Source organism: Balaenoptera acutorostrata, chromosome 16 (assembly GCF_949987535.1).
Source record: "Balaenoptera acutorostrata chromosome 16, mBalAcu1.1, whole genome shotgun sequence".
NCBI classification, from domain to species: Eukaryota; Metazoa; Chordata; class Mammalia; order Artiodactyla; family Balaenopteridae; genus Balaenoptera; species Balaenoptera acutorostrata.
In genome coordinates, this window is record NC_080079.1 from 52,238,758 (window position 1) to 52,310,846 (window position 72,089).

Genomic DNA, 72,089 nt, shown 5'->3' on the forward strand with positions numbered 1-72,089 from the left:
TGAGATAATAAAATTAGCGTGAGCCTCTGGTCCTGACTTCCTAGGCTTCCCTCATAAGAAACTGACAACTTGTGGCCAAAAGGGGAAATATTTTGTTGGGTTAACTTTCAAAGGAGAAAAGAAAGGTGCCAACGTTTAGCAAACACCTATTTCCTACCAATTACTGTGATGGAGTTCCACACACGTTGTCTTATTTGATGCTCATACCTGCCCTAGGTGGTAGATAGGATTGTCTCTATTTTATATTTGAACCTCCAGGGTGTTACAGCTGATAAGAGGCAAAACCTGACACCAACATCAGTACATTCTCTGTTTTTGTTTTGTTTTGTTTTCCACTCTACATCTGCCTAATCCAGGTCATGATGTTATTGTTTAAACAATTTGTTTATCCCCCAAACACATAGATGCCTACTACACCTCACTACCAAGGGGGAGCTTTGAAACTGGCAGAAGACAAAATGGCACATAGTGTAACAGGCTAGTCCGGTGGGGTAGAAATTTTGCAGGAAAAGCGAAAAGATCCTAAACAGAACCTGACTGCAGAAAATCCTCCTTTGCTTTGGGGAGTGGGGGTCTTGTCTTCTGCATCCAGTAACTAAGATGGGACCCATGAGTACCTTCTGCACTTTCCTTGGTATATCCAAGGGTAGCCAGTAGGGAGCTTTAGAGAAAGGATGTCCATGCAGCGAGCCTCTGAAGCACGCCTTCAAGTGTCGGTCTTGGACTGAGACAACAGCTACCCTGCTTAGTCCACATAAGGGCCAATCAGGTCATGAGAGTAGGAGCCGTGTGGGCATTTGGAGCTAGAGCTCCTGCTGGTAAACAAGACTGTGTCTCCGGCATTCCCCTATGCATACATCCTTCCCCCATGTGGAGGGAAGTGTCAGGACAGGGATCCAGTATTCAGACATCTAGATTCTGGCATTATCTCTCATCACGTATTTATAATCCTGCTTTACACAGGAGGAAATTGAGGGCTCTGAGAGATAAGTAACATGAAACCAGTAAGTGATTGCACCAGGACTGCACAAAGTCTGTCTGAATCTGAAGTCTATTACCCTTCTCGCCACCCCCTCAGCTTCAGTCTAGGAAGTTGTCTGAGAAGGGCCTGGCAGTAGGTTATGGTTACAACCCCAAGACATGTACTGAATTATTATGTTCAGGGCCGACACTGTGATTTGCATAGCAGGATACAAAATTACGTATTGCCCCTGCCCTCCAGAAGCTCCTGATCTAGTGGAAAAGACTCAGGAGAGTCAAAAACAAACCATAAAAAGGGGGATAATAAAGGTTTATTGCAGAGATTTATAAGAATAAGACACATTAAGTTTATATTCTCCTGGGAGGCGTGAAAGAGAGTTTTATTGTAAAACCTTGTCTCTGAAGGAATGGCAGTTTCAAGAAATGGCGATACCTAGGACTTTTTAAGCAGTGAGAACAATATGAACAATGACAAGGGGCTCGAAGCCTGAAGGACATATTGAGGGATAAGCAAGTATTTGGGGGGTCACTGCATCAGATGAAACAGAAGGAGACTGGAGAAGAGCTGAGGCTAGAAAAATAGTTTTGAATTTGAAAACAATATTAGCTGATAATAGAGAGGCTTTCATTCCCAGTAGTCTGGAGTGTATTCTTTGCTTAGGACCATATTCTTTGCATAATAGGGAATCCCAAAAGTTCCCTGGAAAAGGACTTTAGGAAACTTCTATGGTGTCTGTGTAGAGGATCAACAGAGCAGGTGGAGAACTAGAGCCTGGGAGTTCAGGCAGGAGTGTTCATTTATTTAAGAGTAAGAATGATGGGTCTGTTGCTCATCGTCTCACTCTGATCTTTGTGTCTTTCTGCCACTATGTGAGGCACAGACCCAAAGCCCTAGTATGAGCCTTTTACAAGCAATGGTTCTCAGCTGGGAAGTGATGATTTTGCTAAGCATCCAGAGTAAAGATTTAGGGTGGGATTATTGGGAAACCTGTCAGAGTTTAAAATATCTAGTTGCACAAAGAAATCTCTGTCTTCAGGGTCACAGCGAGGAACCAACAGAGGGCCCCAAAGGCAGTGTCTCTGGCAAAGCAGAGGTGGCTGATTCTCTTTTCCCTCAGGGTATTAAAGAGAGAATATTGACCACAGGATAACATTTTGCAGAAAGGGAATCCAGTTGTCGGGGCAGTAGCCAACCAGGGGTATAACCTGTAAGGAGACACTGGGTTCTGTTTCACAAAGGTTTGGGTACTGCAACTTACAGTCTATCTACCACAACCTGTGTCTATGCTGGGATGAGAAGTTCAAGTTGAGTGTCAGATCTAACTGTTTCTAATAAAATTCTAGGCAGGCTTGGTTGTCTGTCTTCTTACCAGGCAGGTGAGCCTGGGATGGGTCTTCAGTGGACCCCAACAGACAGAAGGACAGCCTTCCAACCAGATACCCCGGGTGTGTCCAAGCCTGGTTGTACTCAGGTATTGGTTGAGTCTGGACTCCTGCCATGAATATTTGTCTAACCCCCTCGTCCTATTGGCTTTCACTGTCCTCCCCACCCCTCTAACCCATATGAAGGGCAGATCTTGTTCCATTTGCCCCTGATAGAAGTAGATTTAGTGGAGCCATGTCACTACACCTTCCTGCCTATTAGCGCCATACTCCAGGGATCCTGGTATTTTTCCCATACTTATTAGGACAAACCCTTTGCTCACTAACTCCAACCCATGCTAGCCCAATGGTTCCTAAGCTTTTTTAAACAATGTATTTTGGGCTATGTTTTTTCTCAGTGGATCTTGGTCTACCTTAGGGTTTTGTTCTATTCTTGGCCCCACTAGACCTTGCATAATCCTACCCTCCAACCACTTAAAGTCATTTTTAAGTAGTGTAACCTTAGGTAAGTTAAGAAACTGCTCCCCATCTCAGTTTCTGTGTGTGTAAGTGAAGATAAAGGATAACTCCTTCAGAGCACTGTCAGGAGGATTAAATAACATCAAGTCTACAAAACTCCTGAACACAATGGCTGACGTAATTCTGGCCATCCTCAGATCATGAGGGACAAAATGGAGAATGGCACTTCTCGGGGAGGGGATCAGAATGTGTGGATGAGAGTGGAAAATGTGGAGCCTTTTTTTTTCTCTTTTCAAGACTGATCTCCCTGCAAAATATTTAACTTCAAGACACTAGTCTGTGACCCATTTTAGACACTGTTGTCCGAGGTGGTCTGTGTCAGCTCAGCAGTTCACCCAACTCTGGCTGGAGGGTGATGATCTCTTTTCCAACAATCTTTCACCCTTCCAGGTGCTCCCTATTTCTAAAGTGAAAAATTCCTAAAGGTAAGGATAGGAGTTGTGCTCCCAAAGCATAGGCATCTTAATAATTTAGGCTGTGTCAGGTGCCCCTTCTATCTCCTACCACAACACTTTGCACTTGTCTCATCATAGGACTTGTTTTGCAACTGTAGGTTCTTATGATCCGCATCCCTGCAAGACTGTGACCTCTGAGGGCAGGAGGTATATAGTTTTCCCTGTTGTACCACCCGGGAGAAAGCCTGGCAAACAGTAGGGGCTCAAAGAACTTTTGTAGAAATAAATGCATGACTGAGTTAATGCAAAAGGTACAAGGGACTCCATAATCCGGAGACTCAAAAACAAATGGAGAACTAACCTAAGTATTCATCAATGGAGGAATGGATCAAGAAGATGTGGTATATATAAACAATGGAGTATCAAACAACCATAAAAAAGAAAGAAATCTTGCCTTTTGTGACAACATGCATGGACCTTCAGGGCATTAGGCTGAGTGAAATGAGTCAGAGAAGACAAATAGTGTACGATCTTACTTATATGTTGAATCTAAAAAAACAAACTCATAGAAACAGACAAAAGATGGGTAGCTGCCAGAGACAAAGCAAGGGGGTTGGGAAAAGTGAGCAAAGTGGGTCAAAAGGAACAAACTTCCAGTTATAAATAAGCCCTGGGCATGTAATATACAGCATGGTGACTGTAGTTTGCAATACTATATTGTATATGTGAAAGTTGCTAAAACAGTACATCTTAAAACTTCTGAAGACTGGTTCCAGATGGAGGAGTAGAAGGATGTGCTCTCACTCCCTCTTGCGAGAACACCAGAAACACAACTAACTGCTGAACAATCATCGACAGGAAGACACTGGAACTCACCAAAAAAGATACCCCACATCCAAAGACAAAGGAGAAGCCACAATGAGATGGTACAAGGGGTGCAATCACAATAAAATGAAATCCCATAACTGCTGGGTGGGTGACCCACAAACTGGAGAACACTTATACCACAGAAGTCCACCCACTGGAGTGAAGGTTCTGAGCCGCACGTCAGGCTTCCAAACCTGGGGGTCTGGCTACGAGAGGAGGAATTCCTAGAGAATCAGACTTTGCAGGCTACCGGGATTTGATTGCAGGACTTTGACAGGACTGGGGGAAACAGAGACTCCACTCTTGGAGGGCGCACACAAAGTACTGTGAGCATCAGGACCCAGGGGAAAGAGCAGTGACTCCATAGGAGACTGAACCAGACCTACCTGCTAGTGTTGGAGGGTCTCCTGCAGAGGCAGGGGGTGGCTCTGTCTCACTGTGAGGACAAGGACACTGGCAACAGAAGTTCTGGGAAGTACATCTTGGCGTGAGCCCTCCCAGAGTCCACCATTAGCCCCACCAAAGAGCACAGGTAGGCTCTAGTGTTGGGTCACCTCAGGCCAAACAACCAACAGGAAGGGAACCCAGCCCCACCCATCAGCAGGCAAGCAGATTAAAGTTTTACTGAGCTCTGCCCACAAGAGCAACAGCCAGCTCTACCCACCACCAGTCCCTCCCATCAGGAAACTTCCACAAGCCTCTTAGAAAGCCTCATCCACCAGAGGGCAGACAGCAGAAGCAAGAAGAAATACAATCCTGCAGCCTGTGGAACAAAAACCACATTCACAGAAAGATAGACAAGATGAAAAGGCAGAAGGCTATGTACCAGCTGAAGGAACAAGATAAAAGCTCAGAAAAACAACTAAATGAAGTGGAGATAGGCAACGTTTCAGAAAAAGAACTCAGAATAATGACAGTGAAGATGATCCAGGACCTCGGAAAAAGAATGGAGGCAAAGATAGAGAAGATGCAACAAATGTTTAACAAAGACCTAGAAAAATTAAAGAACAAACAAACAGAGATGAACAATACAATAATTGAAATGAAAAATACACTAGAGGGAATCCATTCCCACTAGAGGGCATAACTGAGGCAGAAGAACAGATAAGTGACCTGGAAGACAGAATGGTGGAATTCACTGCTGCAGAAGAGAATAAAGAAAAAAGAATGAAAAGGAATGAAGACAGCCTAAGAGACCTCTGGGACAACATTAAACGCAACAACATTTGCATTATACAGGTCCCTGAAGGAGAAGAGAGAGAAAGGACCTGTGAAAATATTTGAAGAGATTATAATGGAAAACTCCCCTAACATGGGAAAGGAAATAGCCACCCAGTCCAGGAAGCACAGAGCATCCCATACAGGATAAACCCAAGGAGAAACACGCCGAGACGCATAATAATCAAATTGGCAAAAATTAAAGGCAAAGAAAAATTATTGAAAGCAGCAAGGGAAAAATGACAAATAAATGACAGAGAAACAAAGAAAAGAAAAGCAAAGATTTAAAAGCTGGTTCTTTGAGAAGATAAACAAAATTGATAAACCATTAGCCAGACTCATCAAGAAAAAGAGGGAGAGGACGCAAATCAATAAAATTAGAAATGAAAAAGGAGAAGTTACAAGAGACACCGCAGAAATACAAAGCATCCTAAGAGACTACTACAAGCAACTCTATGCCAATAAAGTGGACAACCTGGAAGAAATGGACAAATTCTTAGAAAGGTATAACCTTTCAAGACTGAACCAGGAAGAAATAGAAAATATGAACAGACCAATCACAAGTAATGAAACTGAAACTGTGATTAAAAATCTTCCAACAAACAAAAGTCCAGGACCAGACGGCTTCACATGTGAATTCTATCAAACATTTAGAGAAGCGCTAACACCCATCCTTCTCCAACTCTTCCAAAAACTTGTAGGGGAGGGAACACTCCCAAACTCATTCTATGAAGCCACCATCACCCTGACACCAAAACCAGACAAAGATACAAAAAACAAAAAGAAAATTACAGGCCAATATCACTGAAGAATATAGGTGCTAAAATCCGCAACAAAATACTAGCAAACAGAATCCAACAACACATTAAAAGGATCATACACCATGATCAAGTGGGATTTATCCCAGAGATGCAAGGATTCTTCAATATATACAAATCAATCAATGTGATACATCATATTAACAAATTGAAGAATAAAAACCATATAATCATCTCAATAGATGCAGAAAAAGCTTTTGACAAAATTCAACACCCATTTACGATAAAAACTCTCCAGAAAGTGGGCATAGAGGGAACCTACCTCAACATAATAAAGGCCATATATGACAAACCCACAGCAAACATCATTCTCAATGGTGAAAATATGAAAGCATTTCCTCTAAGATCAGGAACAAAACAAGGATGTCCACTCTCACCACTATTATTCAACATAGTTTTGGAAGTCCTAGCCACAACAATCAGAGAAGAAAAAGAAATAAAAGGAATACAAATTGGAAAAGAAGAAGTAAAATTGTCACTCTTTGAGGATGACATGATAATACACATAGAGAATCCTAAAGATGTCACCAGAAAACTACTAGAGCTAATCAATGAATTTGGTAAAGTTGCAGGATACTAAATTAATGCACAGAAATCTCTTGCATTCCTATATACTAATGATGAAAAATCTGAAAGAGAAATTAAGGAAACACTCCCATTTACCATTGCAACAAAAAGAATAAAATACCTAGGAATAAACCTACCTAGGGAGACAAAGGACCTGTATGCAGAAAACCATAAGACACTGATGAAGGAAATTAAATATGATACCAACAGATGGAGAGATATACCATGTCCTTGGATTGGAAGAATCAATATTGTGAAAATGACTATACTACCCAAAGCAATCTACAGATTCAATGCAATCCCTATCAAATTACCAATGGCATTTTTTACGGAACTAGAACAAAAAATCTTAAAATTTGTATGGAGACACAAAAGACCCTGAAGAGCCAAAGCAGTCTTGAGGGAAAAAAAACGGAGCTACAGGAATCAGACTCCCTGACCTCAGATTATACTACAAAGCTACAGTAATCACGACAATATGGTACTGGCACAAACACAGAAACATAGATCAATGGAACAAGATAGAAAGCCCAGAGATAAACCCACGCACCTATGGTCAACTTATCTATGACAAAGGAGGCAAGGATATACAATGGAGAAAAGACAGTCTCTTCAATAAGTGGTGCTGGGAAAACTGGACAGCTACATGTAAAAGAATGAAATTAGGACACTCCGTAACACCATACACAAAAATAAACTCAAAATGGATTCAAGACATAAATGTAAGACCGGACACTATAAAACTCTTAGAGGAAAACATAGGAAGAACAACCTTTGACATAAATCACAGCAAGATCTTTTTTGATCCACCTCCTAGAGTAATGGAAATAAAAACAAAAATAAACAATTGGGACCTAATGAAACTTAAAAGCTTTTGCACAGCAAAGGAAACCATGAACAAGATGAAAAGACAACCCTCAGAATGGGAGAAAATATTTGCAAATGAATCAACAGACAAAGGATTAATCTCCAAAATATATAAACAGCTCATGCAGCTCAATATTAAAGAAACAAACACCCCAATCCAAAAATGGGCAGAAGACCTAAACAGACATTTCTTCAAAGAAGACATACAGATGGCCAAGAAGCACACGAAAAGCTGCTCAACATCACTAATTATTAGAGAAATGCAAATCAAAACTACAATGAGGTATCACCTCACACCAGTTAGAATGGGCATCATCAGAAAATCTACAAGCAACAAATGCTGCAGAGGGTGTGGAGAAAAGGGAACCCTCTTGCACTGTTGGTGGGAATGTAAATTGATACAGCCACTATGGAGAACAGTATGGAGGTTCCTTAAAAAACTAAAAATAGAATTTCCATATGACCCAGCAATCCCACTACTGGGCATATACCCAGAGAAAACCATAATTCAAAAAACACATGAACCCCAATGTTCATTGCAGCACTATTTACAATAGCCAGGTCATAGAAGCAACCTAAATGCCCATCGACAGACAAATGGATAAAGAAGATGTGGTACATATATACAATGGAATATTACTCAGGCATAAAAAGGAACGACATTGGATCATTTGTAGAGATGTGGATGGATCTAGAGATTGTCATACAGAGTGAAGTAAGTCAGAAAAAGAAAAACAAATATCATATATTAACGCATATATGCAGAACCTAGCAAAATGGTATAGATGAACCGGTTTGCAGTAGAGAAATTGAGACACAGATGTAGAGAACAAACGTATGGACACTAAGGGGGGAAAGCGGCGGGGGGTGGTGCTAGTGGTGTGATGAATTGGGCGATTGGGATTGACACGTATACACTGATGTGTATAAAATGGATGACTAATAAGAACCTGCTGTATAAAAAAATAAATAAAATTAAATTCAAAAAAAAAAATTCGCCTTCCAGTGCCGGGGATGCGGGTTCGATCCCTGGTCAGGGAACTAAGATCCCACATGCTGCAGGACAACTTAGCCCATGCACCACAACTACTGAGCATGGAAGCTACAGCTAGAGAGCCCGCACGCCACAACTAGAGACAGAAGCCCACGTGCTGCAATGAAAGATCCCATGTGCCACAACTACGACCCAATGCAGCCAAAAATAAATAAATAAATACCTAAAATAAAAAATAAACTCAGTGTTGAAAAAAAAAATTCTCATCACACACACACACACTCACAATGTAACTATGTGAGGTGGTGATTATGCTAACTAAACTTATTGTGGTGATTATTTCACAATATGTACATATGTCAAATTATTGTGTTGGCACTAAACTTATATAGTGGTTAAAAAAATGGAGGGCAGAGTAACTAGAAAGGCAAGATACAGTTTCTTGTCTCTTTCTCCAAGTTTCCAGGTAACTGATTAGGGTTTAGAGCAAACGGGTTTTCTCAGTTTATTGTCCACAGGAAACTCTAAGGCATTATTCTTGCCCTTTCATGGTATCTGGGGAGCAGCACTGGTCTTGCCCAAATAACCTCCGTTATTTCATTCCTCTACTCTGTGCGAACATGAGCAAGACATTTTAACCTCAGCCTCATCCTGTGAGATTCAGAGTGGTTCTGTGCCTTGCCTCATGGTCCTCATGGGGTGAGACCTGGTGGGCAGATGAACATAGGAACAGGTAACAAGTGGGCCTAAGACAAGAACACACATTGCGCTCTTCTCCATCTGCCTGAGTTAATTTTTAATAAGGCAAACAATGAATGTTTGAGCTTCCTTCCTAAAATATTTTGACTAGCAATTTAGTGAGTGGGAAGGTTTTAGCCAGGCTGTCTCCAAAAGTGTGAGTAAAAAAACCAAAATGAAACATGCTAATTTTAAAGAAAATTAAACTACTGATAGCAAGCAATTTGGTAAAATACTCATCAAAGTGTGGGAAAGGGAGGGAAAATAGTTGCCCAAATTTGTCCTATTGGGATCCTACTGTACCACCAAGGATTTGGCCCCATTTGAAAATCTGGGGTGCTAGACTTTATGCTGTAGAATAAACAGTGTTTCAGCAACATCTTCACAAAGTAAGACCAAGTAATGCCAATATACCAAAAAGCTCTGGATATTCTGGGGCTCAACCCTACTTCCTCCCTCACTGAGCTGACCTGCACTGAATTTCTTCATTCCAAAATGTCCTCAAGGAGGACCTTCAAGATGGTGGAGGAGTAAGCCATGGAGATCACCTTCCTCCCCACAAATACATCCAAAATACATCTACACGTGGAACAACTCCTACAGAACACCTACTGAATGCTGGCAGAAGACCTCAGACTTCCCCAAAAGCAAGAAAATACCCATGTACGTGGGTAGAGCAAAAGAAAAAAGAAAAAACAAAGACAAAAGAATAGGGATGGGACCTGCACCTCTGGGAGGGAGCTGTGAAGGAGGAAAAGTTTCCACACGCTAGGAAGCCCCTTCACTGGTGGAGACGGGGGGTTGGCAGGGAGGAAGCTTTGGACCCACTGAGGAGAGCGCAGCAATAGGGGTGGAGAGGGCAAAGCGGAGAGATTCCCGCACAGAGGATCGGTGCCGATCAGCACTCACCAGCGCGAGAGGCTTGTCTGCTCACCCGCTGGGATGGGTGGGGGCTGGGAGCTGAGGCTCGGGCTTCAGAGGTCGGATCCCAGGGAGAGGACTGGGGTTGGCTGTGTAAACACAGCCTGAAGGGGGCTAGTGCACCACAGCTAGCCGGGAGGGAGTCCGGGAAAAAATCTGGATCTGCCTAAGACTCAAGAGACCATTGTTTCAGGGTGCGCGAGGAGAGGGGATTCAGAGCACCGCCTAAACGAGCTCCAGAGATGGGCACGAGCCATAGGTATCGGCGTGGACACCAGAGACGGGCATGAAACACTAAGGCTGCTACTGCAGCCACCAAGAATCCTGTGTGCGAGCACAGGTCACTATCCACACCTCCCATCCCGGGAGCCTGTGCAGCCCGCCACTGCCAGGGTCCCGTGATGCAGGGATAACTTCCCTGGGAGAACACAGAGCACGCCTCAGGCTGTTACAACATAACGCCCACCTCTGCCGCTGCAAGCTTGCACTGCATTCCACACCCCTCCCTCCCCCCAGCCTGAGTGAGCCAGAGCCCCCTAATCAGACACTCCTTTAACCCCCTCCCGTCTGGGTGAAGAACAGATGCCAGAGGGCAACTGACATGCAGAGGCGGGGCCAAATCCAAAGCTGAACCCCAGAATGTGCGCCAACAAGCAACAGAAAAGGAAATTTCTCTGCACAGCCTCAGGAGCAGCAGATTAAATCTTCACAATCAACCTGAGGTACCCTGCATCTGTGGAATACCTGAATAGACAACGAATCATCCCAAAATTGAGGTGGTGGATGTTGGGAGAAACTGCAGACTTGGGGTTTGCTGTCTGCAACAGACTAGTTTCTGATTTATATGTTTATCTTAGCTTAGTTTACAGCACTTGTTATCATTGGTGGCTTTGTTTATTGGTTTGATTGCTCTATTCCTTTTTTTTTTTACTTTCAATTTTAATAATATCTTTCTAACTTTTTATTTTAATGACTTTATTTTCTTTCTTTCCTTTTTTTTCTCCCTTTTATTCTGAGCTGTGTGGCTGACACGGTCTTGGTGCTCTGGACAGGTATCAGGGCTGAGGCTTGGAGGAGGGAGAGCTAAGGTCAAGACATTAGACCACCAGAGACCTCCAAGCAACACATAATATCAGTCGGCGAGAGCTCTCCCAGAGATCTCCATCTCAACACTAAGACCCAGCTCCACTCAACGACTGGCAAGCTCCAGTGCTGGACAACCCATGCCAAACAACTAGCAAGGCAGGAACACAACCCCACCCATTAGCTGAGAGTCTGTCTGAAATCATAATAAGTTCACAGACACCCCAAAACACACCACTGGATGTGGTCGTGCCCACCAGAAAGACAAGATCCAGCCCCACCCACCAGAACACAGGCACCAGTCCCCTCTACCAGGAAGCCTGCACAACCCAATGAACCAACCATAGCCACTGGGGGCAGACACCAAAAACAACGGGAACTAAGAACCTGCAGCCTGCGAAAAGAAGACCCCAAACACAGTAAGTTAAGCAAAAGGAGAAGACAGAGAAACACACAGCAGATGAAGGAGTGAGGCAAAAACCCACCAGACCTAACAAATGAAGAGGAAATAGGCAGTCTACCTAAAAAAGAATTCAGAATAATGATAGTAAAGATGATCCAAAATATTGGAAATAGAATGGAGAAAATACAAAAAACGTTTAACAAGGACCTAGAAATACTAAAGAGCAAAAAAAGTGATGAAAAACACAATAAATGAAATTAAAAATTCTCTAGAAGGGATCAATAGCAGAATAACTGAGGCAGAAGAACGGATAAGTGACCTGGAAGATAAAATAGTGGAAAAAACTACTGCAGAGCACAATAAAGAAAAAAGAATGAAAAGAATTGAGGACAGGCTCAGAGACCTCTGAGACAACATTAAACGGACCAACATTCAAATTATAGGGGTCCCAGAAGAAGAAGAGAAAAAGAAAGGGGCTGAGAAAATATTTGAAGAGATTATAGTTGCAAACTTCCCTTGTATGGGAAGGGAAATAGTTAATCAAGTCCAGGAAGCACAGACAGTCCCATACAGGATAAATCCAAGGAGAATCATGCCAAGACACATATTAATCAAACTGTCAAAAATTAAATACAAAGAAAAAACATTAAAAGCAGCAAGGGAAAAACAACAAGTAACACACAAGGGAATGCCCACAAGGTTAACAGCTGATCTTTCAGCAGAAACTCTGCAAGCCAGAAGGGAGTGGCAGGACATATTTAAAGTGATGAAGGAGAAAAGCCTAAAACCAAGATTACTCTACAGAGCAAGGATCTCATTCAGATTTGCCGGAGAAATTAAAACCTTTACAGACAAGCAAAAGCTAAGAGAACTCAGCACCACCAAACCAGCTGTACAACAAATGCCAAAGGAACTTCTCTAGGCAGGATACACAAGAGAAGGAAAAGACCTACAATAACAAACCCAAAACAATTAAGAAAATGGTCATAGGAATATACATATCGAGAATTAGATTAAATGTAAATGGATTAAATGTTCCAACCCAAAGGCATAGACTGCCTGAATGGATACAAAAGCAAGACCCATATATATGCTGTCTACAAGAGACCCACTTCAGACCTAGGGACACATACAGACTGAAAGTGAGGGGATGGAAAAAAATATTCCATGGAAATGGAAATCAAAAGAAAGCTGGAGCAGCAATCCTCATATCAGACAAAATAGACTTTAAAACAAAGACTATTACAAGAGACAAAGAAGGATACTACATAATGATCAAGGGATCAATCCAAGAAGAAGATATAAAAATTGTAAATACTTATGCACGCAACATAGGAGCACCTCAATACATAAGGCAAATACTGACAGCCATAAAAGGGGAAATCGAAAGTAACACAATCATAGTAGGGGACTTTAACACCCCACTTTCACCAATGGACAGATCATCCAAAATGAAAATAAGTAAGGAAACACAAGCTTTAAATGATACATTAAACAAGATGGACTTAATTGATATTTATAGGACATTCCATCCAAAAATAACACAATACACATTCTTCTCAAGTGCTCATGGAACTTTCTCCAGGATGGATCATATGTTGGGTCACAAATCAAGCCTTGATAAATTTAAGAAAATTGAAATCGTATCAAGTATCTTTTCCAACCACAACACTATGAGACTAGATATCGATTACAGGAAAAATCTGTAAAAAATACAAACACATGGAGGCTAAACAATACACTACTTAATAACCAAGAGATCACTGAAGAAATCAAAGAGGAAATCAAAAAATACCTAGAAACAAATGACAATGAAAACATGATGACCCAAAATCTATGGGATGCAGCAAAAGCAGTTCTAAGAGGGAAGTTTCTAGCAATACAATCCTACCTTAAGAAACAAGAAACATCTCAAATAAACAACCTAACCTTACACCTAAAGCAATTAGAAAAAGAAGAAGAAAAAAACCCCAAAGATAGCTGAAGGAAAGAAATCATAAAGATCAGATCAGAAATAAAAGAAAAAGAAATGAAGGAAACAATGGCAAAGATCAATAAAAGTAAAAGCTGGTTCTTTGGGAAGATAAACAAAATTGATAAACCATTGGCTAGACTCATCAAGAAAAAAAGGGAGAAGACTCAAATCAGTAGAATCAGAAATGAAAAGGAGAAGTAACAACTGACACTGCAGAAATACAAAGGATCATGAGAGATTACTACAAGCAACTATATGCCAATAAAATGGACAACCTGGAAGAAATGGACAAATTCTCAGAACTGCACAACCTTATGACACTGAACCAGGAAGAAATAGAAAATATGAAGAGACCATACACAAGCACTGAAATTGAAACTGTGATTAAAAATCTTCCAACAAACAAAAGCCCAGGACCAGATGGCTTCACAGGCGAATCCTATCAAACATTTAGAGAAGAGCTAACACCTATCCTTCTCCAATTCTTCCAAAATATAGCAGAGGGAGGAACACTCCCAAACTCATTCTACAAGGCCACCATCACCCTGATACCAAAACCAGACAAAGATGTCACAAAGAAAGAAAACCACAGGCCAGTATCACTGATGAACACAGATGCAAAAATCCTCAACAAAATACTAGCAAACAGAATCCAATAGCAGTTTAAAAGGATACACCATGATCAAGTGGGGTTTATCCCAGGAATGCAAGAATTCTTCAATATACGCAAATCAATCAATGTGATACACCATATTAACAAATTGAAGGAGAAAAACCATATGATCATCTCAATAGATGCAGTAAAAGCTTTCAACAAAATTCAACATCCATTTATGATAAAAACTCTCCAGACACTAGGCACAGAGGGAACTTACCTCAACATAATAAAGGCCATATATGACAAACCCACAGCCAACATTGTTTTCAATGGTGAAAAACTGAAACCATTTCCACTAAGATCAGGAACAAGACAAGGCTGCCCACTCTCACTGCTATTATTCAACATAGTTTTGGAAGTCCTAGCCATAGCAATCAGGGAAGAAAAAGAAATAAAAGGAATCCAAATCGGAAAGAAGTAAAGCCGTCACTGTTTGCAGATGACATGATACTATACATAGAGAATCATAAAGATGCTACCAGAAAACTAATGGAGCTAATCAATGAATCTGGGAAAGTAGCAGGATACAAAATTAATGCACAGAAATCTCTTGCATTCCTATACACTAAAGATGTAAAATCTGAAATAGAAATTAAGGAAATACTCCCATTTACCACTGCAAGAAAAAGAATAAAATACCTCCGAATAAACCTACATAAGGAGAGACAAAGGACCTGTATGCAGAAAACTATATGACACTGATGAAAGAAATTAAATATGATACCAACAGATGGAGAGATATACCATGTTCTTGGATTGGAGGAAACAACATTGTGAGAATGACTATACTACCAAAAGCAATCTACAGATTGAATGCAATCCCTATCAAACTACCAATGGCATTTTTCACAGAATTAGAACAAAAAATTTCACAATTTGTATGGAAACACAAAAGACCCCGAATAGCCAAAGCAATCTTGAGAACAAAAAATGGAGCTGGGGGAATCAGGCTCCCTGATTTCAGACTATACTACAAAGCTACAGTAATCAAGACAGTATAGTACTTACACAAAAACAGAAATATAGATCAATGGAACGGATCGAAAGCCTAGAGATAAACCCACACACATGCAGTCACCTTATCTTTGATAAAGGAGGCAAGAATATATAATGGTGAAAAGACTCCCTCTTCAATAAGTGGTGCTGGGACTACAGGACAACTACATGTAAAAGAATGAAATGAGAACACTCCCTAACACCATACACAAAAATAAACTCAAAATGGATTAAACACCTAAATTTAAGGCCAGACACTATAAAACTCTTAGAGGAAAACATAGGCAGATCACTCTATGACATAAGTCACAGCAAGATCCTTTTTGACCCACCTCTGAGAGAAAAGGAAATTAAAACAAAAGTAAAGAAATGGGACGTAATGAAACTTAAAAGCTTTTGCACAGCAAAGGAAACAATAAACAAGACGAAAACACAACTCTCAGAATGGGAGAAAATATTTGCAAACGAAGCAACTGACAAAGGCTTAATCTCTAAAATATACAAGCAGCTCAATATTAAAAAAACAAACAACCCAATCCAAAAATAGGCAGAAGACCTAAATAGACATTTCTCCAAAGAAGATATACAGATTGCCAACAAACACATGAAAGGATGCTTAACATCACTAATCATTAGAGAAATGCAAATCAAAACTACAATGAGGTATAATCTCACACTGATCAGAACAGCCATCGTCAAAAGGTCTACGAACAATAAATGCTGGAGAGGGTGTGGAAAAGGGAACCCTCTTGCACTGTTGGTGGGAATGTAAATTGATGCAGCCACTATGGAGAACAGTATGGAGGTTCCTTAAAAAACTAAAAATAGAACTACCATACGACACAGCAATCCCACTACTGGGCATATACCCTGAGAAAACCATAATTCAAAAGGAGTCATGTACCACAATGTTCATTGCAGGTCTATTTACAATAGCCAGGATATGGAAGCAACCTAAGTGTCCATCAACAGATGAATGGATAAAGAAGATGTGGCACATATATACAATGGAATATTACTCAGCCATAAAAAGAAACGAAATTGAGTTATTTGTAGTGAGGTGGATGGACCTAGAGTCTGTCATACAGAGTGAAGTAAGTCAGAAAGAGAAAAACAAATACCGTATGCTAACACATATATATGGAATCTAAAAAAAAAAGAAATGCTTCTGAAGAACCCAGGGTCAGGACAAGAATAAAGATGCAGATGTAGAGAACAGACTTGAGGACATGGGGAGAGGGAAGGATAAGCTGGGGCGAAGTGAGAGAGTGGCACTGACATATATACACTACCAAATGTAAAAGAGATAGCTAGTGGGAAGCAGCTGCATAGCACCGGAAGATCAGCTGGGTGCTTTGTGACCACCTAGAGGGGTGGGATAGGGAGGGTGGGAGGGAGACGCAAGAGGGAGGGGATATGGGGATATACGTATACGTATAGCTCATTCACTTTGTTATACAACAGAAACTAACACAACAATGTAAAGCAATTATACTCCAATAAAGCTGTTAAAAAAAAAATGTCCTCAAGTCCATCAGAAGTCCTCTGTTCAAGTTCTCTTCTCCTATGTTCATTCCCGTCCCTTAGTTTTGTCTCATTTTACAAAGGACAAGACAGAACCTTATCTTCACCCCAAGCCTGGAGCTCAGAGAATCTGGAGACCCTTCTGGTCTGTGACCGCTGAAGGAAGCTAGCTGACTGCTTTGCATGCTCATGGTTTCCTTCCTTGAGCTTGAAAGTGGCTAAATGCATTCCAAGCTTTTCCTATGCAAAGCAGGATATTTTTCTTTAAAGTTCTTTTGTTGTATAATTGAAGGTTGCAGCTAGCATACCTGTAAAAATGCAAAGGCTCATCTTACAATTAATCTTTTGTCTCCAACTTTTCTATGAGAATTGAAATATTAAAATGCAAACTCGTAGGGCAATACATGTGCTAACACTGCCCAACTGAAAGCTTCCCACCCCCAACAAACTGTAAGTGTTTCCAAGCAGTTTCTGGGAACCCTGGCACCCCCAAGTGGACAATCCCATGCTGGAAAACAATAGATACGTGACCTAATCGTCCCCACTCCAGCCAACAGCCAGCCAATAGCCAGTAATGAGAGTGACTCCATCCTAGACCAGCCAACCCTCTGCCAGCACACCAGCTGATGAAGACACCTAAGCAAACCCAGCAGACATCAGGGGAACCCAGCCCAGCCCAACAGAACCGCTCGTTCATAGATCTATGATCAATAAAAAACACTTAGTGTTTTAAGCCACTAAGTGCTGCAGTGGTTTGTTATGCAGCCACAGATAACCAATATACTAAAATCTATGGTTATTTCATCTCTTCTTTTCTCCTGCATCTCTGCCTTAATTATTCAGAGAATTCACGAGTGTATTAACTCCAGCCTGGTAGAGTCTGCGAGAAAGGCTCAGCAAGCCCAGATAGAACAGCTTTGCAGCACAGATGGAACTATAACACAGATTTTTTTTTTTTTTGGTCACTGTCTCTGCCTCCAAGTACTTGTTGAAGTTGCCATGAAGATCACACAATTCCCTCCTCAATTTTCTGGATAAACACAATCATTTCCAATGTGTTTTTTATTTTTTCATCTATAATTTTAGCTTCAGGAAATATAGTAGTCAGGCTGAACAAGAATAATCAGAAAGGCTTCTTGGAGGATGTAGGAAAGTACACAATTCTGAAAATGAGTTAGACTTAGTTAGATTTTAAGAGGAAATTTCCTGTTCAGGGAAAGAAGAATTGGGCAAGGATAGGCAGTGATTGATTCACCCAACAAATATGATCGAGCAACTACTCGGAGTCAGGCTCCATTCTAGAAAATGTGGGTAAGTCCGTGAATGAAACAGACAAAATTCCTTCAGGGGAACAGGTAATGAGTGAAAAAGTAAAATACTGTCAGAGGGTAGTAAGAGCTGGAGAAAAATAAAAATTGGGATTTCTGAGTGTTGGAGAGTGGGTTGCAGTGTTTAAAAAGGTGGTCAGAGAAGGCCTCATTCAGCAGGTGACATTTGATCTGTGCCCTGAAGAAGACTAGATTGTAAGTTTGGCAGATATACAGGGAAGGAGCATGCCAGGCAGAGGAAACAGCAAGTGTGCGAAGCCCAAGGAATTAGCAGTCTAGGGTCTGCAGAGAAAAGCAAGGAAGCAAGTGCAGCTGGAGCAGGTTGATCAGGGGTAGGAGAGTAGAGGGCAGTAGAAGATGAGATCAGAGAGGAAATGGGAGAGGGGCTTTGAGCAAAGGGTGGCGTGATCTGAGCTAGGTTTCAGAAGAATCACACTGGCTGCTGTGTTGAGCACAGACTATTGGCAGCAATGGTGGAAGCAGCGACCCCCATCAGGAAACCATTAGCATAATCTAAAAGAGAAGTGACAGTGGCTTGTGCTCTAATGGTGGCTTGGGAGTTTGATATGGAATATGGCACTTGGAACGCAGGTAGATTTTGAAGGTAATGCTGAAAAAATTTGCAGATGGACTGGATGTGCTCTGTGACATAAAGAGAGGAGTGAGTGTGAATCTATTGTTTCATAATTTGCCACTTACAAGAAGGGACAATCAGGTTTGGGTGAGAAAATACGAAGTTTGGTTCGGAATAGGAAAGTATAACTCCTATGATGCAGTCTGCATATCCCAGTTTGGTCAGTTTGCCTGAAAAATGTGTTATGGGCATGAAACTGGTGGGATGTGAATCAAGAGAGTTTGGGTCAAGATAATGGAAGGTTCTCGAATGTCTTAAATAACAGAGTCAAGAGTTTGAACACTTTTCTGACTGTGGGGATGGGGTCATAGACGGCCAGCAAAATGCTTTGAAACTCGTTGTCCATTAGTAGCCCTCAGAGTGTGGTGGGGAAGGGAGTAGGTTATAAAAATCAGGGGCTACCCACTCAAACATTTAGAGCAGCCACGTAGTGAGTACAAATGAATGAAGCAGGATATAAGAAAGCAAAAGCCCAAGCTGTCTGTTAAATGCAACTGACTGTTGGTCTCAATGGCCAGGGGACAGTTTGAGACTGTGAGCTTCCATCCCTGGAGGGAAGTTGCCATTTATCTCCCAGGTATTATGGCCATATATAAAAGCATTCCCAGCATTGTCAGATCTTCCAGTTTTTTTTGTTTTTGTTTTTTAACGAAAGCTAGAAATCTGGATTTTTATGTGAACTCTCTAGATTTGTGTAATTTGGCAAGCAATTTATTTAAACACACAAATATACATACTGGAGGCAAAACAACTTGCAACTTGAGAAAGATGAGGCCCACTGGCTGCTAGTTCCAACCTCTGATAGAGATGTCCTCTATACCCTGCTTTTTGGGAGATCTGATTCAGAAGCCAGATTCTTAGGCCCCCTCAGGACATCCTGATTTTCCCATCAGTCACCATCAGATGGTAGCTATTGGCTCATTCCTGGACCGTGGTCCTTGTAACTCTGACAAGATGATTTGGCTCAGGGTGTGATGAGATCACCAGATCATTGCTCTCCTGCTCCCATCAGAATTAGAGCTTGTAGCAATAAGGCTGGTAGTCTTCCTATATATACCCTCCACACACACCGCAAGCACTGCAATTCTCTGTTGTAAAGCTTTCCCTGCATGTAAAAGACTATTCCCTTAGAAGACTGCAGAATCTGAAACCCTGGGGACAGCCCTTTGTCAGTGACAAAGGGAGTTGGTGCGTATGTACTGAAGCTTCATCACTTCTTGGGTAAGACGACTCTGAGGCAGCTTCCACACCATCTCCCAGAGGCCCCCAGCCAGACTGAGCCCTAACTGCCAACAGTAGTAACTTACTCATTAGTACACCATATACTGACTTCAGTCCCTTACTGGTGTATCCTGGCACAAATATGTTCATTCAAGTCCTTGTCCCAGGGTCCCCTGGGATAAAGCATCATACACTCCGCCTTGTTGAGTGGCCAGAGCCGCAGTGTGATTAGGATGAGTACCGACATTTGCAAGCTCCTCTGCTGGGGCTGGATTCTGAAGCATGTGGGGACTCTGTGACAAACAGGCTGATTTTTGGTCCTTCCAAGCCTGGTTTGATTGACAAAGGCATACAACTCTGCTTGAAACAAAATGTTTTTTAGCTCTGTCGTAAACAAGCTAATCCACAGACAAAGTACTCCCTCTGCTTCCTCTCCCCTCAGCCCCAGCACAATTTGTTTGGGATCCTTGGTTGACCTTTTAAGTGTATTTCAGTGGAGGATGGAGAGAAAAAATAAAAAGCCTCCCATCTGCATTCATACAAGCAAATGACTACAGCTTAGGGCAAAGTCTCTGATCATAAAAGGGACAGGACACTCTACCAGCTGCCTAGACAAGCCAGGGGACTTTAGAGCCCAGCAGACACCCAAGCTCTGTCCCCCCCGCAGCTTTTAGGGAATGCCTTCAGCAGAACTAATTGGGGGCTACCTGCATCTGTTCATCTGGCTTAAGAAGAGAGAGAAGGAAATAGGACAAAAACAGCTTAGGCAAGCACTGAACTCAGCACAGCCCGTGTTCTGATTTCTGGGGCATCAGGAATGGCTCCCCACAGGACTACACTTCCCCTTCCTCCTTGTCTTTCTCTTGTTATTCCCCTGGTGCTTAAGTGCTGAATTTTGTCCTAGTACGACAGTAGGTACAGTCAAAATAAAGCTAGACTGGAAAGACCGTGAGGGCAAGGAATGCGTGTGTCTCGTTTTCTGATGTGTCCTCAATGTCTAGCACAAGTTTGCCCATAGTAGGCATTTATTTAATCACTATATGCTGAATAAGTAAGTAAGCAAATACATAAATAAGTCCTAGGGAAACAGTTTCAATATAAAAAGAAAACAAACTTGTTCTTACAATGTCATTAATAGATTTAAACAAACAAACACGCAATCCCCTCTCCCACCCCGGCCCGCCCACACCCACACACCAGTTCTAGGTGCAGGAAACACAGCAATGTTCTAGCTATGGAAGAAAGGTTTAGGAAACATGTTTTAGTCTGACAGGGATACTGATGCTCCGCCTCCTTCTTTTTCAGTTTATTCTCAACAGTTGTTAACAAGGTCCCAGAATTTTAAAACCGGGTTAAAACCATTATCTTATTTGCTAAATTTTTAAGTCACATTTGCCTGTGATTTGCTGGTTCAACGATTGCTCAAACCTTTCCTCACTCAGTTTTCTCACCTATAAAAGTAGTTATAATAATAACATCCTCCTTAAGAGGTTCTTATGAGGATTAAGCGAATTATTTCAGGAAAAGTACATGGAACAGTCTCTGGCACATGGTAAATTCTGTTAGCTATTGTGATTATCTGACTTCTGAACAATGGTAGAGTGAACAAGATGACATGAACCTTTCTCCACTCTAAATCCCATCAAATTATTCTTTACACCTTCCAAAGAGTGTCATGTCTCAGCAGTAGGTGTGACTAAACCTGGCAACAATAGCTTTACACATTTCAGAGGAACCAAACTAATAAGCATCTCTCCATCACTCATGAACCTACCTCCACTGCACCCAGCATGACCTCACCAGCTCCTGTTTCAGAAATAAATTCTCTACGAGTAAGACTGGAAGAAAGGCAGCCCTTACCACAGCCTCCTTCACAGTCCCACTGTGGGTCTGACAGGCAGATGGAGGAAGTGGGCCTGGGACCCCACTCTCATTCCCCACAGCACTGGGAGAAAGCTGCCCTGAGGGCCTCCTCTCAGTCCTTAGCTGGTGGCCTCCAACCTCCAAGCCTTAGGCAGAAAGGGCAACCCTCTGATAAGAAAGAGGGCTGTGAACAAATAGATGCAAATAAATATGCACAACCTGCAGAACTCCCTAATTTCAATCCTTGAGGACGCAGATCCCTCAGCCCCTGTACAACCAGCTGTATTCAAGCTCCCTTAACAGAACTAACACCCAGTCAGCCAGCAGATTCAACCCAAACCAAAAAAGCCTGCTCAGCCACTTAGAGAGGATATAAATACTTCAGTACAAACATATAGATGGATGGGAAATGAAGAGTTGGAATGAAGAGCTTTCTAACTCTGTAACTAACTTGTGATCTGAATAGCTGATGGGCTCTGCTCTAATCGGGTCTTATGAGAAGCTTCACTGATAACCCAGACCAATCAATTTTTGTTAAAAGCAATCCTGTCTGTGTCATATTCCACAAAATCTGGACTTTACTATTACAGCTCTCTTAGAGTGGGAGAGAGAGAGAGAGGTAATGACAGGGAGAAAGACAGAGACGGAAGCAGGCAGACAGACAGAAAGAGACATAGAGATAGAGAAAGAAATTTGGTTAGACGTGTTAGCAAGGCTGCTTGCCAAATTAAACATAGAATTAGCTACTTAGGAATTCATGCATTTAAAATTTAAATATAAACAAAAATCAAAACAAAACAAAACTTGATTAAAGCTAATTCCAGAGGGAAGTCTTGGTATTAGCTTTTAGGACTGAAAATTAAGAGGACCTGAGAGTATAACTGTCCATGAAAACGGTTTGGTAAAAAAAAAAAAAAAAAAAAGCTGTGATGAATAAATTCTCATTGATATCTGTGGATCCATTTTTTAGGGCTGTTGAAACAAAGCCACTAACTGGGTGGCTTAAACAACTTATATGTATTGTCTCAAAGTTCTGAAGGCTAGAAGTCCAAGATCAAAGTGTCAGCAGAGCTGGTTCTTTCTGAGGGCCGTGAGGGACAATCTGTTGCATTCCTGTCTCCCATCTTCTGGTGGTTTGCTAGCAATCTTTGGTGTTCCTTGGTTTCTGTGGCATCACCCCACTCTCTGCCTCCATCTTCACATGTATTCTCCCCATGTGCATGTCTGTCTCTGTGTCCAAATGTCCCTTTCTTACAAGGACACCAATCATATTGGATTAGAACCCACCTCAATGACCTCATCTTAACTTGATCATCGGCAATGACCCTACTTCCAAGGAAGTTCACATTCATAGGTACTGGGGGTTAGGGCTTTGGCATCTTCTTGGTGGACACAATTCCACCCATCATAAGCTGAAGGCCTCCATTTTCAGTTTTCAACACAAACAACTTCTTCAAGTGAGTAGAACTTTAGTTTAGCTTAGTTTCATTTAGATACACTTAGTTCCTACAGAAACTCATTTAATTTTGCACCTTAAACAAAATTTTGTGATGAATTTTTCTTTTCAGAGCAGAACGTCCAATCTGTAGGTCAATTTAGAAACTTGACAAACTTTCTCAGGTACCATCTGTATTAGTTTCTTACAGCTGCTGTAACAAATTACCACAGACTTGGTGGCTTAAAACAACATAAGTGTACTCTCTTATAGTTCTGAAGATCAGAAGTCTGAAATGGGTTTCACTGGGCTGAAACGAGGGTACTGACAGGGTTGTGTTCCCTCTAGAGGCTCTACAGGAGGATCCATTTCCTTTCCTTTTAAAGTTCTAGTGGCCGCCTGTATTCCATGCCTTATGATCCCTTCCTCCATCTTCAAAGTGCACCACTCCAATCTCTGCTTTCATCATCAAATTGCCTTCTTCTCTTCTGTAGTAAGTAATTATATGTCCACTTCTGCCTTCCTTTTATAAGGATACTTGGGATTACATTTAGGGCACACCCAGATAATCCAGGACAGTCTTCCCATCTCAAAATCCTTAATCACATTTGTAAAGTCCCTTTTACAATATACAATAACATTCACAGGTTCCAGAGATTAGGACCTGGATATCTATGAGGGATGTTGTTCAGCCTACCATACCACCCATCCTAGATCAACGCAAATGACAGTCCACCCCATTTTCACAAAGGAAAACCTTAAAAGAGCATTAGATGTGGAGAAACGCGAACCCTTCTACACTGTTGGTGGGAATGTAAATGGTACAGCCACTATGGAGAACAGTATGGAGGTTCCTTAAAAAACTAAAAATAGAGCTGCCATATGATCTAGCAATCCCACTCCTGGGCATATACCCAGAGAAAACCATAATTCAAAAAGACACATGCACCAATGTTCATTGCAGCAATATTTACAATAGCCAGGACATGGAAGCAACCTACACATCCATCGACAGAGGAATGGATAAAGAAGATGTGGTACATATAGACAATGGAATATTACTCAGCTGTGAAAAAGAACGAAATAATGAAATTTGCAGCAACATGGATAGACCTCGAGATTGTCATACTGAATGAAGAAAGTCAGACAGAGAAGGACAAATATCGTATGATATCGCTTACATGTGGAATCTGAAACAATGGTACAAATGAACTTATCTACAAAACAGAAATAGAGTCACAGATGTAGAAAACAATCTTATGGTTACTAGCAGGGAAAGTGAGGGAGGGATAACTGGGAGATTGGGATTAACATATACACCCTAGTATATATAAAATAGATAACTAGTAAGGACCTACTGTATAGCACAGGGAACTCTACTCAATACTCTGTAATGACCTACATGGGAGAAGAATCTAAAAAAGAGTTGATACATGTATATGTATAACTGATTCACTTTGCCGTACAACAGAAAGTAACACAACAATGTAAATCAACTATCCTCCAATAAAAATTTTTTAAAAAGAGCACTCACTTTGCTGTACAACAGAAAGTAACACAACAATGTAAATCAATTATCCTCCAATAAAAATTTTTTAAAAAGAGCATTCATTTGATAGACGTTTCCTCAAACTTCCAGTTTTCTTTTCAGGTATAGGTTCCTCTTTCAACATCTTATCAAAGAAAAGTCTGATTTCAAATACAATAATGCCCCATTGATCAGTGCATGGATAGATCTGAACTGTAAGAATATTTGCAACTATTATTAACCTTCAATTCTGCAAACGCACAATAATTTCTTATGCATTACCATTTTTACAAAATCTGTGCTGTATGTTTTCTGCAGGATACTGGGAATGAATGCAGCAAAATCCTCTTGGCAAATCAAATCATTTCAAGTTTTATAAATTAGAGATGTTTAGCACCTCTTCTTTTAAATCTACTCCTTAATAATTTTAAACCACTTTTACATGAACTCAGAGCATGTTCCTGTCAAACTGAATAAAAGAATAAATTTGCCACTGTAGAAGTAAGATTACTATTCAGAAAACATTCTCTCTTACTCTCCTCATCCCAACCTCTATGGAGAAATTCTACTTTGCACCCATTGATGTTGAACTTAACATGTGGCCTTTTTTCAATGTGGATGTAGGTGGAAGTGATAGTGTATCACTTCTGAGCTTAAGCTTTTAAATGTTTGTTGTTGCAAGCTACTGAGTACATGGTTACACAGCATTTTATAGCAATAGTTGATAAACACGGTCACTAATTATTTTTAATCATTATAAGCCAAGAGTAGCTCCAAAAAGCAATTGACCTTGATATTTGATTTTCAATTAATATATGGATAAGACATATAACAGCAAAAACATTCACTTTAATGTCAATCAGCGTAATATTTATTATTTTGTAAATTAATGTTTATAATTTTCATTAATATGAGTTATTCTTAAATTAAGCTATCAGGAAAACAGCAGGATGTGAAGTTATACATATAATACAATCTCAACTGTGTAAAAAATTCATAGAAAAAATAATAGTGAATTACTTATGGTGAAGTTTATTACCTGAGTACTTTGTTGTTTACTAAATATGATCCACCCGATAGAATTTAGCTACTTACTACATATTATCCTATGTTATGTTTATGATGTATCTAAAATACATAATAACAATATTTGTTCTTGAGGAAAAGAACCCAGATGTTCATTTAGGAAATTGAACCATGGATCAAATTTTAAGTTATGATAAGGGGAGAAGAGAGGTATGTGCCCATGATGAATATTAATTATGAATGGACAGATAAGGTTAAGTTTTTAATTTCTTTCTCTCCAATATGCTAGCTAGCTGGGAATATTGTGTTTTCATTTTTAAAAATCAAGTGTTTTATTTTTTCCTTCTCAGCTGAAAGCTGATGATGTACAATAAATGTTCAAATAATAGAAATAAGAGCTCCACAGATATTATCTTCAAAAATTGTGCTATGATTTGGCTTTTATTTTTAAATAACTGATTTTTTAACATTTATTATAATACACCTACAAAAGGTAAAAGAGCTGATTTTTCAATCATGATTAATTATATGAGTTTCCCTTTTCTTACCTAGAAGCACATACTTAGAAAAATTCCCACTTACTTTTACGGAGAAGATCAAGGCTGTGAAGTTGTAATACCATGTATTTCTCAAATTCAGAAAAGGAGGGGTCTATGTTTTCTGAATATCCTGGAGTAGGCGGCCTTTAAGGGTAAAAGAAAATGAATTACATCAAGCCACAGCTTTCCAAAAATATCTTGCAAAATAATAACTTTCATATATTAGGGCATATACGCATTCATTTAGCAAGTATTGAGTTGTACCACACATTGTTTTAAACAGGGAAGACCAGACATAAACAAGAAATTAGGGTCCCTGCCCTTATAAAGCTTAAATTTTTTAGTGAATTAAAAGCTAGTTGCCTTCTTGAAGGATGAGAAGGAGAGAGAAATTCTGATTCCAGTGTCGCTGAGGTCTTTTGTCCCATTTCAAAGACAAACAAACAAACAAAAAACCCATGAGCTAAAAGCACTGGAAACCACCTAAAAGAAAAACTTCTCTAAGTATGAGCAATCATTTACTTTAAATAAAAATCTTCTGAAATTTTATTAAAACTGTTGATGTCTAAGCTCCACCCAGGTCAATTAAATTAGAATCTCAGGGGAATAGAGACCAGGAATTTTCATTCTTAGTATAAATTCACCTAAATTCATAGAGGCAGAGAAAGTTAAGCAAATTGAAAAGGCAGAGGAACCGCTCTCAATGGAAAGACCAAGGGAACACCACTGAAGAAACAAATAATGAAACAGAAATAAAATTTACCATATAAAGAATTCAAAACATTATTAATAAAAATGTTAGCTGATCCCAAACCCCCTGACTACCCTTTCCCTTCATCCTTCCCCCCAGTAACCATAAGTTTGTTCTCTAAGTCTGTGAGTCTGTTTCTTTTTTGTAAATAAGTTCACTTGTATCATTTCTTTTTCGATTCCACATATAAGGGATATCATACGATATTTCTCTTTCTCTGTCTGACTTACTTCACTCAGTATGACAATCTGATACAGAAAAATGCATATGTGATCTGGAAGATAGAATAATGGAAATCACCCAATCAGAACAGCAAAAAGAAAAACAAATGTTAAAAAACTGAAAACCGTTTAAGAGATCGCCGCAGTAACTTTAAGTGTACCAATATTCGCATTATAGAGGCCCCAGAAGGAAAAGAGAGAGGAAGGGATCAAAAATATATTTGAGGAAATTAGGGACGAAAACTTCCAAAACCTGAAGAAGGAAACAGGTATACAAGTACAGGAAATACAAAGAGTCCAAAACCAGATGAACCCAAACAGACCCACACCAAGACATGTCATAATTGAAATGGCAAGTTAAAGAGAATTCTAAAGGTAGCAAGGGAAAAAGAGTCATATACAAGAAACTCCCCATAAGGCTATCAGCTGATTTCTCTGCAGAAACTTTGCAGGCCAGAAGGGAGAGGCAGGATATATTACAAGTGTTGAAAGGGAAAAACCTGTAACCTAGGATACTCTTTGATATAAATTAGCAATATTTTTTAGATCTATTTTCTAAGGGGAAAAAAATAAAAGCAAAAATAAACAAATGGGACTTAATTAAACTTAAAAGCTTTTGCACAGGACTTCCCTGGTGGCGCAGTGCTTAAGAATCCGCCTGCCAGTGCAGGGGACAGGGGTTCGATCCCTGGTCCGGGAAGATCCTACATGCTGTGGAGCAACAAATCCCATGCTCCACAACTACTGAGCCTGCACTCTAGAGCCCACGAGCCACAACTACTGAAGCCCGCGCGCCTAGAGCCCGTGCTCTGCAACAAGAGAAGCCACTGCAATGAGAAGCCGCAATGAAGGGGAGCCCCCATTCGCTGCAACTAGAGAAAGCCTGTGCAAAGCAACGAAGATCCAATGCAGCCAAAAATAAATAAGTTAATTAATTTAAAAAAAAAAAAGCTTTTGCACAGCAAAGGAAACCAATGACAAACTGAAAAGACAACGTACTGAATGGGAGAAACTATTTGCAAATGATATGACTGACAAGGGGTTAATAACCCAAAATATATAAACAGCTCATATCAAAAAAACAAACAACCTAAGCAAAAAATGGGCAGAAGACCTGACTAGACATTTTTCCAAAGAATACATACAGATGACCAACTGGCACATGAAAAGATGCTCAACATTGTTAATTATTAGAGAAATACAAATCAAAACAAGATGTCACCTCACACCTGTCAGAATGGCTGTCATCAAAATGACCACAAATAACAAATGCCAGCAAGGATGTGGAGAAAAGGGAACCCTTGCACACTGTTGGTGGGAATGTAAGATGGTGCAGTCACTATGGAAAACAGTATGAAGGTTGCTCAAAAAACTGAAAATAGAATTATCATATGATCCAGCAATTTCACTATTTCATTCCTGGATACATATCCAGAAAAAACAAAACACTAATTCGAAAAGATACATGCACCCCAATGTTCATAACAGCACTATTTACAATAGCCAAGATATGGAAGCAACTTAAGTGTCCATCAACAGATGAATGAATAAAGAAGTTTTTTTTTTTTAACTTTTGGGTTTATTTATTTGTTTATTTATTTATGGCTGTGTTGGGTCTTCGTTTCTGTGCGAGGGCTTTCTCTAGCTGCGGCAAGTGGGGGCCACTCTTCATCGCGGTGCGTGGGCCTCTCACTATCGCGGCCTCTCTTGTTGCAGAGCACAGGCTCCAGATGCGCAGGCTCAGTAGTTGTGGCTCACGGGCCTAGTTGCTCCGCAGCATGTGGGATCCTCCCAGACCAGGGCTCGAACCCATGTTCCCTGCTTTGGCAGGCAGATTCTCAACTACTGTGCCACCAGGGAAGCCCAAGAAGTTTTATATATATATATAGCTATATATATACATAATAAGTTATATATATATAATTATATATAATGGAAAATTACTCAGCCAAAAAAATAATGAAGTTCTGCCATTTGCAGCAATGTGGATGGACCTAGAGAATATTACACTTAGTGAAATAAATCAGACTGAGAAAGACAAATACTATATGATATCACTTATATGTGGCATATAAAAAATAAACAAATGAATGTATATAGCAAAACAGAAGCAGACTCACAGATATTGAAAACAAGTGGTTACCAGTGGGGAGAGGGAAAGGGTGAAGAGAAAGATAGGGGTATGAGATTAAGAGATACAAACTACTAGTTTAAAATAGATAAGCAGCAAGGATATATTGTACAGCACAGGGAATTATAGCCATTATTTTTAATAACTTTTAATGGAGTATAATATTTAAATATACTGATTCACTGTATTGTACACCTGACAGGAATATAATATTGTAAATCAACTATGCGTCAATAGAAATTGTTTTAAATAACAAAAAGAAAAGGACCAGGGGTGAAAGAGCAGCCCTCACCTAGGGCATGTCCATCTTGAAGCTGAGGGAAAGAGAGGATGATGGGCCATTCTAGGCTCTTAAAGTTCTGGTTCAGATGTGACACATATCAATTGCACTCACATTTCACCACCCAAAGCAAATCAAATGTACAAACCTATTGACAGAGGGGTGAAATAGCATCTACTTGCAGGAAATATAATCTAGAGGGGGCCCCACAAAGAGGGGAATGGGAATATTTGGCTGAATAGTAGTAATATACTACATTAGACTTCTAATTATCTAATTTATGTTTTATTTCTTTGTTTTGTTATGCAATATCCACAATCTTTGCTGAAATTTTCGTTTAATGATCTTTTTTTAATCTATGGGATTTTTTTTCTTGTAATGAGATTTTTTATTGTACTCTGATCTTTAAAACTTTCTAATAATACCACTTTTTAAAAGTTTCTATTTTCCTGTGGGTCACTTTTGGTTGTTTAGATTATTCATCGCACAAACTTTTAGTTGATGTAACCTATTGGTAGCTAAAATAGACTCATTCAGAAAAGATTTATGTCATGGTTTAATTAATTCATTCTATGACCCATTTTCCTTACTACGTTAGTGGGCTTTTCTTCCCACTCATCCCCTGCAAAAATCCCTCTACTGTTATATACTCACGTTATTGCTGAATTTCTTACACAGTTTTAGTGTGTTAAGTGTCACTCTTTTTGTTTTATTGACTGTATAGGATTTTTCCCTGTTACATTAATAGAGTCATTTCAGCAGGACATTTTAAGTAGGAGGGGGACAAAAGTGTGAGCTGTGGTCACAGTATTGACCATCATCTTAGAGAATCAATGAAATAAACATTCAATCCAAGAAGCAAAAATTCTCTTTAAAAGCCCTCAAAGTGAAACAAAGAGAACAGGAGAAAAACATTACAACTGGTACATAAAACTTTTTTTTTCTTTCACAAGACCAACAAAATATGTAAAGTTAAGCAATAGTGATCAAGGAAAAATGAAAGGAAACAGAAATGCACACTTTGGGGAATCATAAAATAGGTATATATTCTCAGATACAGAAAAAAATTTAATTCTGTGCTTTTTAAAATATTTCATATTTTAAAGCATAAAGATGGAAAGCATTTTAATTTGTTTTACTGGACTAAAATAACCCTGATAATAAAATCTGTCAAATAGAGCACTAAGAAATAATCTACCAACCAATCCTTCCACTAAATATAGAGAAATAAAATGATTAAAATTACAGGCTTGGGAGTTAAATACATCTTACATTTAAATACAAGTATTTAAATACTTGTATTTTAAAGAAATATTTTGTGACTTGGATACTTAACTATTCTAAATCCTTTCTCTAAAGTAGGATTATAATACCTACCTTAAGAACAACTGCCAGGGTTGCACACTTTAAATTTCTTACAATTTTATTTGTCAACTGTAACTCAATAAACCTGAAAAATTACTTTTTTAAAAAAACAATAACCGTGAGGATTAAAAAGTGAGGTAAATAAGTTCTAAAATACTGTAGGCATTCAGCTTATGGCTTATAATGCTGCTAAAGGATGATGATGATGATGATGAAGATGATGATGGTGGTGGCAGTGGTGGTGGTGGTAGAATTGCTGCAACATCAAAAACAAAATTTCAGCAAACTGAATCCTGGAGTGCATTATAAAATAGATTCAAAGGAGTCATACACTGTTCATTCTGGAAATGCCACAAAGGTTCAACATTACAAATATATTTATTTAATTCACCATGTTATAGGTAAAAGGAGAAAAAATAATGTATGAACGTTTCAAAAAATGTTGGAAAGCATTTGATAAATTTCAACATTCTCTTTGAATTCAAAACAAACTAGGAGGAGACCTTCAAGATGGTGGAAGAGTAAGATATGGAGATCACCTTTCTCCACACAAATACGTCAGAGATACATATACATGTGGAACAACTCCTACAGAACACCTACTGAACTCTGGCAGAAGACCTCAGACTTCCCAAAAGGCAAGAAACTACCCACGTACCTGGCCGTGTGGCTGACAGGGTCGTGGCACTCTGGCTGGGTGTCAGGTGTGTGACCCTGAGGTGGGAGAGCCGAGTTCAGGACAATGATCCACCAGAGAGCTCCCAGTTCCACATAATATTAAATGGCGAAAGCTCTCCCAGAGATCTCAATCTGAATGCTAAGACCCAGTTCCACTCAACGACCAGCAAGCTATACTGCTGGACACACTATGCCAAATAACTAGCAAGACAGGAACACAACCCCACCCATTAGCAGAGAGGCAGCCTCAAATCATAATAGATCACAGACACTGCAAAACACAACACCGGAAGCAGTCCTTCCCACCAGAAAGACAAGATCCAGCCTCATCCACCAGAACACAGGCACTAGTCCCCTCCACCAGGAAGCCTACACAACCCACTGAACCAACCTTAGCCACTGGGGGCAGACACCAAAAACAACGGGAACTATGAACCAGCAGCCTGTGAAAAGGAGACCCCAAACACAGGAAGTTAAGAAAAATGAGAAAACAGAGAAACACACAGCAGATGAAGGAGCAAGGTAAAAACCAACCAGACCAAACAAATGAAGAGGAAGTAGGCAGTCTACCTGAAAAAGAATTCACAGTAATGATAGTAAAGATGATCCAAAATCTTGGAAATAGAATGGAGAAAATAAAAGAAACGTTTAACAAGGACCTAGAAGAACTGAAGAGCAAACAAACAACGATGAACAACACAATAAATGAAATTAAAAATTCTCTAGAAGGAATCAATAGTAGAATAACTGAGGCAGAAGAACAGATAAGTGACCTGGAAGATAAAATAGTGGAAATAACTACTGCAGAGCAAAATAAAGAGAAAAGAAAGAAAAGAATTGGGGACAGTGTTAGACACTTCTGGAACAACATTAAACGCACCAACACTCAAATTATAGGGGTCCCAGAAGAAGAAGAGAAAAGAAAGGGACTGAGAAAATATTTGAAGAGATTATAGTTGAAAACTTCCCTAATATGGGAAAGGAAATAGTCAGTCAAGTCCAGGAAGTGCAGAGAGTCCCACACAGGATAACTCCAAGGAGAAACACACGAAGATACATATTAATAAAAATATCAAATATTAAATACAAAGAAAAAATATTAAAAGCAGCAAGGGAAAAGCAACAAATAACACACAAGGGAATCCCCATAAGATTAACAGCTGATCTTTCAGCAGAAACTCTGCAAGCCAGAAGGGAGTGGCAGGACATATTCAAAATGATGAAAGGGAAAAACCTACCACCAAGATTACTCTAACCAGCAATGACCTCATTCAGATTCAACGGAGAAATTAAAACCTTTACAGACAAGCAAAAGCTAACAGAATTCAGCATCACCAAGCCATCTTTACAACAAATGCGAAAGGAAATTCTCTAGGCAGGAAACACAAGAGAAGGAAAAGACCTACAACAACAAACCCAAAACAATTAAGAAAACTGGTAATAGGAACATACATATCGAAAATTACCTTAAATGTAAATGGATTAAAATCTCCCACCAAAAGACACAGACTGGCTGAATGGATACAACAATAAGACCTGTATATATGCTGTCTACAAGACACTCACTTCAGACCTAGGGACACATACACACTGAAAGTGAGGGGATGGAAAAAGATATTCCATGTAAATAGAAATCAAAAGAAAGCTGGAATAGCAATTCTCATGTCAGACAAAATAGACTTTAAAATAAAGACTATTACAAGAGACAAAGAAGGACACTACATAATGATCAAGGGATCAATACAAGAAGATATAACAATTGTAAATATTTAGGCACCCAACATAGGAGCACCTCAATACATAAGGCAAATGCTAACACCCATAAATGGGGAAATCAACAGTAACACAATCATAGTAGGGGACTTTAACACCCCACTTTCACCAATGGACAGATCATCCAAAATGAAAATAAATAAGGAAACACAAGCTTTAAATGATACATTAAACAAGATGGACTTAATTGATATTTATAGGACATTCCATCCAAAAACAATAGAATACACTTTCTTCAAAAGTGCTCATGGAACATTCTCCAGGATAGATCATAATGTGGGTCACAAATCAAGCCTTGGTAAATTTAAGAAAATTGAAATCGTATCAGGTATCTTTTCTGACCAAAACGCTATGAGACTAGATATCAATTACAGGGAAAAATCTGTAAAAAATACAAACACATGGAGGCTAAACAATACACTACTTAATAACCAAGAGATCACTGAAGAAATCAAAGAGGAAATCAAAAAATACCTAGAAACAAATGACAATGAAAACACGATGACCCAAAACCTATGGGATATAGCAAAAGCAGTTCTAAGAGGGAAGTTTATAGCAATACAAGCCTACCTCAAGAAACAGGAAACATCTCAAATAAACAACCTAACCTTACACCTGAAGCAATTAGAGAATGAAGAACAAAAACAACCCAAAGTTAGCAGAAGGAAAGAAATCATAAAGATCAGAGCGGAAATAAATAAAAAAGAAAGGAAGGAAACGACAGCAAAGATCAATAAAACTAAAAGCAGGTTCTTTAAGAAGATAAACAAAATTGATAAACCATTAGCCAAACTCATCAAGAAAAAAAGGGAGAAGACTGAAATCAATAGAATTAGAAATGAAAAAGGAGAAGTAACAACTGACACTGCAGAAATACAAAGGATCATGAGAGATTACCACAAGCAACTCTACGCCAATAAAATGGACAACCTGGAAGAAATGGACAAATTGTTAGAAAAGCACAACCTTCAAGACTGAACAAGCAAGAAATAGAAAATATAAACAGACCAGTCACAAGCACTGAAATTGAAACTGTGATTAAAAATCTTCCAACAAACAAAAGCCCAGGACCAGATGGCTTCACAGGAGAATTCTATCAAGCATTTAGAGAAGAGCTAAAACCTATCCTTCTCAAACTCTTCCAAAATATAGCAGAGGTAGGAACATTCCCAAACTCATTCTACAAGGCCACCATCACCCTGATACCAAAACCAGACAAAGATGTCACAAAGAAGGAAAACCACAGGCCAGTATCACTGATGAACACAGATGCAAAAATCCTCAACAAAATACTAGCAAACAGAATCCAACAGCACATTAAAAGGATCTTAAACCATGACCAGGGCTTCCCTGGTGGCGCAGTGGTTGAGAATCTGCCTGCTAATGCAGGGGACACGGGTTCGAGCCCTGGTCTGGGAAGATCCCACATGCCACGGAGCAGCTGGGCCCGTGAGCCACAACTACTGAGCTTGCGCGTCTGGAGCCTGTGCCCCGCAATGGGAGGGGCCACGATAGTGAGAGGCCCACGCACCGCGATGAAGAGCGGTCCCTGCCCCGCGATGAAGAGTGGCCCCCACTTGCCGTAACTAGAGAAAGCCCTCGCAAGAACTGAAGACCCAACACAGCCAAAAATAAAGAAATAAATAAATAAAGTAGCTATAAAATTAAAAAAAAAAAAAAAAAAACCATGACCAAGTGGGGCTTATCCCAGGAATGCAAGGATTCTTCAGTATATGCACATCAATCAATGTGATAAACCATATTAACAAATTAAAGAATAAAAACCATGTGATCATCTCAATAGATGCAAAAAAAGCCTTCGACAAAATTCAACACCCAATTATGATAAAAACCCTCCAGAAAGTAGGCATAGAGGGAACCTACCTCAATACAAACCCACAGCCAACATCATTCTCAATGGTGAAAAAGTGAAACCATTTCCACTAAGATCAGGAACAAGACAAAGTTGCCCACTCTCATCAATATTATTCAACATAGTTTTGAAGTTTTAGCCACAGCAATCAGAGACGAAAAAGAAATAAAAGGAATCCACATCGGAAAAGAAGTAAAGCTGTCACTGTTTGCAGATGACATGATACTATACATAGAGAATCCTAAAGATGCTACTAGAAAACTACTAGAGCTAATCAATGAATTTGGTAAAGTAGCAGGATACAAAATTAATGCACAGAAATCTCTTGCATTCCTATACACTAATGATGAAAAATCTGAAAGAGAAATTAAGGAAACACTCCCATTTACCACTGCAACAAAAAGAGTAAAATATCTAGGAATAAACCTATCTAAGGAGACAAAAGACCTGTATGCAGAAAACTATAAGACACTGATGAAAGAAATCAAAGATGATACAAACAGATGGAGAGATAAACCATGTTCTTGGATTGGAAGAATCAACATTGTGAAATGACTATACTACCTAAAGCAATCTTCAGATTCAATGAAGATTGAATTCAAATACCATTCAAATAACAATGGCATTTTTCACAGAAGTAGAACAATAAATTTCACAATTTGTATGGAAACACAAAAGACCCTGAACAGCCAAAGCAATCTTGAGAAAGAAAAACGGAGCTGGAGGAATCAGGCTCCCAGACTTCAGACTATACTAAAGCTACAGTAATTAAGACAGTAAGGTACTGGCACAAAAACAGAAATATAGATCAATGGAACAAGATAGAAAGCCCAGAGATAAACCCACGCACCTATGGTCACCTTCTTTTTGATAAAGGAGGCAAGAATATACAGTGGAGAAAAAACAGCCTCTCCAATAAGTGGTGCTGGGAAAGCTGGACAGCTACATGTAAAAGAATGAAATTAGAACACTCCCTAAGACCATACACAAAAATAAACTCAAAACGGATTAAAGACCTAAATGAAAGGCCAGACACTATAAAACTCTTAGAGGAAAACATAGGCAGAACACTCCATGACATAAATCACAGCAAGATCCTTTCTGACCCACCTTCTGGAGAAATGGAAATAAAAACAAAAATAAACAAATGGGACCTAATGAAACTTAAAAGCTTTTGCACAGCAAAGGAAACCATAAACAAGATGAAAACACAACCCTCAGAATGGGAGAAAGTATTTGCCAATGAAACAACTGACAAAGGATTAATCTCCAAAATTTACAAGCAGCTCATGCAGCTCAATATCAAAAAAAACAAACAACCCATTCCAAAAATGGGCAGAAGACCTAAATAGACATTTCTCCAAAGAAGATACACAGATTGCCAACAAACACATGAAAGGATGCTCAACATCACTAATCATTAGAGAAATGCAAATCAAAACTACAATGAGGTATCTCTCACACTGGTCAGAATGGCCATCATCAAAAAATCTACAAATAATAAATGCTGGAGAGGGTGTGGAGAAAAGGGAATCCTCTTGCACTGTTGCTGGGAATGTAAATTGATACAGCCACTATGGAGAACAGTATGGAGGTTCCTTAAAAAACTAAAAATAGAACTACCATACGACCCAGCAATCCCACTACTGGGCATATACCCTGAGAAAACCATAATTCAAGAATAGTCTTGTACCACAATGTTCATTGCAGCAGTATTTACAATAGCCAGAACATGGAAGCAACCTAAGTGTCCATCGACAGATGAATGGATAAAGAAGATGTGGCACATATATACAATGCAATATTACTCAGCCATAAAAAGCAATGAAACTGAGTTATTTGTAGTGAGGTGGATGGACCTAGAGTCTGTCATACAGGGTGAAGTAAGTCAGAAAGAGAAAAACAAATTCCTTATGCTAACACATATATATGGAATCTAAAAAAAAAAGGGTTCTGAAGAACCTAGGGGTAGGACAGGAATAAAGACACAGACACAGAGAATGCACTTGAGGACACGGGGAGGGGAATGAGTAAGCTGGAACGAAGTGAGAGAGTGGCATGGACTTATATATACACTACCAAATGTAAAATAGATAGCTAGTGGGAAGCAGACGCATAGCACAGGGAAATCAGCTCAGTGCTTTGTGTCCGCCTACAGGGGTGCGATAGGGAGGGTGGGAGGGAGACGCAACAGGGAGTTGATATGGGGATATATGTATATGTACAGCTGATTCACTTTGTTTTAAAGCAGAAACTAACACACCATTGTAAATCAGTTATACTCCAATAAATACGTTAAAAAAACTAGGAAAATTTAAAATAGCTAGCTATTTATTTAGTATGATTTAAAGTTAGCTATCTGAAATCAGTAGAAAGTATTGTCCATATCTTGAAACATTCCCATTAAAGTCAGGAAAGAAAGAGTAAACCTAGCATCACTGTAATTATTTTGTATTTTTCTAAAACTTCTAGTAAATGTCACAAAGAAAAAAATGTAATAATAAAATGGAAGGGTCAAAATCATCATGGTTTTCAAATAATAAGACTGCTTACCTAGAAGAAACTAAAAATATCAGATTGAGATTATTAGAATGGATGAGGATATTAAGGACATATTTGGACAAATTCACAAAAATGTATTTTCAAGAGACTCACTGTACGATTCAGCAAGTAGCAAAATCATCTATCCAATCTAAAAGCCTGTTAATAAAGGACTGGCTAAATAAAATTCTGTCATACCATGGAATACACGCTTGCCTTAAATGTAATGGTGCAGAGCTAATTTTGTCAAAAAACATACTTGCTTTTTTAGAAATTTCAGATGATTTTGCAATAAGCATGTATATATTACTTTAAAATCAGAAAACTAGAACTTAGCTACTTATTTATACCAACAAATTTTGGCAAAAACATAGGAAAGCATATCCTCTCATTAAAGGGTAAATTTGTTAAATTATTCTCAGGGCAAGATCATCTATATTTATTAAGTCTTTAAAATGTCCACACTCAAAAGGATAATTGCACCTCTAAGAAATGCCTTAAGGAAACAATAAGGGATGTGAAAAAATATGCACATCAGGGACGTTCAATATTTATTCAGTATAAATTGGAAATACTGGGAATAACTCAAGTGCATTGAGCTCTTACACTAGGAGGGTCTGTGCTAGGCTCTTCTATGTGCAGCTGGGCAGTGTTATTACCCTGGTGAGTGTGAGAGCTGGACGGTTTCGGTATAATCCTATTTCCTTTCCATGCAAAAGCCTGTTGTTTATGTCACCACCAGCCCTCTAGGAATCCATGGACTGAGAGATCATGAGTGTTCTGGGCTGCTGAGCAGATTGTTGTTCACACCGGATGGATGACATGGGGTGGTGCTGAGCAGTCTCGGGACCATGGAATCACTACCAGAAGAACGGCCTTGGGTGTTTTGCTGCTCATCAGCTATTGCTTATCCCCACCGCACAGCAATGCAGAGGAGAGATGGTCCCCGAGGCAATTCCGCAAAAGTGACTGGTGCTGGAGATGCAAGGGAGACTCAGATGGCCCCTCCCCTCCTTTTCCTTTTTAGCCCATGTTATAATTTACTCAGTTTGGAGGCAGAAGCAATTACTTTACAAGTATATATACAGATCTGTCTTTCTTCTACTCAGACCTGGAATACTAAACTTCGTCAAGTATTTGCAGGCTTTGTTTTCTGGTTCCAAAGTGAGTTACGTGTGTCAATCATTCTAAGGTAGGAGGGGCCAATGAGAATGAATAGGAAGACAGTCAATGAAGGCACAAGGCAGGATGGAGAGTAAACATATGATATATGACCTGAAGTGTTACCCCTCTGCACAACCATTATTTTATTTAATCTTCACAAGAAACTTTCTATACATAGTAGTATAGAAGAAGTATATAGTTTTATATACTACAGTAGTATACACAGTAGTATATACTCTTTTAAGTCTACCTATAAACATTATATAGACAATATAGAAATATTTCCATTTTATAGACCAGGAAAATAAACATAACCAAGTTAAGACCCATGTCTAAAGTCACAGTCTGTAAGTAATAGACCCAGGATTTCAAACTCAAGTTGTCCAATCTCAAAGCCCATGAATTTAACTCCTAACCCATACTGAAAGAGCATAAAGGTCAAAAAATAAGTCATTGAAAATATAGTTAATGAACAAAAATTTTTAATTATTAAAGCTTATCTAGACATTTCAGGTAACTGCTTACTTAGAAGATAACTTAATTTCATGGGGATATATCACAATAGATAAAATTTAAAATTTGATCAATTTTTAAAAAATAAATTACACATGCACGGAAAAAATACTGGAAAGACTGTAAAAGGTTGGGATTTGTTACACTGGTGGGATTGTAGGTGATTTTTATTTTCTTTTCTCTATATTTTAAAATTTCTATTATACACATTAATATCTGTACAACTAGAAAACAATATTCAAATAACTGCCCACATGGGCTTCTGTGCAAGTTACTAGAAAAATGTCAGTATAAAGCAAATTAAAGAATTGGACCTTTCACTTTGGAGCATGCATTTTCAAATGGTAAATAAATGAGCTGCAGGAAGAATCTTAGAATTACTGTAAGTGAGATTTTAAAGGCACGTTAGAGATCATTGCATCAACCTCTTCATTTTGCAGATGAGGAAACTGAGAGAGAAGAATAGAAGAAAGTCAGCATCCTTGACGCAATAAATCATTACCCTCTTAACAAAATTGAGAATGGACATTAATTCCTTAAAAGGTTTTTGATCTCTTGCCCTTCAGATAAATCAAAATCAAAATTAACAATGTGATCTTTAGCCTCTGCCCTGAGTGCAGAATTTAGCTAGCATAGAAGAAATGAGTGTTCTGCAGCATTCATTTTCTCTCTAAAAGCTACAGAGATTTAAAAAACAACAACAACAAAAAAACCCCCAAAAAACCAAATGCTGTCCCTTCCCCTCCACCAAAGCAAGTGTTGCTCTTGCTTCCATTAGCTAAGAAGAAAAAGACTCCTTGGAGGACTCTTACTTTTGCGTGCGTGCACGTGCGTGTGTGCATGAGTGCGTGTGTGTGTTATTTCTGATTGTGAAAGCATTAGACATCCATTGTAGAAAACGTCGAAAATGCTGAAAATGATATAGAAAATCTTACGCATATATTATATTGTCACTCCAAAACAATGATAGTTAACATACAGTTCTAGATTTCTCCCTTCTCTCTTTCTCCTTTTCTCTTCTCTTTCGATAGCTTTTTAAATCAATCTTTGTTAGTCCACTGAAAAAAAAATCCATTCCCCAATACATGTGCCCAGTCCTGACCTCTCTATCTCCCGCACACTCAGGCAAGATCTTATGGGGGCTGAGGTGGTTTCAACTGTTGTTCAAAGACATTCCCTCCCTGGCCTGGACCACAACCTCCATGGGAGTAGAAACTTCCAGCTCCTTGATATCCAGCTCGGCAGGTGATTTGCTTTCACCAAGGAGATTTTGAATGATACAAACAAAAGCTTGAAATGTATTTGCATGGGGAGGTTTGTCCTCTCCCACTTTTGCCATTTCTCTGAGAAAAGTTTCCCTCTGGTGACTGCTGCTCCTTCTGCCAGGGGCCCAGAGTAGAGCAGAGATGATTCAGGGACGCTGTACACCTGGGGCAAGAAGCAGAGTCACCCCAGCAGGCCCGCACCTGAGTGAAAGAATAAATGATTGTTGCTCTAAGCCATTGAGCATTGGCATTCAGAGACCACACACAGAAAGGTACCTCAAGGCAGAGTCCCCGCTGATGGGCCTCTTCATGTCAAGGAGATTTTCCTTTGTTAAAGTTTCTTTGACTTATTTTGATTTTTTTCCACCAGTCATATTCTTCTGTTTTCCCTGCGGCACTATGGTGGTCCAATGAACATTTTTAACCTGACTTTCCTCAGGTCATTTATCCCTTCTACTGAGACAGTTTATAATGCATAGTCATCTTTTTACTGTTTTGATTTATTGCTATCTCATTGTGTCCATTTGAAGAAGTGAATCTGAACTCCAACAGACAAGAATAACGTGAAGGGGCTTCCCTGGTGGCGCAGTGGTTGAGAATCTGCCCGCTAATGCGGGAGACACGGGTTCGAGCCCTGGTCTGGGAAGATCCCACATGCCACGGAGCAGCTGGGCTCGTGAGCCACAGCTGCTGAGCCTGCGCGTCTGGAGCCTGTGCCCCGCAACGGGAGGGGCCGCAATAGTGAAAGGCCCGCGCACCGCGATGAAGAGCGGTCCCCACACCGCGATGAGGGGTGGCCCCCACTTGCCGCAACTGGAGAAAGCCCTCGCACGAACCGAAGATCCAGCACAGCCAAAAATAAATAAATAAATAAATAAATAAAATTAAAAAAAAAAAAAAAAAGAATAACGTGAAGGAAAAATAGTGACAGAGTCTGTGAGACCTGAAGTTAAAAGGAGTCCCATGAATGTACATGGTAAAGAGGAAAGCAGGCTGAACCCCTAGTGCCCGTGGGAAGGGAGAGAAACTCAGATGCACGTAGACTGAGCAGTGGGCGTACGATCAGAGGGTCCAGGCTCTGGCAGACCCCAGCCTCCGTGAGACCCTGTGTGGACATCTGGTATTTGTTTTTTTAACTTGCCAGACTGGCTACCCCTTTCTTTTGGTTGATGCATTCCAATCCCTTTTAGGAAAGTATTCCCTTTCACTACTGCATGTAATCTTGGAAGGACTGAATCAATGAAGTCTAGCCTCCTCTGGCCGTGTTGAGCACGTGACCCAAACTTGGACATTTGGACCTTCCCACTTAAGGTTTTAAATCTTGCCCACAATGACATCAAGAAGGAAAACTCTCAGAGATGATTCATCCTGAATAACTGAAAAATTGTCCATTAATTTCCACTTCCTAGACTTCTGGCACTGTGTAGGCCCCTTGTTCTTCCAAAAGACTACTGCAAAGTTTTCCCTTCAATTCAGGATATTGTAATTAAGTTTCTGGTTCTCATTGTTAGTCTTCCAGTGTCTGGTGTCTTCCACCAAAGAAACTTAACCAATATAGCACAGATTTGGAGAAGACCTGGGTTGATACTCAGGCTGGAATTACCCTTATTGCATTTTGATTTTTTTAAATATTTCTGCCATGAAAGAAAGGCATCTTATGTTTTTATGATCATATGATATACTCTTATAGTAAACATTTTGAATAATGCACAAAAAGCAAAAATAATAATGAAATCTCCTGAAATCCTACCTGAGATCATGAGCACCACTAACATTGCTTTGACCATCTCTTCATGTGTCTCTTTGCACAGCTCTGTGTAATTTAACACGAATGGGATTGTATCGTACATGCCGTTTCTATGGTGAATAACCTCTTAATACAGTCTTTTTTGTTTGTTTTTGCTTTTCTCTCCTTTTCTGCTCATCTACCAATGCCAATATAACCCAGTTGATACCTTTTCATAGCTTTCCTTCTATTTAGATAATTATATACTTATATATTGCATATACAAATGCATACAGATACTTTTTCTGTTGTTTCAGAAAACTAGGATCATATTACTGCATTTTGCTTTGCTCACTTCACCCTTCATAGTCGAAATCTATCCAAGTTAACTTATTTCCACAGTCAGTGAGCATTCAATTTTGCAGACAAGCCAACATTTATTCAACCATTCCCATATAGGCATTTTTTGTAGTTGTTCAGTCATTAGATTAATGAAGCAATAAACATTGCTATGAAAATTGAAAGAAAACGATAAAATATTTTTGCTGATAATATGATTATATACCTGGGAAACTCAAGAGATCCTAGTAAAAAAATGAATGAAACAAGTAAGGGTACATGATAAGGTGACTGGGCCCAAGACAGGTATACAGAATCAGTAGTGTCTTTCTATGCTAGACCTAAAGGGAGGAAAAATAATCAATTCATGGTAGCAACTAAATGAAAAAGATTTCTTAGGAATGAATTTGATAATAAATAGTATTATACCTATAATAAAAAAACTATTAAATCTTTAAGAACATAAAATAAAATAGGAATAAATGGAACACTGTATTTTTTGGATATAAGATAATATCATTAAAACATGATTTCTCCCATAATTAATATAAAACGTATAAATATATTTAATTCAATTCCAATTTTGTGGTGGTTGTTCTCTTGAAACAAGATAAAATGATCTTTGAGAAAATATGAAAAAAACAGTCTGACAGTACTCAAGAAATGTATAAGAAGACTAATGAGAGGGACCCTACTTAAAAGATGCTAAAATGCATTATAAAGTTGCTGTGCACAAAACAGGATGATACTGACATACTTTTCTCTAATCCTTTTGCTAAGTACAGCTAGAAATTGTGAACATTATCTATAAAACCAACCTAAAAAGACTCTGTAAGTTGAAGAAAAGAAGGCAAATGGATTAGGACCTCAGCATCCAAAGAATAACACAGGGGTAAGTTCCCTGCATTTTCTTTTTGCTTCATATACCCCAGACTTGGAGCTGAAGGAGCCAGTAACCCAGAAATTCCAACAAGCGCAGACAAAAATGGTCCCAACAAAAGTCTGCTCTTCCCAGTCAAAGGAGCAGGAAAAGGAAGTCTGGCAACGCAAAAAAAGTATTAGACAATAACTCTTCCATTCCCACCAACACCGCAGAAAAAACTATCACGTCATCCTAACCCCTGCCAAGGAAGGTGGAGTACAGTAGAGAGCCCAGATGTCCACATTTGCCAGGCTGGAAAGGAGGTACCTTATCCCCCACCAAAACCACCACCGCCATGATGGTTATCAGAAAAGGCTGAGTAGAAAGCCAGGATTTTCATCTCCACTGGAGGCGATGACCCCACACGCCACCTGTGGTGTCAGCCTGGACTTCCACCCACAATTGGCAGTAAAGAGGCATCCTCCCCACTTCCCACGGGAAGCCTAGTGGAGAGTCAGGACTTTTACCACTGCTGAGTGATAATGAGGTGACCCTTTGGTGGTGTCAGTGGAGGACACATAGGGAACATTAAGGAGACACTTCTACCTCTCCCAGCCTGGAGGATGTGATCCAAGGTCTAATGAGGAGCCAGAACTCCCAGTTTCATAGTAGTAATGCAGAGCCCCATCCCACCCCACCCCGGGTGTTAACAGAGGCTAAGTGGAGAACTTCAACTTCTACCCCAACTTGACAGCAGCTAGACTATGCACTCCCTGCCCCTGCTATGGCAGTGTCAGGCAAAGTCAACTGAAAACAGAAGGTTTAACTAAGATAAGAATTTCATAACATAACACCCCAAATGTCCAGACTTCAATTGAAAATCGCTTGTCATGTCAAGAACCAAGAAAATCCCAAATTGAATGAAAATATGCAATCAACACCAAGATGGCAGAGACATTAGAATTATCAGACAAAGATTGTAACCAGCCATGATCAAAATGCTTCAGTGAGCCGAAAGACAATACATATATAAGTTCTTCAGCACATAGCACAGGTCTTAACCTACATAGAAGCTTAATAAATGATAAAGTAAACTAAGTTGATGGTATGGTTAGGTAATGACTAGCTGTATACACCTTAGGAAAATATGCTTAGTAATTATAATAAATAGAATTCATTTCCTCTCCAGATCACTGCTCTGAACATAATCCTGTCTTCCAGATGTCCGAGATCAAGGTCAGACTATAATTGGGGGTATGGGGGACTGAGGGGAGAGGGAATTAGGGAGATGGTATCAAAATTTTGTTCTCTGAGGGAAGCTCCAACTATTCCTAGAAGGAATGCCTTCCTCAGAGGAAAAGGATGACATCCAATATCCCTGTTCACAAGAGAAAGAAGCAATGCTGCCTGCAGAAGAAGGAGCTGGGGTCTTTGAGTGACAAAACAGGGACCTGGGCTCTATTCTGGGGAGGTCCCAAGGTGGGACTGAGTCTAGTGCTCATAAGACTTCAATTCAGTGAAGGAAACAGAAGAAGGAGCAAGAACAACAGGAGATGAAACAGGAGGATGAGGAAAGGAGAGAGAAGAATGAGATGGAATGACAGACTCAGAGGAAGGGCAGAAGCAGAGTCAGACACTGGGATCCTTGAAGCTCAGACCTTTCTCATTAACCCAAGGACTCACTGTGTGTATTTTGCCAAGCTGAACTGTGGTTATAAGATGAGACACAGTGATGCCTGCTACCTCCCTCTGAGTCATGCCTACCTTTTGGGATTCTCCCTTTGATTCCAGCTTCATAAGCAAAAAATAACTGTATCCCAGTTATGACACTGGGATGTCGTAAAACCAACATCCTTTGTCACTCTTTTTAAAAATTTTCACTAGCATTTACTGAGCAGCAACTTTGGACCTGATGTAGAACTGGGCTCTGAGGGATTCCAAGCTGACGAAAAAACCCTTTAGGAGCCCCCAGATTGAGCAACAGGAGGGTGGCCAGGAAGTATTAGGGATACCTTTGAAAGAAAGGTAAGAATCCAAAAGTTATTTTAAAAAAAGATAGATATAGATATATTTAATTATTACACATTTTAATAGAAAATTATATGATTATTAAAGTCAACAGATAAAAGATAGATTGGGGAAATATTTATAACACAGATATATGATAATTTAATATGACAAAACTTCTCCTAAATTTACAACAGAAAGACAACTATCCAATAGAAACACAAGTAAAAGGTACAAAGAAGAAATTCATAGAAGGAAAAATGCAAACAATCAATAAACATGTTGAGATACTTGACCTCACTAGGAATAAAAGAAATGCAAGATAAAACAGTCTCTCTCCATGTTCATCTGGGCCAGAGCAATCGCAGAACAGGTTTGGTCGAACTTAGGTATCTTTGGCAGGAGAGCTCTTTTAAAGGCTCTCTGGGCTTTCTGGTCTATTCGCTTCCAGCCAGTCCATGAAGTAGCAGCCTCAGCCAGGGATCCTGTCAAGTCATATTGTTCAAGGGAGATGGGCCTGGGGAAACTGGCCTCCCGGTGGAAGGTACAGGTGCTTTGCCCATCCCTCTCCACCACAGTATTCAGGTTCCCCCCAAACTCTGCCTCAGCAAGTTGGAAGCACCTCAAATCTGCCTCTTGCAAAGTAGCGTTGCAGGACATCTTCGCTGTGCTAGCCATAGGACGTGGAATTAGAGGCAGCTAGAAAAGACCTGGCAGGAGTTGTATGTATAGGGTGTGGAGAAGGCGATCAGGATCGTCCAGTATTACCCGCTTTCTCACACCCTAGCCTAGTTTGTCTGTAGGGTGGGGATCAGCTTTTTCAACTCTGCAAGGCTGCAGGTTATTTTACTCCCACTTGGTTGGACTGCAGGCTTCAGACAGTCTTCCTGACTGAGGCCTCTCTGCTTCCCTTTGGTCCAGATCAAAGGAAGCACCTCACTTCCTTGGAGGGTTTTATGGTAGCTGGTATCCAAATTGGCCTACCAATAAACCATACTCCAGATATTCTTGTCCTTGCATAGTCCTCTCCCCTAGAATCTGGACTGTCCGTTTGACTCTCTTTTAACCTATAGAATGCAGTGCAAGTGACACTTCGTGACTTCCAAGGCTGAATTATAGTCAATCTCTCAGCTTACGCCTGGACCTCTTGGAATGCTAGGAACAGTCCCTCTTAAACCCAGCTGCCAAGCTTTGAGAATCTCAAGTCACAGGGAGAGATCACATGAAGGCACTCTGGTCAACAGCCCAGCTGAGCTCCTGGAAAGCAATCGGCATCAACGTCCAGCCCTGTGAGTGAGCTGACTAAATATCCAACCCACTGAGCCTTCAGATAACTGCAGATCCAGCCACCATCAAACTTCAATATGACTGACTATAAGCAAGAACCACGAAGCTGAGCCCAGGCAACCTGCAGAACCATGACAGATCATGACAGATCATAATATGTGTTTTAAGCCATTGAGTTTTGGAGTGGTTTGTAACATCTATTAGACAATCAAAACAGGACTTACTAAAGGCGGGGAGAAGTGGCCAACCTCAACCTCCTGATTTTTTTCCAAGATCCCTACTGCTACACTTTTGAAGATGAGTGGTCTGAATCTCAAAAGCCAACACAGGACAATTCAACCAGTTACTTCATTACTGCATAACAAGGCGTGCAAATCCCTCTGCCTGAAATAGAGGGTTTTCCACCCACTACCCTTCTCAATATGTCAATTCAGCTAACTCCACATCAGTGCTTGACACTTTCAACTCCTGCTTTCTGGTGCCAAACTCTACATTTGGTTCTTTCAGTTGAACAGAAGAGAAGACTCATTCCAAAATGGCTTAAGTACTGAGAAAATGTATTGATTCACATAATTTAAAAGGCCAGACATTTTTCTGGCTCCAGGAAGGCTCTGCTTCCTCTGGATCCATTTCTTCTTCAAGCCCTTATCTTCAAGCCTAAGGCTCTCAGTAGCTTTAGACTTCCCCTCATGTCTTTAGCACTTACAAGTTTCACATAATTACAAGATTCATTTTAAATCCTGGCCCTAGCTTTTACTAACCTGTGACCTTGGGCAAGTTAAAAAAGCTCTGGCTTTACTTTTCTTCTCTATAGAATGGAGACAATAATCATAATATATCTCTTAGAGTTGTAAGTATTAAATGAGTAAATATACATAAAGCACTTAAAACTGTGTCCACCATTGAGAAAGAGCCCTAAAAGTGTTACTGCTGTTGTTGTTATTCGTAGTAATAGTAATACTAGGGGCTTCCCTGGTGGCGCAGGGCGCAGTGGTTGAGAATCTGCCTGCCGATGCAGGGGACACGGGTTCGATCCCTGGTCTGGGAAGATCCCACATGCCACAGAGCAACTGGGCCCGTGAGCCACAACTACTGAGCCTGTGCATCTGGAGCCTGTGCTCCGCAACAAGAGAGGCCACGATAGTGAGAGGCCCGCGCACTGCAATGAAGAGTGGCCCCCGCTGTCCGCAACTAGAGAAAGCCCTCTCACAAAAACGAAGACCCAGCACAGCCAAAATAAATAAATAAATAATTTAAAAAAAATAGTAATACTAGTAGCAGTAGTAGTAGCAATAGTAACATTCTCTACCACCAACCAAGCACAGCAGAGAAAAAAGAATCTATGTTCCAGCGAGCATCCCATGAGGTTCCTTGGCTCCCTTTGGGTTCCCTGAACCCATGCCCCAAAGGCGGGATATATCAGTTGGCTCAAGATGCTCAGAGTGATACCTGGAACCAGGGTGGGGTCAGTCCTACAAGGCTGGGAAAGAGGAGCTCTGCCAGGAGAGAAAAGGGGTTATGGATTCCAGGGAGGCAATAGGCATCCCCTAGGAAGAGAAACTCTTCAGTACTCAGGCCTCACTGCCATACTGCTGAGCCCACCTTGGCAATGCCTCCTCATGTTCTTCCCTCAAAGGCCACTAAAGAAAAGACTAACCTTAATCAGTCTGATTCGGAACAAGAGACTTTCTCATACTCCTCTGAGCATCTGTCTGTGTGTAGACTATGCTCTTGGCAGAGATGGAAAATTGATGGAGTAGCAGGGGAGCCTGTTGCTTCTGCTGCGCTCTCACTGACACCTTCTCCCCACACCAGAATGTTCTCAGACCTGGGCAGACGGAGGAAGGGGCCCCTGCATTCTGAGGTCTCTGCCAGGACCACACACATCCCCTGTGTAGGACCTTCCTGCTGGGGTGCATAAGGAGCATGCCCAAATACTAAATTCTCTGAGTGCCAGACTTCAAGTCTTTCCAACTCCAGGAAATCCTCTTCATAGTGGGTCCAGATGGATTTGTATTTTTCAGAGCAAGACTGGTTCATGTAATCAGTAGACCATAAATCCCCTCCCAACAGTGCAAGGAGAAAATGCCACACTACAAATGATACATGGTGTTTCTTGATCTCAATAAAACATTTGTCTCTCTTGTACATAATTAATTGTTAATTGAAAGTATGATGAATTATAGCTGCCTATAATTAATTTACTAAGAGGCTTCAGTGAAATATGACTCTGAGCCTTTCTCTAGACCTATTTTTGCTTTACCAAGCAGAGGCAGAATTGGATCCTGTGTGGATTGTTTTGTGGCCTGCTGTGCTCTAAGCATGACAGATTGGTAGGGTGGGGCAGGTTTAGAGTTAGGCATGGATGGTAGCATAATAAAAGGATGGCCTCCCTGAGGACAGCATCTGGCATTTGGGTTATCCATCTTTCCCAGCACAAGGGTGAACGGCTCTTCAGTTCTGAAGGATGAAGCCATCCATTTGAGCAACCATGAAGGCCCTAGTAGGAGCAGAGAACTTGCCTCGGGCCCCAGGCAGAAGTCTTCAACCGGCCTATCTTCGTAATAGAGAAAGAGGTGTCCCATGAGGTCAGGGCCAACCTGATTTTTTCCAGATGTCATGTAGGGATGGGAAAGTAGTTTATCTTTTTAGTGTGAGTTACCTGAAAGGGCTCCCCCTTGGTCCAGATGGACTGCAGAGAGCAGAAGAAGCGCCCCTGAAGATAACTGCCCCACTACGTGGGACTGACCCCCGAGGTCCTGTGAGTTTACTCCGTAACATCTCACAAAGGGCCCCCAGAGGGATAATCACTCAGTATTCCTAGGACATCCTGGTCAGATAGCTGCTCACCTCTGCCCGGACTACCTCTAATGGCCCAGAGGCAACCACCTCCCCTAGTAGCTCACTTTACCCTCAGAACTTCCAAACTGGGAGCTGTGCGAAGGATCAGGTAGGGAACCGACTATTTTTCACCATAGTTTATCACTAGCAGTATAATTAAAGTTTCCTTTGATTTTCCAAACTACCAATATCTCCCTCCTCATGTTGTCTGCATGTTGATTATGTCCTTCATTTATGAAGTTTATTTATGAAGCCACTTGTACTGTCTGTTCCATTCACAAGTCACTTTCTGCCCAGGCTCACTGCCTGTTCTTATACCGCCTCCTCTCTCTCCAGAAGCCCCTTCCAGGCCTCACATTCATCCCTCATCCATACCAGCTGCTTTCCACCTGCACCCAGCACTCCTGTCTCCACTGCCCCATCCTCACCTCTTCCGACCTATTCTCACACCCTCACTCTCCCTCCACACACACCCTCCTCCCATCCCCAGTCTTCTTCTCATCCTCACTTCAGCCTCCCCCCCACCACTCTGCCCCAATACCTGTCCCAGCCTCACATCCTACTCTCATCCTCATGGTAGCCCTTTCCCCTCTCCCTCCATCCTCACACTGTCTTCCTCATCCTCACATCTGTCTTCTGTGGAGCAATCACACTTCATCCCCAGACACTATCATATCACCTCACCTGGAATAATTTTACTTCTTCTCTGTCTAAACAGAGATAGATACTCCCCAGTCCTGCTCCACCCAGAGTTTTCTCTACTTAAATGTCTCAAGCTTGGAGACTGGGTCCTACCCTTTCATCAGTAGCCATGTAAGGAAACAAGTAGCATCTCTACCTTTGTGGGGTGTGGGGAAAGCCTAGATGATTCCTGCCCTCCTAGGGACCATCTTTCCAGGTGACTCCTGGGACATTTTGGAGGCAGATAAAGATGCATGTGTCATCATTCAGTATCATTACAGTCCTCAGAACACCTGGAGGATGAAGAATGAATTTTCTTGGTAAAGAACACTCTGAGGATCCTTTGTTTTATCTTATTTTTGAGAGAAACTGACTCTTTGCCATTACTACCTTCCTAGGCAGATAAGCATTCCAATCAGCAATAATCATGTTCACACAAAGCACAAGAATTATGATATTTCCACCATGCAAAAGTCAGAAACAAGAAGAAGGGTATGGGTGAGAAAAATTTAAGCCAGGTGGCTTGAAATAAGGAGAAATGATAAACAGCTTTGAAGACTTCTGGTCTAAAATGATGGCTGGCAGCAGCTCCCAGTACAACCTCTTCCAACCTCTCACCAATATACAGATGAGAATACAGGGAAAACACTAAAACACAACACGGTAAACAAAGTCATGCAGACTTAGAGAAGAATGGACTCTAATGTTGATGTAGATAAAGCTGATTTGGGAAAATCCTACTAAGGTTTTCATCAAAGGAAAACTCCACCTTAATGTTACAAAAGAGAGACCACCTTCAAAACTGAAGGAAGAAAAGGAGTGCCTTCTCCATCATTTGTTGTTTGATTCAGAGACCTGAGTACAACCAGAAAACTGGGAAACAAACCAACTTTTTCCACAGAAAATGGTGCTCTGTAAAACAGGCTGAACACTGATCCAATTTTTCTTCACCCAGACAGGTATTTTTAACATAGAGGTAAAAAAATACATATTCCAAGAAAATATTGAAGCAGAATTGTAGCTAAAGGAAACTGATCTTGCCAGTGAATTGCCGAAATGTGGTGCCTACAAGTGAAGTGTTGTAAATAAGGGCTGAAATTCAAAAGACACTATAATCAAAGCTTATTGAAATTGTAGTCTTCCTTCCCTCATTGCATAAGGCACTGAGGGTTGGAAAAATGAATTCATTTGGTAGAGAAAAGAAATACCAGATGCAAATATTGACATGGGCATCTTAATCTCATTCTGGCCATGGATCTACGATGGGGATTCAGGGGACTCACCATCCAAAGCTTGCTACTATTAAGTGCCACTTGAGAGACACTCAGAAGATGATGAATTATATGGAAATGTTCTAATTCCCAGGATTCACTGTCACCTAACTTTTTTCAGACTCTGCTCCTGGGAATAGAACATTTCTTATTTGTGATATCCACACCTCCCAGCTTGAATGCACCTCTGGCAGGCCCTCTCCTTACTCCTTGCATGATGGAATGGTGGAATTTGTCTCTCATTTGTTACAGCTATGAGAGGCAGATTTTTGGGAACACCAAAGGAAACAACATTGTTTCCATCTCAAAGATTATCTCCTATGGTGTAACCTACAGAAGAGAAAGGGCATGAGAATAGAAATGCCCCACTAAGCTCAGGCGTGGGGGGCTGAACCTGCAAGTTGGATACGGGGTTACAGGTCTGCTCTGCTCTTAACCCCAAAAGAACTTGTGCCAAATCCTATAGACAATAAGGAAGAAATATTAAAACAACTTGAAATAAGAAAAGAAACAAGAGAGTTACAATATAAAGGCTATTATTTTTCAAAAGGGCCTCATTACGGTCTGTAATCCTGTCCCAGCAACAGCCTTAGAGGAGAATGTACAACATTACTGACGATCACATTAGTAAGACATCAGAAACCAAATTCTCTCCAAATCTGGTTGTAGCGGCAGGCGTTAGGCCCTACAACCAGAGCAAGAAGAAACGGCACCAGTGGAGTGATCATGTGGTAAAGAGAAGGGATGAAAGAGCCTCAGACCCTGGAGAGACCACATGACTTAAATAGAGTAACTTCCCACTGGGAAGCAAAATTGGATCCCTGAAAGGGAAAGAAGCAAGGAGCTTGGGAATTATCCTTACCACCTTATTTAGGGTTTTTCCTCCCCCTTTACACTTATTCCCATAATGGTGTGCTTACAGAAGTTTGAATTGCAGTGAGAAGGAAGGGGAGTTCTTTCTTCTAGAAATGAATCAGAGGAGCTCCAGTACCCAGGCTCTTTGGAAGGAGAAACCAATGCGGACCCTTTGGCCAGAGTCATGAAACCCAATCTCCATCTCATTGGACAGGCAAGAAAGTAGGGATATAGGAATGCAGAAGGGCCCAGTCTGGAGAGGCTGCACCTTGGAACCCCGGCCTCAGTCACCTCTGCTGCTGTATCCTTGCCCTTGAGAGCCCTCTGTTTTGATGCTTGGTCACAAGGATTTTTATGACTGTCACCCGTGTCATGCAGGTTAACCGGATTCAATGATTCTCAACCCTGATTGAATATTAGAATCACCTGGGGAGCTGTAAAAACAAACAACAACAACAAACCCTCAGACCAATTAAATCGGAACCTCTGCAGTGGGGACCCCAGTATCAATATTTTTATAAAGCTCCAAATGTGCATGAGAAAAGCTCTTCTAGTGTAACCGTCTCCCAGTCGGCCTCTTTCGGTCTCCCAGCCTGTGCCACAGAAGCCTTTGTTAAGCCTGTTAAGCCCATTTTCACCTAACAAAATGCTCATAAGAGTAAGTTATTGATTTTGGATTCTAATTACTACTTAACCTGTAGTCCCATATTATTCTTTCGTATTATTACTCTGTGATATTGTCCCACATTATTGTTCGTGTAATTTTTCTAGGTTAACATAATCCAGTCCATCCTCTGTGCCTTTATAAATTTAGCCAAAAAGCAGAGCATGAATCTCACACACACACACACACACACACACACACGCACGTGCACGCCAGCCAATCTCTCTGTTTTGCCTCAATTTTCGTGGGAGAGCAACCAAACTCAGAGCCACTAGCAAAATGTGGAAGGAAAGAAAGAAACTCGGACAATCTGAGAGAATTGGAGATACGACAAAATTAAGTTGAAATTTACCAATCTGTCAAAAATTCCTAAAGCGCAATTTAAACTGCAGTTAGCAGGGCCTGTAACTACACCCTAGATAATGTTTTTTTCTTTTCTGTTTTAAGTATCTTAATCTGTTACATGTACAGTTTCATAAGCTGTGTGTTTGTTTTTTCTTATTTTCCCATGACCACTCAAGTCACTTGTAGTGAAATCAATGTATCTCAGATTTATTTTCACCTTTTTCTCCCTACCTGCCCAGGTCTGTCCAGAGATGTGGTTGGCAGAATCATGGCCCCCCAAAAACATCCATGTCCTAATCCCTGGAACCTGTGAATATGTCACCTTACAGGGCAAAAGGGACTTTTAGATATGATTAAGGAAAGGGCCTTGAGATAAAAAGATTATCCTGGATGATCTGGGTGTGCCAAATCCAATCTCCTGAGTCCTCAAAAATGGAAGAGGAAGGAAGAAAGAGGGGGAGTCAGAAAGATGCTATGTGAGAAAGAGGTGCTGACTTCTGAGAGGGAGGAAGCAGGCCACAAGCCAAGGAATGCAGTAGCCTCTGGAAGCTGAGGATGGCCCATAGTTTACAGGCAGCAGGAAAATGGGGCTCAGATCCTCCAATGCGAAGTACTGAATTCTGCCAACAACCCAAATGAACAAGGACATGGATTCTTCCCTAAAGCCTCCAGAAACTAACTCAACCTTGTGGACACTTTTTTTAAGCCCACTGAGACTGTGCCAAGCTTCTGACTTGCAGAACCGTAAGATATTAAGTTCTTGTTGTATAAGTAGCTAAATTTGCGGCAATATATTGCAGCAGCAATAGAAAACTAACACAAGGGTGAACTCTACGGTGGTTTGCAAATTAGTAGCACGGACTATAAGGCCAGCAATCTATACACCAAAGCTAATGGTGAATTCCACTCTTCTTCTCCCCTCTTCTCCATTTCTGACCCTTATGGATATAGGGTGTTTTCACTGGTTAAAAAAAATAGATAAAATTCTTAGACTTTATCAAAGCCAAGTCGAGGAAATTCTCATCAACTAATAATGCTAATTGGGTGGTAAAACATCCCTAACTTTACCTTCAGTCTTCTTTCTCTTCCTTGAAGCATATTAATAGGGCAAATGGGCAGATCTGTGAAAAGACAGTGACCTGGTCACTTAGGAGAGAGTGTGTGTGCCCACACACTGGTGGGACCTGCACAGGGTCTTCCTCAGGGTTTGGAGCAAATATCAAGAAAGCTCACCCTTGAAAGTGAAGGAAGAGAAGGTGCCAATATTGGTTTATTTGTGAATTATCACACTTATTTTACAAAGGTCCATGTACTATGCAAAGTGTCTTATGCATGTCATCATCTTTAATCTTTACAGCAATAAAAGAAAACCAGGAGTATAATGTCCCTTCTACTACAGAGGAACTGAGGCTCAGGAAGATTCAGTAACTTTCCAAAGGCCACACGGAGAATAAGAAGATTTTGCCCGTTTTCAAAGTAGTCAAGGATGAAAGTCTCTCCCTAAAGAATATCAAGGCGTATCCAGAAATCTTTATCCTGCATTTATGGACACAAACCACCTTTCTGGAGTACAATTTTTACCTGCCCAAGCTGACAATCAGCCACTGGTGTCACTTCAAGTGTACCAATGCTGCAAGTTTAAGAGCACCTACTACATGCCATGCAGGAGACTAGGTTACTTACATCTGTTATTCCTCATTTTCACAATAATTTTCTTATGTAGACAATCTCTCCATTTTCCCAAAGAGGAAACTAAAATTCACAAAGGATAAGGGATGTTCCCAAAGTCAACGAACGAATAAACAGCAAAGCCAGAGTTCTGATCCCTGTCAGGCTGGTCCAAGCACACATCACCTCCAGGATTCCACAAGGTCAGGCCCCTGTGAATCTAGCTCATGTGAAGTTCCTTCTCTGAACTTCTCAACTCTGGGAGAACTGACAGATTCAAAAGCTTTTGCCCACATCTGCCCTGAGGACCCCACGAAAATTCAACCACCCTGCGAAGTCTTATTTGAAATTATCAGGCAATCAAGATTAGTTATCACCTTCCCTTCCATGAGATGGGGGATAAATTGTGTCCTTGAAATTTCTTCAGAGAACTGTGGAGAGAAAAGCAAACTGGCCAACCCAGTAAGTGATTATAGCAGTCATTGTGTTGACCAAGCTTAATTGATGGAAGCTTCAAACTGAGTTGATGTAAACTTTAATATCGTAATCTGAGCTTCCCAATACATACTGCGGGTGTTTGCCTTCCTTGAATACAAGGGAAATATTTATTATATGACTGTGTAAAACATGTAGCATTCTGTTTCCAGAACCAAGAGTTCTCACTGCCAAATACTAAGATCCTGCTAATTGATACACTGTGGTTTTTGGCCAGCCACTGTCTTATTTCCATAATGTCAGTTGGTGGTTTAGTACATTTTATTTTTCTTATGGTTTGCTTGCACTGTTCACTCTGGGTACAGAGCCAATTCATCCACCAGAGCATTCAGCGTGAATTGCTGGCCACCAAGCTGTGGCAATGCAGCTTCTGTGTAGATTTCAAAGACAGGCCAATTATTTTGTGGTATTAATTTGCATTATATTTGCCTGTTACTGTTTTTAAAAAACAGAGAGAAGCAAACTATAGGAATACAGGTGGAGTCAACTTCGCAAATTCCTAAGCAACAACCCTTCAGCAGAGGAACAGGGGAGGAAGCTGAAATATGAGTAAGAGAATGGAGCCCTTTAGAAAGTCAAATGGCTCAGATATTATTTACTAGCAAGGGTAACAGGTTGTGCTGGATTTTAGAAAATTGGAAATTCTTTGTGGCAGATCTTTCTGTTCATCTTCGAATGTTATCGCTTAGTAAGATTTCTGTTCCCCAAAGTTCATTCTCTATGGGCAGGTATAAACTGGACCTAAGCTTAGTCAGTGTTCATTGATGATCTGTAGACGTGGGCATTTTTCTTCAGGTTGCCCAAGATCATTTCTCTGAAGGACACAAAATAATCAAGTGACCAGAACCATTTTCCATTCTGAGTCAACATTTTAAAAATGTTATCCTGAATGTGATAAGATTTATGGAATTCATGAAAGTTCTGGTCTTCTCAAAAATTAGTGTTTATCAGCAAGGTAATCAACATGATGATATAAGTTCTGAATGTATATCTGTATTATCAACATGGTTCAGAGGGAAAAGTCAGAGCCAATGGAATTGACATTTTTGGTTGAATTGAGTGCAATTTGCAGTGTGCTAGGTTTGTTTGTTTGTTTTTTGTATGATAACCTTGGCTTGTCCTGACAGTTTAGAAAATAAATCTTCATTATATCTCCTGAAGATCAGACACCCATCTGTCAATTCATTACGGTAGTTGTAGAGAAAACATTTGGAAAGGGTGATTGAACAAAAAGTAATTCTTGGCTAGAGGGAACTCCCGAACTGCAGACAAACAGAATGGACTGCACCTTGGAAAACACAGAAGTTGGAAGGAACTCAGAACCCTGCTAGAAAGGAAACCAACCTGGGAAAGCCTCCTTACAGTTAGAACAGCATCGTTAAGACAGTACACGCCGAAGGAGAGTGGACAGCTGTCAAGTCTGGAGGAACAATAGCCAGACATGTAGGCATGACATTCCGAGGTGTATTGACAATGAGCCTCAAAAAGTATATGGCAGCTGAAAGAGCATGGGCAATGCTGGGCGTTGAGAAACAAAAGCCAGAGTTGGAGAGAGTACTGACGGCCTGTTCTTTCCCAGAACCCAAGTTGTTGAAGGCAAGCAGGAATTTATGCTCAGGATCTCTTGTACCCAGAATAAAAGGAAATCATCCTAATAGACATATATTGTTTTTGCTTCCCTAGCACCCAGCTTCTCTTCTTCTGAAAAGAGTGCTTAATATTTTCTTTTGTGAAATCATCCTTTCCCTTGTCTTTGAATATATATTGGGTTAGGCTCACCTCACTTCAGGTCCAAGAATGGGCATGTGGCCCTAATCCATTCAATTAGGATATCAAAGTCAGAGGTGGAAGTGGTGTGATAAACCATGGTCAGGGATGACCACGGAAAGACCCTAAGGAGATATAAATAGAAACTCCCTAGGCTCTGTCATTTACTGCAGAGAAGAGGCGGCTGCTTAGTGCTAGTATAGCAAGAATTTGAAGGTCTGAATATCATGCTTGGATCATTGCTTGCTGAATAACATAATTATTGCCTTGGATCACAGTAGAAGTCATTTCTGGATGCTGAAGTAGCTAGATGAGTAAAAGGCATGTGGTCCTCTGACCTCGTGAACATCTTTTCCATAGGAGTTGCTAAGACTTTTAAGCTTGCCTATGAGCAAAACAAGGTCACTGGGAGCCTCATCCACAAACTTGCATCCTCATCTTATCTATATGTATGATTTTTGCCCTGCTTACACCATGCTTTGGAGGTAAAGCAATGTAAGCCACATTTGAACTGAGTCCAAATTGGATTTATTGCCATTCCTTGAAACCCAGCCAGCTTTTGTAGTTGAACCCAGCAGAATCTGACTATAACATATTAGAACCAATCACAGGTGACCCAGGGATGTTGAGTGAAGCAGCTGAAAGGGAGAGGAGGAATCCCTATTTCTGTTATTTTTATAGCTATAAAGTTACTATACTAGGGGAAAGGGAGCGGGGGAGGGATAAATTAGGAGTATGGGATTAACAGATACAAACTGCTATACATAAAATAGATAAGCAACAAGGATTTACTGTACAGAACAGGGAACTATATTCAATATCTTGTAATAACCTATAATGGAAAATAATCTGAAAAATATATTTATGTAACTGACTCACTTTGCTGTACACCTAAACCTAACACAATATTGTAAATCAACTAAACTTCCAACACACACACAAAAAAGTTACTATTCTAACACTGTTGGGAGAAATCTTGCTACCATATGAGGAGATCCTGCCTAAGAACGGAAAAGCAAAGAAAAGCAGAGTGAGAGATAGAGATCAGATCCTGATGACATCATTTAACCCTAGACCTAAACCTAGCTATTTTTTGATTCTTCACTTACAAGAGCCAAAATTTTACTTCTTGCTTAAGTTAATTTGGGTTCAGATTCTTTTCATTTTCAACCAAAAAAGGAGTCCTAATTTATAGTCATACATGGACAGTATTTTGGAGGGTTTTCTTGAAGATTCCAGGGATGAAGATTTCCAACTGTGTCAATTAGGTGCCTACTGTTTCTCAGCTCTAATAGTATCCCTCATCTGTTCTGTTGAATCTAGAGCTGGGAGCCTGCAAATGACATTTCCCAAAATCCTTTGCGAACTGTCTTCCTGTTAGCTTTGGCCAACGGGAGGCAGTGGCAGGAGATTAGAAAGGAGGTGGAGGGAAGAAAAGACTCTTCCAGCTTCCATTTCTGACTACAGGAGCAGACAGATACGGCTCCAACCTCTAGCATCTTTTCACACTCCTGGCTCCAGCCACTGCCAGTGGTGCCACCACCAGCAGCACTGCTCTGTCTTAGTGGTTGGAGCACTGACACAAGGTGCCCCACCATAAATCTGAACATCTGCAGCACGGCAACCTCCTGCACAGCTTAAATACCGGCCCTGCTGGGGCTCCTCTTCAAGCCACTAGTGCAGCTCTGGAGTCCTCACTACTTTTCTTCCATGTCCCTAGGCCTAGACTTGTGAGATAAATGTATGCTTTTGTATTAAGCCACCAAATATTAAGGAGCATGTTATCTAGCCCTACGGTGGTCACAGATCATTGTTACAACTTACACGACCAACTTAAACCTCCTTAACATAATGTGGTTTTCTGTTTTCCCCTAAGGGACACTGACTATACCAACTAACCCTGCCAAAGTGAGGGGCACAGTGGGACTTGGATAACTTGATGATCTCCAATGAGGCTATTAATGTTAGTAGGTACATGGTTCTCCTAGGGTCAGGCCAGTTGGTCAATTACTATCCTGGTGACTGGTCTCCCACCTGGTCATTCCCTGGGACTATACTCCTTAAGTGATGCACGGTTGCCTCCCACTGAAGGCATGGGTACCCATGATTAAAGCATGTATTTAGTTCACCCCCACTCCAAGTAACTAGAAATACCTTATTTTGCCTTACTCTCCCAAATGTAGGATAAGAATTGTACAGTGTGTTATTAATAACACTGTACAAATTTCAGCAAAACCTACTGTTCTGATTATCTACTGCTGTACAGCAGCCTACCCTAAAATTTAGTGGCATGAGACAACAATGATTTCATTATGCTCTCAGATTCCATGGGTCAGATATTTGGATCAGGCAGAACAGGGATGGCTTGCTTGTCTCTGCTCCACAATATGTGGGGTCCCAGCTCAGACTTGGCTGCGTGAGGCTGATTCAAATGGCTGGGCTGGTATCATCTGGAGACTCTTCACTCATAAGTCTGGAAAATTGGTTCAAATAGAGCACCTACATGTAAGCTCTCCATCATAGCAGCCTAAGGGTAGTTGGAATTATTACATGGAACTCAGGGTCCCAAGAGTGAATGTTCCAGAAAATAAGGCAAAAGCTGAATGGCCTTCATGAGCTAGCCTCAGAAGTCACACAGAATGCTTTCTGCCATACCCTCTTGGTTGAAGCAGTCACAAGCCCATTCGGGTTGAAGGGCACAGGACATATACCCACCTCTATGGTTAGACAAAGAACATGTAGCCCTGTATTAAAACCAACACGCTCACCATTCTCTTGGAAAATGGTACGCAAATAAAATTAGCCCCTCTTTCTTAAATATCATCTTTTTATTGCACTATCAATAATGTGCAGCCTCTGAATTAGCTGCGGGTCCAGAAGTCACTAGGATAACTGAAGGAGGACAAAGAACTGGTTGGTTCCCATATTTGTGGATAGTTTAATTGATCATGTGGTACCCTCTGAAAATACAGCTATAGGTGATGAGGCAATGAGACATTTCAAGTCTAGATGAAAAATGCCATTTTCACAAATTATAACAGTTAAGCTGCATTTCCGCATTGTATGATCTTTAAAATCTCATTATAGCCTACCTCCTCACATCCCCAAAATGAAACACATTGCACAATATGGAGCGGGTTCATCATCGGATGAGATGGACAGAATAAGAAAAAAAAAAAGCAACCCTCACCCCTGACTGTAAAACATGGCCCTACAGGGTCTTCTGAAATGATAATAACCTCCTGGGGCCCCTGGTAGTCTACGGAAGCCACCATCGGTTCTAGAAAAAAATCCACAGATGGATTCCTCATGCATCTGGGTGCTCCTGCCAATGGTAGTACTCGGATCCAGATCTGTCCTTTACAACATCCAGCAGTCACACATTAGAGATTTAAGTGAACAGTAAACTTGCATAAACCCCACACATTAAATAAAGGGATGGGAAAGAATCTCGGCACTATCTAGCTCTGCTTGTATCACAAACGGAAACGATAAATGTACCTAAAATAAAGGAGGTTATGGATCATCACCACATGGCACCATCCATAGACAATAAAATGTGGGCTGTTCAAAGTTGTCCACAGGGACAAAGGGGTTGAGCGTAAAGGCCAAAGCAGTTTGGAATATCTGCTGACTTCAGACCTGTTCCCATTGACTTATGCTCATAATGCTGTTACTGATCCCAATTCTAATTTAGTTTCCCCTCTTTAAGCCCTTCTGACACGGACATTAAGGAACTTTGATTACCTTTTGAGCTTCCCTTTGCTTCTAAAATCCAGTTATTTTTCACATCACACACAGTCATGACCACTGCCTAAATATTTTGATTGGAACTCAAACTTCCCCCAAGGTTTTGTAGCATGCATAGCATTGCAACTTTGACCTCAAACTACCAAAAATTTCAAAAGCACAATCAACAGCCTTATTTGGTCCCACTGCCTTCCACTCTCTTGCTCTGTTGCAATGAACACCCTCAATGATACTCTTTTCATCCCACCTCTTCCTTATTACACACCCTCTGGACTGTGGGACTGTGCCTGGAGGAGGATAGACAGCACCAGGATTGGATGGAGAACAGCTGGAGTCCAACAGATCTCCGCTGGAGATGCCTAGGAAGCACTCGGAGGTGAGTTGTCAGAGCCAGATATGGTCAAAAAGAGAAAAAAACAAAACAGAAAACTAAAATGGAACAGCTCTGTTCTAGGATAATGTATTGTTTATTATGTATTTGCTCCAAGGAGTGCAAATACCTTGCCCAAAAGAACATACTGCCATTCCTGATAAATTGCCAGAAATACTCTCTGCAAGACTCAGAAAGCAAGGTCTCTATTTGTTTCTACAGAAACCTCAGCTTGACATGAGGTACCTCATACTACAGCAATCTACCGACACTAACAAGACCTGACTCATGAGTTAGGAGAGAGTGGGAAAAAGAGAAAGGCATGTTAGAACAACAAAGAGAAATCTGAAATATAACTCTTCATTCCCAGGCCCTGGAAAGGCACGTTGCTGGGGACACGGTGAATGTGGAGTTCATGTTTATGGAATGAATAATTTATCTTCCTCACCTCAGTACTAGCACATCCACTGTGTCTGCTAGAATCCTGGTACCTCCCTCCTTCCCTCCACAGAGAGACATCCCACCCCCTGACCCCACTCATGCCACTCCCACCCCCAACAGAACTCTTAGGAAAACAAGAGGCTTGGTGAATGCTCCTTGATAAACCCTTCAGCAGAGTCAGCTGGAGCAAACTCTGTCCTACCTGCTTATAGGTGCTGCAGCTCTCTGCCCGCCCCATCACTTTCACCTCTGCAACTGCTGCCTCCAACTTCCTGTGACAGCCACCTCTGGCCAAACACCTTGTTGCCCTCCCTGAGGTCCCATTCCTAACCATGCCCCTGTGCCATGGGTCAATCTGCTTCAGGAGCCCAGACGCCCCCAGCACTGGCAATATTACTTCTCCGCATCCTGGGTGGGTGCAGCTACCTGCTTCAGAACCAACCTCACATTGACCCTAAATGTGCATTCACCCTCTGTCTTCCAGGAAGGAAATTTGTTCCAACCCAAGCTGGATCATTTTCCCTCCTCAGCTCTCTGTAGTTGCTTTAACTCCAGAGTAATTTCCCACATCTTGCATCAAAGACTAGTTCCTTATCTTAACACCTATCAAGGATCTGTCAGTAAAGTGAAGAGGCATCAGAGTTCACCTACAGAATATATAGAATATATTTCTCAAAGAAACACAGAAATGATGGAGCATCAAGGGCAAAGGCTCAGTTTGCAAACTCTGGAGAGCTGAAAAAAGTTTGAACACTGGATTTGATCAAACTGGGTGAAAAGATATTTGATGCAAAAATCAGATGCTAGCCTCCGTCTTTATTATTAAGTCCTCTATACATCAAAATGAGCTTCTTTCAGAGCTTAAAATGGTGGTTCTCAAATCTTAATGTGCATTAGAATTACCCGGAGGGCTTGTTAAAACTCAGATTACTGATTCAGTAGATCTGAGATGGGGGCTGAAAATCTGCATGTCTAACAAATTTCCACATACTGCTGATGCTGTTGGTCCAGGGACCACCCTTAGAGAACCACAAGTATAGAGGCTTGGCTTTCGGAGAAAGTGGCCTTATTCCTTGCATAAAGGAGAGGCTGTGGGTTAGGAAGAGAAAACAGTGTAGACACCTTCAGGAAAGAAACCAAGTTACCCTCAAACTCTTCTGGGTAAGAAAGAGATATCAGTCTTCCACAGCCCCTACAACGGGTGAATATGAATGGGGTGGGGGAGTTGGCATGGAGGCCCTCCTCACTCTTGCCATTCCAGAGAGAATCCTAGAGGTCCTGGGAACTCAGACGTTGGTGCAAAGTCCTTGGCTATGTTCAGAGCCCAAAGCAGAAATCACAGGTCAACAGCTTCTCACACATGGCACCGTGCATGGGTCTTCACATCTCCCACAAACTCAATTAAATGCATTATGTTGGTTCCACTCACCCTTGAGTTGAGGCTCAAGCACTACATTTTGTGGGGCGCCCTTGTGTGCTTTTTCACAACATGAAGCACCCTCTTTAATACTAGGATTCCATTAGGCTGCTCCTTTTCCTCTAAGATAGAGAGGGAAATGCCTTGTGCACGATCTTAAACATTAAAATGCAGGTATAGGATCTGCCACCAATGAACTCTCGCTCATGTAACAAAGATGGAGCTTTCCCACATCCAACCTTGGCCTGTCCTCAAGTCCTCCTGTGCCTTTAAGAGCACAGAGGCTGGCAGCATGGGCATGTTTCTATGGAGTAGTTGCCAAGACAATGGACTTTGATGCTCAGGGAAATATTACTTAAAGTGAAAAACAAGGCTGCTGATTTTCCAAGATCAGAAAGTAACCCTGTCTATTTGAATTGTATTGCTAAGGGGCTAATGGTTTAACATGTATGAAACATCAGCAGCCTCCCAGGCTTCCTCCCTGCACAGCTTGTGAGCGACAGCCTTTTCCTCTCACCTGACTGGGCCTCTGGGGCAAGGAGGTGCTACACGAAAGGAAACCTGAGGAACAGAGAAGTTAACTGCCTGGTGCAAGATCACAAACCTACCGTGTGGCTGACAGGGTCTTGATGCTCAGGCCGGGTGTCAGGCCTGAGTCCCTGAGGTGGGAGAGCTGAGCTCAGGACATTGGACCACCAGAGACCTCCTGGCCCCATGTAATATCAATAGGCAAGAGCTCTCCCAGAGATCTCTGTCTCAATGCTAAGATCCAACTCCACTCAACGACCAGCAAGCTCCAGTGCTGGATACCCCATGCCAAACAACTAGCAAGACAGGAACACAACCACACCCATTAGCAGAGAGGCTGCCTAAAATCATAATAAGTTCACAGAAACCCCAAAACACACCACTGGATGCGGTCCTGCCCACCAGAAAGACAAGATCCAGCCTCATCCACCAGAACACAGGCACCAGTCCTCTCCAGCAGGAAGCCTATACAACCGACTGAACCAACCTAACCCACTGGGGGCAGACACGAAAAAAAAAAGGGAACTACAAACCTGCAGCCTGCGAAAAGGAGACGCCAAAAACAGTACGTTAAGCAAAATGAGAAGACAGAGAAATATGCAGCAGATGAAGGAGCAAAGTAAAAACCCACCAGACCAAACAAATGAAGAGGAAATAGGCAGTCTACCTGAAAAAGAATTCAGAGTAATGACAGTAAAGATGATCCAAAATCTTGCAAATAGCATGGAGAAAATACAAGAAACATTTAACAAGGACCTAGAAGACCTAAAGAGCAAACAAAAAATGGTGAATAACACAATAAATGAAATTAAAAATTCTCTGGAAGGAATCAATAGCAGAATAACTGAGGCAGAAGAACAGGTACGTGACCTAAGAGGTAAAATAGTGGAAATAACTACCACAGAGCAGGATAAAATAAAAGAATGAAAAGAATTGAGGACAGTCTCAGAGACCTCTGGAACAGTCTCAGAGACCTCAGGGACAACATTAAACACACCAACATTTGAATTATAGGGGTCCCAGAAGAAGGAGAGAAAAAGAAAGGCAGTGAGAAAATATTTGAAGAGATTATAGTTGAAAACTTCCCTAATATGGGAAAAGAAATAGTCCACAAAGGCCAGGAAGTGCAGAGAGTCCCATACAGGATAAGTCCAAGGAGAAACATGCCAAGACACATATTAATCAAATGAACAAAAATTAAATACAAAGAAAAAATATTAAAAGTAGCAAGGGAAAAACAACAAATAACATACAATGGAATCCCCATAAGGTTAACAGCTGATCTTTCAGCAGAAACTCTGCAAGCCAGAAGGGAGGGGCAGGACATATTTAAAGCGATGAAAGGGAAAAATCTACAACCAAGATTACTCTACCAAGCAAGGATCTCATTCAGATTCGACAGAGAAATTAAAAGCTTTAAAGACAAGCAAAAGTTAAGAGAATTCAGTGCCACCAAACCAGCTTTACAACAAGTGCTAAAGAAACTTCTCTAGGCAGGAAACACAACAGAAGGAAAAGACCTACAATAACAAATCCAAAACAATTAAGAAAATGGTAATAGGAACAAACAAATTGATAATTACCTTAAATGTAAATTGATTAAATGCTCCAACCAAAAGACACAGACTGGCTGAATGGATACAAAAACAAGACCCGTATATATGCTGTCTACAAGAGACCCACTTCAGACCCAGGATCACATACAGACTGAAAGTGAGGGGATGGACAAAGATATTCCATGCAAATGAAAATCAAAAGAAAGCTGGAGTAGCAATTCTCATTATCAGACAAAATAGACTTTAAAATAAAGACTATTACAAGAGACAAAGAAGGACACTACATAATGATCAAGGGGTCAATCCAAGAAGAAGATATAACAATTGTAAATATTTAGGCACCCAACATAGGAGCACCTCAATACATAAGGCAAATACTAACAGCCATAAAAGGGGAAATTGACAGTAACACAATCATAGTAGGGGACTTTAACACCCCACTTTCACCAATGGACAGATCATCCAAAATAAAAATAAATAAGGAAACTCAGGCTTTAAATGATACATTAAACAGGATGGGCTTAATTGATATTTATAGGACATTCCATCCAAAAACAACAGAATACACTTTCTTCTCAAGTGCTCATGGAACATCCTCCAGGATACATCATACGTTGGGTCACAAATCAAGCCTTGGTAAATTTAAGAAATTTGAAATTGTATCAGGTATCTTTTGCAACCACGATGCTATGAGGCTAGATATCAATTACAGGAAAAAAACTGTAAAAAATACAAACACGTGGAGGCTAAACAATACATTACAAAATAATCAAGCGATCACTGGAGAAATCAAAGAGGAAATCAAAAAATACCTAGAAACAAATGACAATGAAAACATGATGGCTCAACCTATGGGATGTAGCAAAAGCAGTTCTACGAGGGAAGTTTATAGCAATACAATCCTACCTCAAGAAACAAGAAAAATCTCACATAAACAACCTAATCTTACCCTAAAGCAATAAGACAAAGAAGAACAAAAAAACTCCCAAAGTTAGCAGAAAGAAATCATAAAGATCAGATCAGAAATAAATGAAAAAGAAAAGAAGGAAATGATAGCAAAGATCAATAAAACTAAAAGTTGGGTCTTTGAGAAGATAAACAAAAATGATAAACCACTAGTCAGACTCATCACGAAAAAAAAAGGGACAAGACTCAAATCAACAGAATTAGAAACGAAAAAGAAGTAACAACTGATACTGCAGAAGTACAAAGGATCATGAAAGATTACTACAAGCAACTATATGCCAATAAAATGGACAACCTGGAAGAAATGGACAAATTCTTAGAAAAGCACAACCTTCTGAGACTGAACCAGGAAGAAATAGAAAATATAAACAGACCAATCACAAGCACTGAAATTTAAACTGTGATTAAAAATCTTCCAACAAGCAAAACCCCAGGACCAGATGGCTTCACAGTCGAATTCTATCAAATATTTAGAGAAGAGCTAACACCTATTCTTCTCAAACTCTTCCAAAATATTGCCGAGGGAGGATCACTCCCAAACTCACTCTATGAGACCACCATCACCCTGAAACCAAAATCACACAAAGATATCACAAAAATGAAAACTACAGACCAATATCACTGATAAACATAGATGCAAAAGTCCTCAACAAAATAATAGAAAACAGAATCTAACAGCACATAAAAGGTTCATACACCATGATCAAGTGGGGTTTATCCCAGGAATGCAAGGATTCTCAATATATGCAAATCAATCAATGTCATATGCCATATTAACAAACTGAAGGATAAAACCCATATGATCATCTCAATAGATGCAGAAAAAGCTTTTGACAAAATTGAACACCCATTTATGATAAAAAACTCTCCAGAAAGTAGGCATAGAGGGAACTTACCTCAACATAATAAAGGCCATATATGACAAACCCACAGCCAACATCGTTCTCAATGGTGAAAAAATGAAACCATTTCCTCTAAGATCAGGAACAAGACAGGTTTCCCACTCTCACCACTATTATGCAACATAGTTTTGGAAGTCTTAGCCACAGCAATCAGAGAAGAAAAAGAAATAAAAGGAATCCAAATTGGAAAAGAAGAAGTAAAGCTGTCACTGTTTGCAGATGACATGATACTATACACAGAGAATCCTAAAGATGCTACCAGAAAACTACTGGAATTTGGTAAAGTAGCAGGATACAAAATTAAGGCTCAGAAATCTCTTGCATTCCTGTACACTAATGATGAAAAATCTGAAAGAGAAATTAAGGAAACACTCCCATTTACCATTGCAACAAAAGAGTAAAATACCTAGGAATAAACCTACCTAAGGAGACAAAAGACCTGTATGCCGAAAAGTATAAGACACTGATGAAAGAAATTAAAGGTAATACAAACAGATGGAGAGATATACCATGCTCTTGGATTGGAAGAATCCAAGAAATGTGATTGTGAAATGACTATACTACCCAAAGCAATCTACAGATTCAATGCAATCCCTATCAAACTACCACTGGCATTTTTCACAGAACTAGAACAAAAAATTTCACAATTTGTATGGAAACACAAAAGACCCCGAATAGCCAAAGCAATCTTGAGAAAGTAAAACGGAGCTGGAGGAATCAGGCTCCCTGACTTTAGACTACACTAAAATGCTACAGTAATCACGTCAGTAAGGTGCTGGCACAAAAACAGAAACATAGATTAATGGAACAGGATAGAAAGTCCAGAGATAAACCCATGCACATATGGTCACCTTATCTTTGATAAAGGATGCAAGAGTATACAATGCAGAAAAGAGAGCCTCTTCAACAAGTGGTGCTGGGAAAACTGGACAGGTACATGTAAAAGAATGAAATTAGGAATGAAATTAGTACACTCCCTAACACAATACACAACACTAAACTCCAAATGGATTAAAGACCTAAATGTATGGCCAGACACTATAAAACTCTTACAGGAAAACATAGGCAGAACACTCCATGACATAAATCACAGCAAGATCCTTTTTGACCCACCTCCGAGAGAAATGGAAGTAAAAACAAAAATAAACAAATGGGACCTAATGAAAGTTAAAAGCTTTTGCACAGCAAAGGAAACCATAAACAAGACGAAAACACAACCCTCAGAATGGGAGAAAATATTTGCAAAGGAAGCAACTGACAAAGGCTTCATCTGCAAGATATACAAGCAGCTCATGCAGTTCAATATGAAAAAACAAACATCCCACTCCCAAAATGGGCAGAAGACGTAAACAGACATTTCTCCAAAGAAGATATACAGATTGCCAACAAACACATGAAAGGATGCTCAACATCACTAATCATTAGAGAAATGCATATCAAAACCACAATGAGGTATCAGCTCACACCAGTCACAATGGCCATCATCAAAAAAATCTATAAACAATAAATGCTGGAGAGGGTGTGGAGAAAAGAGAACCCTCTTGCACTGTTGGTGGGAATGTAAACTGATACAGCCACCACGGAGAACAGTATGGAGGTTCCTTAAAAATTAAATGTGGAACTACCATATGACCCAGCAATCCCACCACTGGGCATATACCCTGAGAAAACCATAATTCAAAAAGAGTCATGTACCACAATGTTCATTGCAGCACTATTTACAATAGCCAGGAAATGGAAGCAACCTAAGTGCCCATCGACAGATGAATGGATAAAGAAGTGGCACATATATACAATGGAATATTACTCAGCCATAAGAAGAAATGAAATTGAGTTATTTGTATTGAGGTGGATGGATCTAGAGTCTGTCATACAGAGTGAAGTAAGTCAGAAAGAGAAAAACAAATACCGTATGCTAACACATATATATGGAATCTAAAAAAAAGGTTCTGAAGAACCTAGGGGCAGGACAGTAATAAAGACGCAGATGTAGAGAATGGACTTGAGGACGAGGGGAGGGGGAAGGGCAAGCTGGGACAAAGTGTGAGAGTGTCATGGACATATATACACTACCAAATGTAAAAGAGATAGCTAGTGGGAAGCAGCTGCATAGCACAGGGAGATCAGCTGGGTGCTTTGTGATCACCTAGAGGGGTGGGATAGGGATGGTGAGAGGGAGATGCAAGAAGGAGGGGATATGTGGATATATGTGTACATATAGCTGATCCACTTTGTTATACAGCAGAAACTAATACAACAATGTAGAGCAATTATACTCCAATAAAGATTTAAAAAAAAAAAAGATGTATGAAGCATCAGATGCAGGACAATAGTGGAAAGTCCAGATTCATTGAAATAAAAATTCCACTGATAAAAATGGGCATACCAACCTCTATGACCCATTCTCAAACTATTAGTAGCTCAAATTACTCTCGTGTGTGTTTTTTTAATTATTTGAGAGAGAACATGAGATAGTCCGGTTTAGTTCGATGAATTTTCACTCAGCAGCTGCAAGGTACTGTGCCAGCTGCTCATGGCACGCAGATGAAAGCAGCTAGTCCCCACCCTCAAGCTGATCACTGTCTGATTACTTGGAATTGGAGTGCTCCTCTAGCCTCAGGACTGGAGGTTGAGAATTGAGTACTACCTTTAAGAGCATGGACTGTGGAATCAGAAACGTGAGGTGTAAACACTGAATCTACAGCTCGCTGGCTGTGTGGCTCTAAATGATTTGATTGATGCCACTGAATCTCAATTTCTCCACCTTTAAAATAGGGATAGTAATTCCTCCCTAACAGCCTGTTAAAGAATCGATGAGAAAATGCTTGTGCAGCACTGAACATCAGACCTGATACACAGCAAGAGTATAAGAGGCATTTTCTTTCTTGGCTCCTGTCCTCCAGGCTGCCTGCCTGAGACTGACGTCTAAAACAAGGAAGCTGGCAACTGCAAGCCATGGCCCCCACCTACCTGTACCCTGAAATTGTAATTGGGTAGAATATTAAAGGGTTTGAGGGTTTTATGTTTAAGTCGCTCTGGATGTTGACACCATTCTAGTTTGTACCTGGGCTATTGCTTTGAGACTCATGTCTTCATTTCTTTCTTGTTCAGCTGGGTCCCTGTCTTATCCCTACTTTCTCCCTATGTCTGAGATCCCATCTCAGTGTTCTACTTGGTCACCCATCTCCTAAGGAATTACTGACAGGCCTTTCTCCTTTTCTTTCCCTTTATTTTTAGATGAGTATTATTTCTGTGGCCGCAGTAATGAGTTCTGATTCACTGACTCGTCTGCCTTTTAATCTAATTGGATATATCCCCATATATTGAGAACCACTCATTTTATCTCAGCCTCAGAGTAAAACAAGACTGGAGAGTGCTCGTGTCTCTGAACTAGATGAAGAAGTTCAGGTAATGGAGCATATGGATGAGCTCTAGGTAGACCAGAGTCCCCTGTACTAGAATTATGTGACTTCCTTTGAGTCTTGGCCCCAATCCCCACTCCGGAGAGCCTAACACCTTCACTATGAAGCTGACTTACTAGGCATGACTAGTGATCCTGCCAAGGTTATCCTGAAGTTAAAAATAAGGACTACCTAGCACCAAGTGCCCAGACTCCTCCAAGATGTGCACCATCCCTAGAATGTGGCCTTAATAATAAAAATTTGGTAGGGTGGAGATCAGCTGCTTAAAAAAGTAGTAGGAACCAGCCTACCTGGGAATGAGTGCTCAGTGTAAATTTCTCCCACATAGCGCCCAGAGGTCCAGGCTCCCAAAGGAGAATGGAGGTGGCCCTGGAAGTCTTTTCAGAACAACAGACCACTAAAAATGGGATTTTTTTTTTCAGAAAATTCTACAGAGACACCTATCAGCTGCATGGAGATTCAAATGTCAACGAACAAAGGTAAAAACTAGGAAATCTATCAGTGGACCATTAAGAAAGCCCAGACAATAGAGGAAGGTGGCTAAGTTGAAGGTGGCACTAGTCAAGGTAAGGAAAAGCCATGGAAAATGTTGCTGCATTGATGATATAGCCAACAGAATTTGGTGATGAATTGGATATATAAGCAAGGAGATGAGTCAATGAGAAATTCAAGGATTTGGGCCTGAGGGCCTTGAAGAATACAATTGTTTTTCATTGAGATGAGAAAGTTTGAGGAGGAAGCCGCTGTGGAAGAGATTAGAAGCCAAATTTTGGAAATGATAATTTTGAGTTACATGTTAAATATCCAAACAGAAAATGACAAAATACAGACAAGTTACTTGATGTATACAGTAGGTATTCAATAAATGTTTGTTCCTTTCTCCAAAAAAATTA